Raw genomic sequence first — 72089 nt, 5'->3', positions numbered from 1 at the left:
TGTTATACTTGACACTTGGTTTCTTACCAGTATCCTCTTCTTTTTCTTTCTTCTTGAACGCTTCAAGACCTGCAACAGTAGGATAAACCCGATCAATCAGATAATCACAAGTAGTATAACTCAACAACAATCGATTGATCCTTTCACTCTCGATTCTCTCAAGTTCCAACTCTTTCTTCAAATTTGCACAATCTTCAATGTAATCATTTATGACACTTTGCTTTGTCATCAAAGTTGCACTCATTTTGTCATTTGCCTTTTCAATTTCTGCATTCGTTCTTTTTAGACTGTCAACTGTCCTGTTCAGTACATCGTATGACTCTTTCACGTACTTCACATCTGACAGTAAATCTTCCTTAATCTTCTCTAAGTCGACAATCTTTTTATCTTTTTCATTACACTCTTTGCACGATTCTGAACATTTCTCACAAGGCTTAGTAACTTCAACCACCTTTTCAACTATCTTTTCGACTTCGACAGTCTTTTCAACTTCTACAAGTTTCTCGACTTCAACAATCTTTTCGACAGTCTTTTCTACTTCGACTATTTTCTCGACTTCCACGAGTTTCTCGGCTTCCACTATTTTTTCAACTTCTTTCTCAGTCACTGGTTCATCAGATTCTTTTTCAGCTTTCTGTCCTTCAGCTTCCTTTGTTGAATTTTTTTCAACTTTTGCTTTTTTCTGGATATCCAACTCACGCTCTTCAATTTTCTGAATAAACTGTGCCAGATTCATATTTTGTGACTTCCTCATGTGTTTTACAATCAACAGATAAGTTCCCCACTTCTGTTGTGGTAATGCATTAGCAAGTTTATCCACCCACTCATCATCCTTTTTCTTAATTTTCAATCTTCCCATTTCTAATACCAAATTACAATATCTATCAATGGTCATCTTTGTTGTTTCATCTTCAAAAGCTACAAACATATCAAATGATTTCTTCAATAACGCAGATGAAACTGGAGCAACCGGTGTATCAAATGCATTGTAGAAATCCTCTTCCATGTTTCGATATTCAGGTGATACTTCGGGAAATACCTGACAACGCACAAACAAAACACAATCAGTTTCAAGATTTATCAAATAACAGAATAAGACTAACACTCAAACTGATGAGTATTCTTTGCGAACTGAAGGTTGACACACTGTGCGAACAGCTATGACTCGGATCAAATACGAATGGCTTGACCCTTTTTCGTGTAGACTGACTGACTTTCAAATGACCTGATGAATACTTCAAACGAACAAACAATCAGTTTAAACGTACTGAATACGTAACAGTGTGAGTTGATGAAATCAATCTAAGACTCGTTGTCGAAGATTTGCGAACTCGTTCCAATATGAAAAAAAAAAACTTGATCGAAATGAAATGGATTACAAAGTATGAACTCTGTACACCAACTCTCAATATGGGCCGATGACTTGACAAACTCAATTCACTTCTTTTGGACTTCACACCTTGTCAACAAATGGATGACACATGCATTCTACATATCGACAAATGACTGAAAATCAAATGCAACTTGAATCTTTCAATTAACCCATGCAAACCGATATCATGACATGGGCCGACAATAACTAATGGACAACTGATTATAATTGGGTCAATGATATTGAATAGTGGACTGTTTTTTTTTAAATGATTCAAACGGTGGTCTTGGGCCAATCACAAATAGCATTCACATGGGCTTCATACAACTGAATTCATAACACTTGATTTGACAAATTGTGACAACTATGATTCTTTTATAATCAAATTTCCGAAAACATTTTATGTTTCACCTAGTAATGATTGGACCACACACACAACATATGTTGATTGGGCCATACATTCATTTATTCAACAACTTTGATTGCACCTTTAAAATCACTTAAGTGACAAATGATTGGGCCGATTGTCTTTATAGAACTCTGATATGACAAATCGGTAATGGACTATCTCATATATAAATCTGATAGGACCAAAAATCTAGTGGACTAACACCCTTTTTATTACCTCATGCAAACTTTTACTAATATTGACTAAAAGACTGATCACATGCAAACCGACATATTTGATATTCATCAGCAACTGATTTGACCGACTTTATATGAGATAATCAATTCACTTTATGACACAATCTAATAGGTCGTCTGAATCAATTTTAAAACACACATGCAAAGTCTAATTCTTGTCGATAACAAACAAATCAGCTTTAGCAAATGACAATCATGATAACAACTATATTCACACCACTCGATGCACTTTCACAACATACGATACATGTTTTCAATCGGTTCACACTTTACCAAGCACTTTCAAGCGGACATGAATTTTCAAACGACACATCAAACGGAATGCATATTTTCAAACGATAAGGATCAAATTCAAACGGTCATGTCCAGTTTCAAACGGAACAGTCGGTTTTCAAACGATGATTCAAACGGAATGCATATTTTCAAACGATAAGACACATTTTTCAAACGATAGAACCAATTTTCAAACGGAACCCCAACCTTCGTTCAAACGGACATATGTTTTTAGCCTATTTTTATCACTTTTATGTCGAGTTTAAATCTGAAATTCTTAAGGCTTTGTTAAACTACTATTACGCATACATTGTGAAAATTATAGCCGATTTTAACCGTGAAAAGTATCAACTTTATGAAAGAAGGTGTAGAAAATCAGATTTTCAAGCTGAATATGGCAAGAACTCCTCGTCCTGAGCTCTGATACCACTTGTAGGATCGGTTTCGACCTGAATGAGTAGTTCGGAAGAGCTCTCGTACGTTTCAGAGGCGGAAACTAAGAAACGCACTAGAAAACAGCTTGAAATACACTATAATCCTCTTGTATATTCAATTAACAATGTTTACACTGAGAGGAAATACCGGCAGCACTTCGGTATCATTTTGACCAATCGTTACAAATGACATCGTTTGAACCCTATTTATAGTAGATACCTAACCGTTTGAACATACTCAAACGGATAACGATTTCAAACGAAAGGACTATTCACACGGACACCTCACTCAAACGGTCATCTACTTTCAAACGGTTTACATATACAAACGGCCATATTTACTCAAATGGTTGACATGATTGGGCCTTCAAATGGTTATCTCTAATTGGACCATTCCAATGGCAACTTCTCATTGGACCTTTATCAATTGAAGTCAACAAACTGCTACCATACAATTTCTTATTTCATGACATCTCATGTGATGTCACCTAGGTGATGTCACTTGTGATGTCACATATGTGATGTCACATGTGATGTCATGCTTGATCGGATTCGCACTGAGACTGAGACTCGACATAAGATGAAGACGACAGATGACTGCACCAACACTGTATGGCCAATAAGTCCACAATTTAGGCAATTGCGGCACTTCACACTGGTATAATGATGAAGGGTACATCGGTTGCACAAGGGTGCAGTTCCGTTGTAGGGCTTCTTAGCTAGTGGTGTCACCACTTGGCTAGGTCCCGTTTGACTAGGTGTAACTGCTGCGGGTTTCCTTTGAAGCCTTATGCTTCCTTGATTTTGGTGCAGGCTTGACTTCTGCTTCCTTTGGTGACTCTTGGGTGGCTCCATTGTTGAGACGAGACATGGCGACACCTAAATCAAAGACTTCAGGATTATTTCGCCTATTTGCTGGGCAAATTTGGCTGTTTGCTCGGACATTTGACCGTTATTGAGATGAAGAGACATTCTAGAAGAAAATGAAAGACAAAGGAAGAAACAAGTGAAAGGCTATCGGGTGATCAAAACAAAATGGCAACGCATAGAAATTTGTGATCATTTGTTTCTTACCTAAGGAAAACAAATGAGATGGTGGCTAATCAAAGTAAATGGGTCATATTAATGTATCACTGAAGACATGCTCGCCTATAAGTGAACACTCACCCCAAGAGTTCCCAGGTAAGAGTGACTGGTCCGATACTGCGGATTTGTACGAACACTCTAGCCTTAGACAGAAAACTCGAAGTACAGGCATTCACCCTTCCAGTTTGCACGTGTTCATATCAAAAGACCCAAACTTTGACGAGATTTTGAATACTTAGAGGGTTCAAAACCTAGTAATCAATCATCCTAGAACAGATGATTAGTTTTCAAAGCGGTTTTGAAATTTATATTCTTGTTGTGGTTGTCGCCTAAGGATAGGTGACGGTATTGTTTTTTTTTTTTTTGACTAAACACAAGTAAACTCGCGTTAGGGTCCTAGGAAGGTTATAGACTAGGTCAAAGCATTACTAATAACCTAATTCCCTATAACCATGAGCTCTGATACCAACTTTTCTGTCACACCCCGACCACGTAAAACAACAATACGTGGCGGAATCGTCGGGGAGTGTTGTAACAGAATCATTGTTTCATAACACATGGAAAATTGAAATGTTGTTTTATTGATTAAAAGAGTTACAATATCTTAACAAACAAAGAAGTAAAACAAAATTTAACTAGTCTTGCATCTTTTATTGTCACTAAGGCCTCGTCCAATCCTATGTGAGCATGCATCGATATCATCATCAATTATCATCAACTATTGTACCTGAAACACATGTGAAAATACATCAGCATAAAAATGCCGGCGAGTACATAGGTTTTGTGAAAATAGGATTCATGACTTAGGTTTAAGAAAGTGTTAATGAAAACTTGTCATGAATCCAGTTTAAGTGTTTGCTTTTATAAAACGTTTGAAAAGCGATAATAAATCAGTTGATATGTATATATAAAAGAATAATGTATGGTTAAATGAATAACCAGGTAAAAATAAGTTGTATAAACAATTTGTTTTGTAAAAACAAAGTCTTGTGAAAAATATGTTATTTGTGTAAAATGTTATATGTCTAAACTGAAATGATCTAAATAACGCTACGATATGTAATATTATACAAGCACTTATATATAGGAAGTACCAGCGGCGTATCCACCATGATTGTATCATATTACACGCGCCTCGTTATCCAAACCACTTAACCCAAACAAACCACCAATGTAAAATGTTCATGTTTAAACCAACCATCAAATGTTCTTGTATAAACCAATGTCAAGTGTTTAGAAGTCCAAAATGTAGTCATGTAATGTGTAACCAAAATGATATGTATGGCTAGTGAAATGCATCAACTAAACCATAGGTAAAATGCACAAAAACAAAGTATTGAAGTAAAACTTGGTTTAAATCAAAGTTATGTTTTGTGGTAATGCATGCTTTACTAATACCACATTTATATGGTGAGTTAACGCATACATCCAAGCCTTGAGACAGCAGGATAACCTTAGAGTAAAGGTTATCAAAAGAAATGTTTTCAGATTTGGTCATTCCATCCATCCAAACAAATCTAGGATTTTAGGAACGGGATTTGTCAAGTCCTATGGTACCACTACCTACTACCGAGCGGCATGATCGGTGTTAATGAATGTAATAAAGAACCGTTAAACAAACCAAATGATATACCAAATGTAAGCATGTGAAAACAATGCACTAAGTATGTAATCATATGTACACACATAGCGTGAAATTTCATGTAAAACAAATGCACTAAGTATGATGAACATACATAGCGTGAAAATGTCATGTAAAACACTGCACTAGGTATGCACACAATGGACATACGTAGCATGAAAATGTCATGTAAAACGATGTACTAAGTATGCACACAATGGACATACATAGCAAAAACATAAAGAAATCATGTACTAATAGTGTACTAATGAACATAGCAAGTATATGATATAAAAACATGAAAACAATGAAGTAACAAACAGGCACATGTGTTTCACCCCAAAACGTTTGAAAAACAGTAAAAGAGGGGTCTATGTACTCACTTCAGGGTGCTTAGAAGTCTTGAACAACAACCAAGCAAAGCTAGAGGGATCACGGAATCAAACGACACCCTATATATAGATAACTACATAAATAAACGGACCTATCGGAGGATCGGGTAGTACGAGGGTTCGTAAACCAAATAAGTGTGGGAACTTATGTAATATGGTTTAACAAAGCCTACATACTAAAACGAAACCTATCCTATGTGCTTTTGACCTATTACGATCCGTTTAGGTAGCTTATGCTACTTTAACGCGTCGTTCGCGTAAAGCGCATTCGGACCGCTTAACTAGTCCTATGACAAGTAAAATATGCCTTAACATGTCTAATATAGTTGCCTAATCAGTTTAGATGTCAAAATTTAGGTTACATATGCTTAAAACGAATTTATGCGTAAAAGGGTATTTTGGTAATTTACCTAAGGCATATAAACTACCTATCATACAACTACTTAAACGAAGTGACCATAAGGTATAACCTCGGAAGGTTATTCCCTATACAACTATGGTCACCTAAAATGTTTGGTCAGACCCTAATGATCGACCAAATGGGTCGGGTTCGAAAGTATAAGCGATTGATTAGATCGCTTACCTTTACGACCCTAAACAAGCACAAATCTAAAAGTGACGAGATAACGTGGTAATCAGTAGGTATAGTCACTAGGGACTATAACCATCGTGATTACGCTCACGTTATGAAGTTCAAACGAACTTCGCATTGACCATAAACTGGCCAATGCAGAAAGTCAAACACAGTTTGACTTTAACGCTAAAACGAAAGAAAAGCACGAAAGAATACTTACAGAAGGTCCCCGCAAGATTTGATCCGATTCTCTCTCAGGTAGGAAGCATATACTTGCACTTAGAGAGCTTGAATCAGATTCAAATGTGAGGAATGAATGAAAATATGGTGGGTATTTATAGTTTTTGCACAACCGTTAAGATCGTTCATCGTAAAACGAGCTTCGATCTCATCCGTACAAATGTGCCCATGGTTTTGTGAAACCATGGGAGCCCATAGTTTCATTAAAACCATGTGCAAATGAGGGGAACAGCTGTAACAAGCTGTAATTTAGATTTTTCATTTTGGTCCCTTCCTAAGATAACTATGGCGGATTGTCAATTTTGGTCCCTGAATGTGCAAAACATGGTTTTTGATGCATTTTTGACACGTTTAAGCCCCGTTAATCCCATTTCAAGGCTCTAAAATGAAGTTAAAGTGTAGGGAACATGAAACATGCTCAAAAATATCTCGGATGTCAGTTCGTTTGGTCGTACGGTTGCGTTGTTCGGTTAATTACAACGAAACACGAACGAATGCGAAAAACGATCCAAATTACGCGACGAATGGAATTTTATCATGCCAATCACTAAAATAAAATATTTTAATGATTACATAAAGTTTTGGATGTCCGGATGTATTCAGAACGTAAGATATGCGCGAAAATGCAAACTTATGCCCTTTTTGACGCTTTTAGTCCCTGAATGACCAAAAAGTTTATTTTAGCACACCGAACCCTTCAAAGCCTATTTCTAAGCTATGTAAAGGATATTTAGGGTATGTTTAACTTATGGTCATGTTCCGAAATGTTCGTTACAGTACAAATCGGCATACTTTCGCAGTTTGTCGAAATTAGTCCCTGTAAGCGAATAAACTTGATTTCGCCACACCAAACCCTCCAAAACTTATTTCTAAGTTATGTAAAGGTTATTTAAGGTATGTTAAGCCTATGTCACTATTCTGGAGTGTAACAACTGTCACTAAAATCAATAATTAGGACAATAATTAGTCAATAAGAATATCCTAATTGAGACACCCAAGTAATTCTGCATTGGCCCTAAAATTTTCAGAACAATCGGAAACAGGATCAGGACCCCTAAAACTCAAGGGGGGCAAACCCTAGTTGAATAATTATCTAAATTAAACGTTGCTATGTTCTGATTGGCCCAATTGTTGAATCACCAAAGCTAGTCCCGAGCCTAGGCAGCCTATGAATTAGACTGCTTAGCTTACGGACCGCAAGGGAAAGGGTTTACGGTCCGTAAGCGAGTCTCAAAAATTTCTATAAATAGCCGACCTTGGCACTTGAACTGAGAAATGAAAATGACGTAAAGTTGCTGTCTGTACGTCAAGTTAAGGCTGTAATACTACAATAAACACACACACGATCACGAGGTGCTGCCGCAATCAGGGTAATAACTCGATCGCTATTACGATTCAATGTCCGATCGATTATAACTATCCAACGATTGTCTGAGTGCTGCTCAAATTGAGCTGATACTTTGTTATTCATTGTGATTTCGACTTGAATGTTTGAGTGATGTTCGAATTCGGACTATGCTCTGTCATTCGTTGTGAATCCATTGAATTATTAAGTATTGCACTTTTTAATTGTTGTGAGGGTTTAATCTCGTGAATTGACGTAACTGCTGAATTAGTTACTAACCCGTTTGTGTGTGCATTGTTAATTAAATTAGGTCAATCACAGGCAAATCAATAAGGCTTAAACTCTGCTCGTAAAATCTGCAATGTGAGTCATTCTCTTTTTATCAACTGTTTTACAAAACTCCAAATTATTTTCAAAGTTATAATTACAGGGATTAAGTCTTTGTAATCACCAAGTTACAGCCGGTATGTGGGGTTTTGTACACATTACTTGATAATCTTCAACATTGGGGCAGCCAATGGGTGATATGACCATAATCACAGACACCACTGGACAGGTGGGCCAGTGGGTCGAGTGATAAAGTACCGTGGGTAGCTGGTTTGATAATCAGAAACATTGTAATCGCTCTTAATTCTGTGATTTATAACTAATGTGTCGTCTTAGTAAAATGAATGATTCACTCAGTATTTCCCCGCTGATAAAACCTTTTTCAAACATGTTTCAGGTGATATGTTATGAGCAAAGAAAGAGAAGTGCCGTGAAGCACTCCCAGCTTAGAAAAGTGGCTCAGTGTAAATAAATAAAAGAAACATGTTTTGAAAAAATAAAGATTTCCCTGGGAAATCACATTATTGTAAATTACGGGAATTTATCCCTAAAAGTTATAAAAACGGGCAATTTAAATTATTGAAAGATCCTGTTTTACAAGACTTCCGCTGTCGCCTAAAATTGAAATACCGCAGGATTTCTGTTCCGCGGCTCCTGAAACGGGTAAAACCGGGTCGGGGGCTGTGACAGAAATAAGGTGGTATCAGAGCCACTATTTTAAGCTTACTGATTAAGCTCACTGTTCTAAATTGATTTAAGCTTATTGGAAAAAAAAATAATTAGGAAAATTTTAATTGTCATTCTGTGAATATATGTGCATTAACTTATTAATTGTTAAAATTACAATATGGGCAAACAAAAGATTTCTGCTATCTACCGCAAATTAGATAGTACACCTAAAGAAAAGGGAACTTCTTCTTCCAAATATTCCTCAGATATAGAAGAAGGAATCTTTGTCCGTAAGGCAAATTATGAAAACCCACTTACCCCGGAGAAAAGGAATTTGATTATTAGGAAGGGTCAAGAGAAAAAGAAACCCCAAACTAAGAGAGTGAGGTTTAACCCGGAGATTCAGGAAATTAGAAATAATCCACCAGGGGAAAATAACCTAGATGAAAAATGGGCAAATCTGTATCTGCTCGCTACCGTAGCAGAAAATGCAAATCTTTAAACTCTAAATCTAGAAATAAGTGTTTCCAAGTAAATAAATAAATAAATCTGAGTGTGTTCTGTTTGCTGTTATGTTGTACAAATTGGTGTGCAATAAAAATGTTTATTTGTTAAACTTTGTCCCAAAGTTTTAACTTAACATTTTGTGCATTTTTGCATATATATGCTACACAGCATGAGTGAGCTATCCGAGGCGTTTCAGAACCTCAACCACTATCCTGTGCCAATTGAAGTCTCCCACAACTTCACTGGTTACATTGCTGACATAGAGGAACCTCTGGAATTCCAAGCTCCACCGCTGGAAAAAGCAAAACCTAAAAAGAGGAGAAGATATGTAGGGTGGAGAAAAGTGCGTAGAAGGAAACCCGCAACTAGAAGACTCCCTAAAATAGAAAATCCTGTAAGTGTGAGCAAGGGAAAGGAAATAGAAACCGGAGAAAGTTCCAAAACAGCAGGAACAGAAATAGGGATAGACCTAAAGCAAAAGGGAATAGAGATCGGAGAGAGCTCTAAACAGCCGGAGGAGATCACATTCCAGGATGAAATAGACCGTCTACTGGCCAATTGTGATGTTATAGAGCCTGTCAACAATAATCTCTTCTCTTATCCTGCTACAGCCCAACTCCCAATAAACCTAGAACCAGTGATTCCAGACCCACTAGTCCACACACGACCATTAGGCCAAATGGAATAATGGTGGACCAATGACTGGCAATTCCAAAATATAGTCAATAGTCCCTATAGTTTTCTCCCGCAGTTTGATCAAGAACCTATCCCTAATCCGCCAATGAGCTATGAAAATTTAGTTGAACTGCATCAGTTTAGTGAAGAACTGATAGGCACTGGGAATAGGATCAGGAAAATTGGGGAACAGATTTCCTGGAAGTATGACGAAAGGGAACGTTACTACTGAACTGCCAGTTGATCCAAGAATAGTGGGGAGGGTTTGGAAAAGTTTGTTTGTATTATAACTAATACAGTAAAACTAACTTTGTAAAATGGGCAATAAAACAATGTAAGATAACCAATGTGTATTGAAGCAGGTATAATATATAAAACAAAACAGAAGTCGAGGCATCGACAATTTTGGTTATATTTGTATGTTGTAATAATCTATGTGTTTATCTGTGCTGATTTTGTTACCAATAATTAGATACTAATAATTCCTATCAATATAAATTAGCAGATGGAAAATGCTAGTAATGAACCAGTTAATGAAGGAAATCAATCTGAGCAAAATCAGGAAAACCAATACATGACTAGACAAGATATTGAAAATATCATTACTCAAGGGATAGCCAATGCTATTCCAGAAATTACGGCTGCTGCTCAGAAACCTGCCAAACCACAACAATTAATTCCTAGTAAACGCATTTCGGAAGATAACGGCAGTAATAGCATAAATGGAGGTGGCAATCATGACACTCATGATCCACAACAGGCCCCACTCCCTAAGAAAAGGAAAGCTGCAACGCCTGGTTGCACTTACAAAGAATTTCTTGCCTGTAAACCAGCAGAATTTGCAGGTAATGAAGGGGCAACTGCAACACTTCGTTGGTTAGAAAAAACCCAAGCAGTAATTGCAATAAGTAAATGTGCTGAAGAAGATCAAGTGATGTATGCGTCAAACTTGTTCAAAGAAGGGGCGCTAGAATGGTGGAACACAGTGCTACAAGCACAAGGAAGAAGAGTGGCCTATGCGATGAATTGGGACGAATTTAAGAGTCTTGTCGAAAGAAAATTCTGTCCCGAATACGAAAAGGAACAAATGGCAAACAAGTTCCTGAGTCATCGTATGATAGGCGTCGACTGTCGAGGATATACTTCGACATTCTTCGAATATGCGAGAGTGGTACCTAACCTGGCTTCGCCAGAACCGGTACTCATTTCCCGTTATATTTGGGGATTAATCGGAGAAATCCGTAACATCGTTAAAGCTGCAAGACCACGCACTATTGACGATGCTGTAGAGTTAGCCAACACCTTAACCGATGAACTGGTGCGCACAAGAGAAGAAGATCGAAAGAAGGAATTGGCTCAGAAGATTACCCAGGGATTTCGTACGGGTAATAATAACCGCTTTAAAGGAAGAGGAACAGGGCAATCCTCAACCCCGCCATTCTGCAGAAATTGCAAGAGAAAGCATTTTGGAAGATGCAATATAACCTGCAATTTTTGCAAATCAGTAGGACATAGTGAAGATAACTGCAAAAAGAAAGCCATAGTCTGCTATAACTGTGGAGAAACCGGATATTACAAAACAGAATGCCCTAAATTGGTTAAAGCCGCAGATAATAAAGGCAAGCAAGCTGAAGGGGCAACTAAGAAGAATGCTCGTACATTCCAACTGACCACTCAAGAAGCCGAACTCATTCCAGATGTGATAGCGGGTACGTTCTTAGTACATAACGTCTATGCAAAAGTATTATTTGACTCTGGTGCAAACCAAAGTTTCATCAATACTTCATTCTGCCAAGCTCTTAACTGTTGGTGCATATTTGTGAAAACAGCTTAGATTTGGTCTTTGGATATCTTGTAATTAGTTAAACGATAAACGGTTAGCGGGTTTAGCTTTGTATTAGTGAGATTATAGAGTTTGGACTAAACTAAACCCATTTGGGTCAAGGGGAAACGAATTGGGCTTGCCCAAGTAGTAAACCCTAGTCCAACTTGTAAACCTTGTGTTATATAAACAAGGTTAGGCTTTAGGGTTTAGGTTAATCAGTTAATCAGCCAAAACAGAGTTTGAGAGACATTGAAATTCGTGAGAACTAGGTTTTGGACGAATTTGAGTGTGTGAGGATCTTGATTGATTGTAATCAGTCAGATAGTTAATCAATAAAGATCCGGTTTGAAAGTGATTGCTGATTTCTTGTTCCTACACGTTTTCTGCTAATTCTGATCAAGAGGATTCCGCACTCTTGATTGGAAAGACGATTCTGTGAAGATCCATATACATCAAGGGGACCTACAATTGGTATCAGAGCCTTAGGCTCTTGAAGGCTCGGTTCAGAATTGTGCTTGGCAGAAGGATTTTCGAAATTGTGAAACCTGAAAATTAGGGTTTTAAAATTTTCGAAATTTTTTGTGTGTTTGATTCTGATTTTCGATTTTTGTTGGCTGTTTTGATATTCTGGTTTGTTTGATTGCTGTTTTACAGGTTCTAGGGTTTGCAGGACTGTTTTTGGTTGATAGTTTTGAAGAATTTTGGCTGAATTTCTTGAAGATTCGAAGGCTGTTCTTCGTGTTCTTCATCAAGTTCATCAAGATTTTAGTAAAAACTTTGCTGATTTGCTGTTTCGATTTTGCAGGAAATTGTTACGAAATCTTGGAAAATCTCAGAAATTTGAAACAGATTATGTTTCCATTTTTCTGGACCAGCGAATTTGCAGCATCAGCAAATTTAACAAATTTGCTGACTGATCAGCGAATTTGAGACCCTATATCTCGGTGACCGGTGAACTTAAATCCAAAGGCGACTTTGGTAGCCGTATAATTTTCCATAGCGAAATTATAACGGTTTTCAGCGACTTTACAGTCGTCGTAATAGCGAATTTGACAGCAACCAGCGAAATTGACTGATCAGCGAAGTTGAACTTTTCAGCGAAATAGGCTAGCAAAATTAATCAGTTTGACCAGCGAAATTAATCTGCTCCCAGAGAATTTAGGGCAGCGAAATTAACAACATACCCAGTGAATTTATCAACATAATTAAGGGGTGGAATTTTCGTTAGCAAGCGTCGGAAAAATTTCAGTGTTTTGAAAATAGAAATTGATCTGTAGCTCATTTGACTAAACAGTTTGCGCCATTAGATTCCTTGGATTCCTTGGATTCCTGGAAAATCCCGAAATCGGTTTTTGACATTATATATCATTGGATTCGTCGTTTCGAGACGATTCTAAGGGTGTAATTTGGTAACCACTGTTTTCGGAGATATTTTGTACGGTTTTCTCAGTCTGCAACGTTTAAAATGTCGAACATGACCAACTTGAATGCTCCTAAGATGATGAAGGTGGAGAATTATCTTACATGGAAGGACAACTTCAAATCCTTCATTAAATCTCAGGATGCAAGGACGTGGACTTGTATAATAGATGGATATGTTGCTCCTACACGTCATGTTGAAGGAAGAGTGAGTGATCTCTTATGATAAGATGGATGAATCTGAGAAACTTATGGTTAATGCTGAAAAGAGAGCTTTAGCTGCAATAAAGACATCCTTACCTGATAGCATCAAACATACCTTTACAAAGTACACAAATTCAAAGGATATGTGGGATGCATTACAAAAGAGATATCAGGGAAATGAGAGTGTCACTCAGGCATTCATGGCAGAGATAGTGCCAGTTGATGAGGCTGAAACTAGTGTGAGTGATGCTGAATCTCAAGTGGAGAATGCTGAAGCAAAAGTGGATGCTGAAGTAGAGAAAGAGAGTGAAGCTGAACAGGTTGTTGCTGATCAAACCGCAGAAGTTCATGAGAAAGAGGTACAATCTAATTCTGTGTGTTTGAGGTGTTGTGAACTACAGGGTGAGGTTGACAGATGGTCAGCTCAAAATCAAAGTCTGGTGAGCGAGATGTCTAGTATAAAAGAGTCAAATTTTTTTGCTAAAAGAAATGAATCTCTATACTTGAAGAAGATAAAAGGTTACGAAAGTGAAATTGAAGCTTTAACATGCAAATTAAACGAAAAAATTCAAGTAATAGACTTAGCTCACGTCATGATGGCTGAGAAAACAAAAGAGATTTCTGAAAAATGCAAAGAGTTGTCAGATGCACAACTCAAAATTATTGAACTTGAACATAAATTAAGTCAATTCAGAGATTCGTCTTTTGTTATGAAACACATGATGGGTGGGTTAAAGAAGAGTAATGACAAGACTACTGTGGGCTTCCAGGGCTTTAATGAAGTACCACCTCCTCTTAGTCATGACTATTCTTTCCTGCCTGATGAAGATGAGCTAGCAGCCTGTATGTCAACTGCACCAAGTAGTTTCGCATCTACATCAAGTCAAGGTGAGGGGTCTGAGAGTGGTGATGCTAAGAAGAACAATAACAGGGAACATTTGAAAAAGCAAAATTCACCTCCTAAGAGCAAAAATCAAACTTTTGTTAAAAAGATTAATTTTGTTCAAGGTCGTGATATGAAAAATGAAACCGCTGTTATTGATAAAGAATCAAATGTAGAGTTTGCTAAAAATAAAAACAAAGAAATATCTAAATCAAAGCAAACTGAACAAAATTCTTCCAAGGCATCATCACCATCTGATAAGGGATCTACCTCAGAGACTCCAGCTAAGAAGTCTTTGAAAAGGAGATCGTGCTTCCGGTGTCACATCAAGGGACATGTAGCTAGCTGTTGTCCTAACAAAAATAGTGAAGCACGAATGAGTGACAAACAGAGAGGGAAATTACCAGTGAAGAGTGGTGATAGTGAGGAGAAAGGTTGAAATTCTCCAAAGAAATCTGCTTCTAAGCAACAAGAGAAAGTTGTTGTTGGTGTGGATAAGGCTGAAAAAGGAACTCCACAAGTTCCTCGTTTTCAAAGAAATCAACCTAGATTTCAGCCTAGATCTCCACCAGGCAGATATCAGAGACCTAGAAGCAGTTCACCTAGAATGAACAATTATAATTCAAATAATTTCCGAAGTCAAGGTCAATATCAAAATCGATACCAAAATAATGGTGGTCGAACTTTTTATAACAACGGCTTTAGAAATTACAACAATAATGCTTCGTGGAATCAAAATTCAAGGTTTCAAAATCAAAATTTCCAAAGGTCAAATAGTCCAAATGTATATAGGAACCCTCAGGACCAGAGACCTCATGGAAATCAAAATCAAATTCCAACAGGTCTAAGATCCAAGACTCCAGTTAGGAGTAGTGGATATTGGATGGATGTTCCGGTGGTTGGTGAATTTGGACGACCCAAGACCATTAAGGCTTGGGTCTGTAAGTCCCGTTTAACCGGATCTTTCAATGATATCAAACAACCAATTAATTGTGCGGAATCCAATCAATTGGTGATTCAAGAACAAATCGAAAAATATGAAAAACGAACTGAAAATATGGAAACGAAGAACAAACCGAATCACCTTTAAACTTGCACACGATTCTATTACTTTGACAAGCAAAATCGTCTGGTACAAGTTCACCACCAATTGACTCTCTCTCTCTAAGAAAAATTGTAACTATCAAGATCCAACCCTAAAACAAGTCTAAAACTTGTTTATATACATGGACAAGCCCAATTCCCTACATGGGCTTCCCTTGGGCTTGCTTGGCCCACATGGCCTAAAGCTTAGCCCAAGTGACCTGTAAAGGTCCAAAACCTAATACTAACTAACCCGGTAAAGCCCAGTTCGTAACCATAGTCCGTTGGGTTAATTTGATGCGTCAGTCTCACACTTTAGGGCCTAACAATCTCCCCCTAGACTGATGCCATCAAATTGTCTTCATGACTTGAATTCAGCAACGTCTTCAACGAAGTCTATGGTTGTCATGATGCTGCAGATGTTGTGGAAGTTTTTCACTTCTGAACTCTCAGCACTGGGTCTCTTTCTTCAGATTCTGTGGTTAGCTTCATATCAGGATCTCGATCAGCATTTGCTTGAAAATCTTGTCGAAAGAATGTGAGAGGAGGATTCTCAGCAACTCTTTTCTTCTTCAGTCTTTGTCTTTCAAGCAGGTTCACGATACTTATTCAAATGTACTTTCACTGTCAGACGGCGTCTCGTGTCCGGTTCTTCTGACTCAGGTACATCTTGTTGTTGTGATGCTTTTGGCTTCCTCAGCAGCTAACAGCATCTCAGTCTTCATCAATCCCTGTTCTTGAATGAAATCAAGTTCTGCACATGCTCACAAACTCATAAGCAAACATTTCTTATGCAACAGGGAGAGTACCACATGAACACTTGGTACATGAAATTTCACAATTTAAATTCTTTTAACTTTTGATGATCAGTCAAATCTTCAAGAACGGTTACATTTTTAATTTTTAAGAGAAACAAATAAACACACTATTTTTTGGATTTTTGAAATTTTTCTATTTTTTTAATTTTTAATTTTTTTTTAAGAACTAAAACAAATAAAAACTCAAAATATAAACAACTACCATAATATACAATTACAATTGCAAATGGGATCAAAATTCGTTTTCAGGCAGACTAAGGAACACTTTTCAGTACGAGCCTAATCAAACTGGTCTATGCGATTGCCAATATGTTTGTCCACTTAAACTTTAACGCTCAACTTTCAATTTTTCAACTTCGTGATATGATTAAGGTAATATTATACTATTATACCCGTGTGTCCCATTCCAAGGCATACCCCCGCGATCAAGGTAAGCACAACAATTCATCGTAACAAGTGAGTATACTGATGTCATCCTTTAAGATATCCTGACTGTGCAGTCTGCATATAATCTGATTTATCATGTTTTGATTTCTTAACAATGAACACCCAAATGAATACTAGTCAAATCCCGGAAATATAAACAGTACACTCTATCATGCAAGTATTTTCCCTACCACATATTTCACAAGTCCAATCCAGATTTCTGAAATCTTAACTGGGAATAGGTTGAGAAGAGAACAGAATAGATCTTTTGCAGAGATGATATAATATACAGATCAAATGAGTTTTTCTCAATTTGATATAGGTTTCTTGGGGTTTCTTTTGGGCACTAGAGGGCCTCTTTCGGGTGTTTAGATCTACAGCGCGACAACGTACAGCTAGGTCAGCATGTATCTGGATGCAGCAGAAGCTGTCGTTGCCTAGCACCTCCAGGTCAGCATGTATCTGGATGCAGCAGAGGAGGTACACGACTTTTTCAGAGAAGATTTCAGAATCAGATCAAAATTGTGTGTATCGGGAAAACATACAAACATTCAAATAGAAATGAGCTAATTCCAAGTGACTTTCTTTCCTGGGGTCATGTACAATTTTAGTTCTGAGCAGAATGACAACCAAGATATCCTCGGATGATTCAACAATATAAAGACCCGAAACCTCAGATATTGGCTATCTATCAACGCAAGATTTAAGACCATAAAATCATACGTCGTTGGTATGTTACCCACATGGTACATAGTTCGTTATGTTTATATCACTTAGTATCTTTTATCATGTTGAACGTCAAGCCTATCGACATATCGCAGTAGATCCTAGTCTTTTCAGCTATGGCACTTTACATGTGTTAGTCAAACCCTTTAACACGAACATTTATTTCACTTCCCATATCATGCAATGTTTCTTTTTGGCCTTTTCATTTTTCTAATGTTTTTGTGTTTTTCTCATTTTCTCCCCCTAAAGCAATACATATATATACATCAAACTCTTTTTGTATTTTTTCTTTTCTGAGTTTTCTCCCCCTAAACTCTATATTTATCTATATGTTCCTCTCCCCCCCTAAATTTGTGCATAAATCTTGGATTTTTGCGCAAATTTACCATTTACAAGAGAAAGGACACTTGATATACAAGGTTATAAACTAAGAAAAAGAAAGAAAAACATTTTTGTTTAACCGTTCTGTCATCAGATTGAAGACTAATCAAAATCAAATCAAAGTACTGAATTTAAACGGTACCTTTTGCTGATCATTTCTTACTTCTTTTATCTCCTCCAAAGGAAACATATCATCTGTAAAAAAATTTGAACTTTTTGCAACAGTGAAATGTTACCCGTTTTTATCTCTGGAACAACCTCTATCAACATTCCAGAGATTGTCAACAGCTCCTCCTTGGTTGTTCCTGAAAAGTAAGGAGGTTAGTAAGACATGGGTACCCAGGCCATCGTGGTCCTGGGATTTCCTGAAGCATCAAAGTAAGACACTTCTTTCAAACACAAGTCCCCTTTTGTTTCAAGGATTGGAGACGTTGCTGCTTTGAATTTGGGTCTCCAAATCTGTTTTGGTTTAACAAACGTGTTTGTTGCCTTCGATTGAGCAACTTTAGCTGATTCAGGCTTGTTGGTTTTAGAAAAACGTTTTTGTTCTTCAACAGCCTTGCGTTTGTTTTTAGCAGCGTTCCAATCCCCATCAGAAGGTTTAACTTTGGGGTTCACATTCTTCATTGCCTTAGGTGATCATACCTTCATCGGCTTGGAATGGTAGTTACCCTTCGGTGTAACCCTCTGATTTTGCATATAATAAGGTACGTAGGGACGATGCGTGCAGTTCCGAGCTATGTGACCCGCAATGCCACAATTGTAGCATGTTTGTCTTTTCATCGGAAAGACATTTTGAGCAGCTTGATTTGCTCTAGCAGGTCCTGAAGGACAAACCAGTCCTTTTCGCGTTGGATGCGCCTGCACTTTACTTTCAGACGAAGACGAATTTGAGTGCTTGTATTTGCTCGTTGCAGAATTCTTGTTGCTTTGAGCACCATTCTTCGTCTTTTCTCCTTGATTGGAGCTTTCAATCTCCCTGTCACGAGCCTTATGGGATCGTGATTGTCCTTGATGAGCAGACTTCTTATATCCTCGACTTTGATCCGCTCGTTTTGGCTCCTTTTGCGTGTTGTGAACCGGCTCACAAACACCAGCACAAGAGTGAGTATTAACGTTTTGTTGCACGTTTGGGCGATGAACACAATTTCGAGCAATGTGTCCCGGAATTCCACAGTTGAAACATGTTTGTCGCTTCAATGTATGGAGATTCAAAGAGCTAGCAGCAGTAGCCGATCTGATTGGTTTAGATGAACGAGCTTGCTTTGATTGCTTTACATGTGTTCCATGTGCCTTTTCTGAGTTCTTATGTACCTGTTGATCAGAACTAGCACAAGCATGAGATTCATATGGATGATGTTTTTCGTCTTTTATAATTTTATTAGTATCATTTTGAAAAGACGATTCAGTTTCTGTTTTAATTTCCTTTTCAGAAACATTTTCTTGTGACTGTTCATTGATTGTGACCACCTCTTCTTTTACAAAATCAGATCCAGTTTTAATTTCTGAAGATGCAGAAGTTTCATCAACACATGTTTCTTCAACATATGTATAATGTGAATCTTCTTGAGATTTGCTTTCAGCCACGGATTCCAATGGGGTCCCACTAGATTCAACATTAGGGACGTCCACTGAGACCGATTCAGAAGAAGAATCAGGACATTCTTGATTTTCTTTAGAAGAAGTTTCAGTGGTTTCACTGAATGTATCCTGAGGGACCTCACCTGTCACACTGTCATCAGCTGAAGATTTAGAAACATTAGAATCACAATTTTCAGCTACTGAAAAACATTCATCACCACATGCATTTTTTAAAGGTTCATCACAAGCATTCACAGTTTTGCCCAAAACATCAGGCCCAAAAGAAGACGAAACATAACTATGAAACGAGTTTAAAAACGCTTGTCCAAACACACAACCAGAATTAGTATTATCAAAAGAAGTTTTAGAAGAATCAGATTCTAAAACTTGTTCACTTCCAAACACATCTCCCCATATCACTTCAGGTACTTTATCTGCACATGACGAAGAACTGTTAGGATCAAAAGTACCCTTTGACACAAAACACGTTTCTGGTTTTACCTGTTCTTCAGCAGGTTTACCATTAACTGAGGACTTACTATTTCTGGAACCTTCAACATTCACTGAGGGCTTATTAGTTTTGGGTCCGTATGTCATTTTGCCTTCATTCAACATCTCCTCCTCGGTCATAGGCAAGTAAGTATAATTGTTATTGTACGGAGGAGGAGTCTGATGATAGCCCAATCCCAACCCTTTCTTTTTAGAATAAGCTAATTGTTGATCACACAGATTTTTGACTAATTTACTGGAGGAATCGAATTTTTTAATGTTCAACTGATTTATTTGATATTTATCCCTAACATTCTCCAGTTCTTTAGTCACTTCACATAGTTTTTCTTTGACCATAATGAGTTGGGCTGTAGCTACACTAACATCGTCCTTAAGTCGAACGATGTCCTTACGCTGAGTTTCGATTTTCTCTTTGAAAAGTTTTTCGTTTTTTTGTTAAAGTGAAATTTTTCCTTTTAATTTCATTGTAGTCTTCGATTAGCTCAGCGTTGTGAATCTTATAAGCCTCAACTCGTTCTCTACACTCAGGAGTACAGAAAACGGAAAGTGTATCTTCAACAGTCATTTCTTGAACCACGGGTTTGTGAAATATGAATGCCATAATTTCAGTGGGTGGTTGATACGTTTGTTCTTTTCCTCAAAACACAAACCAAACAAGAACCCGTGTACTCGCTCACTCAAAACCCTTTGCACGCGAATCGAGCCCGCTTTCTGAACCGCACCTCAAAACCTGTCAGACCGAATTCACCACCAAACAAACAAACCTTTTTATATATATATATATATATATATATTTTTTTTTAAATTTGAAAACATCCGACTTCGTCTACTTGGTTTCAAACTACTGTGGTGACCGGTGGATGAGCGGTGATGAATGACGATTATGATGTCGAGATGAACAGTGATGGTGGCGGAGGTAGTGATGAACGATGAAGAACGATGAACCAGTTGGTGATGTAAGTTGAGACCGAGATGTTGATGATGACGATCGGAGTTGTTCGATGATGGTGAACGGTGGTTCCAAGTTAACAGTAGATGATGGTGAACGTCGAATGATGATCGGAAAAGATGGAGAGTAATTAAAAATGAACGGTGAATGATGATCGGTGTTGCAGGTGAATGATCAACGGTGAATGATGATCGAACTGTGAAGGTGATGATGATGAAGGCAGAATCAGGATGCGATTCGATAACACGGTTGCGACTTGATGGAGGTTGCGAGTCGGAGATTACGAGTCGTAACAAAACCGTGAAGAGCCGAAACCTTGATTGCGACTCGGTAACTCGGTTGCGACTCGAGAACAGCGGTTGCGAGTCAAGACTATGGTGTTGCACGGTTGCGAGTGATGATGATCGGAGAGATGGTTGCGAGTCAGAATGGTTGCGAGTGATAATCACTGAAAGTGTGGCTGCAGAATGACGGTTGCGAGTCAAATGTAGGTTGCGAGTGAAACGTGATGAACCGAAATCTGATTGCGACTAGTGATGAAAGGATGATGGTTGCTACTTAAACTGATTGCGACTTCGGAATTCACGTATGGATAAGAATAGTAAACAAAAGTCACGTGAACTTTCCCAAAAGTCAATTATCAAGTTCGAAAATTGCAAACTGGATAAAGTTGTTGTAATTTTTTAAAAAATATGGAAATTTTCAATCAAATAACAACTTTCCACCTAAACTTTGGGAGTTTTTAAAAACAGAATATTTTCAAGAAAAATAAAAAGATTTCGTTTAATCTTTTAACAGCCCTTTTCAAAAATCAAAGTACCAAAATATGTAGATTTTTATAAAACTTGGATGAACACAGTGAAGAACGCGAAGAACGCGAAGAACACCAACCAAAAATAAGGAAAATCTTGAATATTTGATATCAAACCGAGCCTAGAAATAGGTTCTAAAGGCTCTGATACCACTTGTAAGTCCCGTTTAACCGGATCTTTCAATGATATCAAACAACCAATTAATTGTGCGGAATCCAATCAATTGGTGATTCAAGAACAAATCGAAAAATATGAAAAACGAACTGAAAATATGGAAACGAAGAACAAACCGAATCACCTTTAAACTTGCACACGATTCTATTACTTTGACAAGCAAAATCGTCTGGTACAAGTTCACCACCAATTGACTCTCTCTCTCTAAGAAAAATTGTAACTATCAAGATCCAACCCTAAAACAAGTCTAAAACTTGTTTATATACATGGACAAGCCCAATTCCCTACATGGGCTTCCCTTGGGCTTGCTTGGCCCACATGGCCTAAAGCTTAGCCCAAGTGACCTGTAAAGGTCCAAAACCTAATACTAACTAACCCGGTAAAGCCCAGTTCGTAACCATAGTCCGTTGGGTTAATTTGATGCGTCAGTCTCACACTTTAGGGCCTAACAGGGTCCCCCAATCTAACTAATTTCTTAAGTTAGTGTGTGCAGGAGCTGCTAAGGAGGAGTATCAACTTATGTTGATATTGGCTGCTTCAGGCACATGAAGGGGGGGTGTGAGATTGTTGATATATATTTTTATTAAATGATTTAAATTGAAGTTCAATGTGCTGATTCGACACAGAAGATAACCTGGCAGATCTTTATACTAAAGCATTTGACAGGGCTCGCTTTGAACACTTAGTCGAACTCAACGGGATGAGGAATCCTGAATAACTGTTTTTTCATAAGAATTTTGTAAATAGTTTACTGTTTTTCATAAAAAATCATAAACACAAAAAAAAAATTGAAAAATCAAAAACATAAAAAAATAGAAAATCCAAAATGAGTTATCACTGTGTGAAAAAGAAGAAATGATAGTACATCAACAAGTTAGACTGTCACACTGAACTTGAACCTAAATTGCTTAACTGTGATAGCAGCTTCATTATATGATGTACCAGTAGGCAAAAAGCATGAAATAATCAACTTACCAATGTGATATAAACCTAAATGAACTGAATATGAGTGGGGAACACATTAGTGGTGTATGGTTTAATGACCTTAATTCTTGCGTTGATAGATTGTCAAAATCTGAAGTTTTGGGTCTTTATACTGTTGTTTCAACTAGGGATATCTTGGATGTCTGTCTGTTAGAACTAAAATTGTACATGACCCCAGGAAAGAAAGTCACTTGGAATTAACTCATTTCTATTTGAATGTCTGTATGTGTCCCGATACACACAATTTTGATCTGATTCTGAAATCTTCTCTGAAAAAAAGTCGTGTACCTCCTCTGCTGCATCCAGATATATGCTGACCTGGAGGTGCTAGGCAACGACAGCTTGTGCTGCATCCAGATACATGCTGACCTAGCTGTACGTTGTCGCGCTATAGATCTAATACACCCGAAAGAGGCCCTCAAGTGCCCAAAAGAAACCCAAGAAACCTATTCTGTTCTCTTCTCAACCTATTCCCAGTTAAGATTTCGGAAATCTGGATTGGACTTGTAAAATATGTGGTAGGGAAGATACTTGCATGATAGAGTGTGTTGTTTATATTTCCAGGATTTGATTTGGATTTATTTGGGTATTCATAGTTAAGCAATTAAAACATGATAAAACAGATTATAAGCAGACCTAGATACAATCAGGATATCTTAAAGTATGACATCAGTATACTCACCTACTACGATGAATCTTTGTGCATACCTTGATCGCGGGGGTATATCCTGTTGTGGGACACGCTCGTATTTCAGTAAATAAAATTACCTTAACGTATCATATGGTAATGGTACTTGAAATGTTCATGCATTTTGTTTAATTGGACAAACATACTGGTAATCGTCTTGAACTGCTTTTCACTAAAAATTGAATAAAGAATTATCTAAATTGTGTGAAACAGTTTGATTGTGTTGATATGATCTTCTTACCAGTGATTCTCACAAAAATAGAGTGTTTATTGCTTTTGTTTTTATTTGCTTTCAGAAAATATAAAAATCCAAAAATAGTGTCTTTTTCTGTTTAAATTCTTAACGTACGGAAAACTGTTATTCTTGGAGGAATTGTTACCGATAGGGGGAGACGGTGTTATAAAGTGAGTTCAAAATTTTCAATCAGGCAGGTTCTTGTGTGTTGAACAAAGAGTTTTGCGTGTTGATGATGGAATTGAAAATGCTTAATCTGTTATACAGTTTAACTAATCTCTTGAAAAATAATAATTTATTTAACTTATGTTGAAAAATTCTTATGGTTTCTCGAGATGTTTGTTTTATAGTATACAGATTGAAGCAGTTTGTTGCTGAGAAATTGCTGTGAAGTGTGAAGATGAGAGTTTGCTTGGATGCATGGTAGAACCTCCTTTCTATATTGAAGACAAAGATTGAAGAGTTTGAAGATTGCTTTGCAAATGCTAAACTGGAGTTTACTCAAGTGCTAACGTTTTGAAGATTTGGTGATTGGATGCGTCAGCTTAGGGGGAGTCTGTTGCTGACAGTCTGTTGCTGACAGAAGCTATTGAAGCTGAAGCTATCCAAAGACCAAAGACAGTGCAAGATTACTTGAAGATTGCAAGAAGACCGAAGACAAAGTTTTTATGAAGCTATTGTCAAGGGGGAGTTTGTTGGTGCATATTTGTGACAACAGCTTAGACTTGGTCTTTGGATATCTTGTAATTAGTTAAACGATAAACGGTTAGCGGGTTTAGCTTTGTATTAGTGAGATTATAGAGTTTGGGCTAAACTAAACACATTTGGGTCAAGGGGAAACGAATTGGGCTTGCCCAAGTAGTAAACCCTAGTCCAACTTGTAAACCTTGTGTTATATAAACAAGGTTAGGCTTTAGGGTTTAGGTTAATCAGTTAATCAGCCAAAACAGAGTTTGAGAGACATTGAAATTCGTGAGAACTACGGTTTGGACGAATTTGAGTGTGTGAGGATCTTGATTGATTGTAATCAGTCAGATAGTTAATCAATAAAGATCTGGTTTGAAAGTGATTGCTGATTTCTTATTCCTACACGTTTTCTACTAATTCTGATCAAGAGGATTTCGCACTCTTGATTGTGAAGATCTATATACATCAAGGGGACCTACATTAACCTACCCTTAATTACCCTTAGGCAAATTTTTACAGTCGAAACGGCAGATGGAAATTCTGTCAACATAGACAAAGTATTGCAAGAAGGAAAGATAGAACTGTTAGGCCATAAGTTTTCTGCAAACCTATTACCTATGAATCTAGCCGGATTTGATGTATAATAGGAATGGATTGGTTAGTCGCCAACCATGCTCGAATCCTGTGTGATAAAAATTCCGTAGAGATCCGTACCCCCACAGGAGAATAATCTTAATTACAGGAGATAGACCTCGAAAGCCACTGAAGTTCATTTCAGTAATGAAATTGGCTAGTTATTCAAGGAAACAAGAAATGGTGTATATGATTTTTGTAATCATTAACACTAAAAGTAAGGAAATTCATGACATCCCTATAGCTTCAGAATACCCAGATGTCTTTCCAGAAGAATTACCTGGGTTACCACCGGATAGGGAAGTAGAATTTAGAATTCATCTAATTCCAGGTACTACACCAATAGCTAAGGCACCTTATCGATTAGCACCTACTGAAATGCTAGAATTGAAAAAGCAATTAGATGAATTACTAATGAAAGGATTTATACAACCTAGTTCATCCCCTTGGGGTGCACCAGTGTTGTTTGTGAAAAAGAAAGATGGGTCGATGAGAATGTGTATCGATTATAGGGAATTGAATAAGGTTTCAATTAAGAATAGATACCCACTACCTAGGATTGATGATCTTGTTGATCAATTACAAGGAGCTAGGTATTTCTCTAAGATAGACTTAAGATCCGAATACCACCAGTTGAAAGTACAAGAGGAGGACATACCTAAAACTGCTTTCAGAACTAGGTATGGTCATTATGAGTTTACAGTCATGCCATTTGGATTAACAAATGCTCCAGCAACATTTATGGACATGATGAATAGAATCTGTAAACCATACTTGGATAAATTTGTAATTGTGTTCATTGACGATATACTCATTTATTTCAAAAGTCAGGAAGAACATTGTGGGCACCTGCATGCACTCTTAACCTTGTTAAGAAAGGAAAAGCTTTATGCCAAACTCTCGAAGTGTGAATTCTGGCTGCAGGAAGTACAATTTTTAGGTCATATGGTGAATCACGAAGGAATTCATGTAGATCCTGCTAAAATAGAAGCAATCACCAATTGGAAGGTTCCACGAACGGCTATCGAAGTTAGAAGTTTTCTAGAATTAGCTGGATACCATAGACGATTTATTAAAGATTTCTCTAGGATAGCTGTACCTTTGACTAAGCTAACCTGTAAGGCAATTAAGTTTGAATGGGGACCTAGACAAGAGGAAGCTTTTAGGATTCTAAAGCACAAATTGACGAATGCTCCAATCTTAGTTTTACCTGAAGGAACAGAAGACTTTGAAGTATACTGTGATGCTTCAAAATTAGGATACGGGTGTGTATTGATGCAACGCAAGAAGGTAATTGCGTATGCCTCTAGGCAATTGACAAAGCACGAAGAAAATTATACAACTCATGACCTAGAGTTAGGAGCCATAATTTTTGCCCTTAAAATTTGGAGACTTTATCTGTATGGAAGTAAGTTTACTATCTATACAGATCATAAAAGTTTAAGGTATATATTTGGGCAAAAAGAGTTAAATATGAGGCAAAGAAGGTGGATGGAAATCCTAAGCGATTACGAATGTGATATTCAATATCACGAAGGAAAGGCAAACGTAGTCGCAGATGCCTTAAGTCGTAAGTATCATGAAAAGCAAAAGCGAGTCCGTGCTCTTAGGTTAAATCTACAATTAGACTTAATGGAACAATTGAAAAACATTCAGGAAACAGCAATCAAGGAGGATGCCGAAGGAATGAAAGGTTACCTAAAGGAACTAGAACAAGGAAAGGATGGAATATGGAGATTCCACAAGAAACGAATTTGGGTACCTAAGCAGGGAGAATTAAGAAATAAAATTTTAGAAGAAGCTCATAAATCTAGATATACTGTACATCCATGAAACAATAAGATGTACCAAGATTTAAGAAATAATTTCTGGTGGATAGGAATGAAAAAGGACATAGCTGAATATGTAACCAAGTGTCTTACTTGTTCACAAGTTAAGGCAGAACACCAGAAACCATCAGGACTACTACAACAATTAGAAATGCCTGTATGGAAATGGGAACTCATAACAATGGACTTTGTTACTAAGTTACCCAAAACCAGAAAAGGTAATGATGCTATTTGGGTGATTGTGGATCGATTAACCAAATCAGCTCATTTTCTACCAATTAAGGAAACCTTTAGCATGGAAAGGTTAGCCAAGTTGTATGTAGATGAAGTAGTATCCTTACATGGAGTCCCACTCTCCATCGTATCGGATAGAGATAGTCGTTTCACTTCCCGTTTCTGGACAAGTTTCCAGGAGGCAATGGGAACTCGACTCAATTTAAGTACCGCATATCATCCTCAAACGGACGGGCAAAGTGAAAGGACAATACAAACAATGGAAGACATGCTCCGAGCATGTGTAATTGACTTTGGTGGTAATTGGGATAGCCATTTGCCGTTAATTGAATTCTCCTATAACAATAGTTATCATTCGAGCATCGAAGCTGCTCCATTCGAAGCACTCCTGTTTGTTGGGCAGAAATAGGAGAAAGTCAATTATCAGGTCCAGAAATCGTACAAGAAACCACTGACAAAATAACACAAATTAAGGAAAGATTGAAGACAGCTAGAGATCGTCAGAAGAGCTATGCTGACAATCGCCGCAAGCCACTAGAATTTCAGGTAGGAGACAAAGTACTTTTGAAAGTTTCTCCTTGGAAAGGAGTAGTACGATTTGGTAAGAAAGGAAAACTGAGTCCAAGATATGTTGGACCATTCCTAGTGATCCAACGAATAGGACCAGTAGCTTATCGTTTACAACTACCAGAAGAATTAGCTGGAGTACATGATGTGTTTCATGTATCCAATCTCAAGAAATATCTATCAGACGAATCCCTGGTAGTACCTCTACAAGATATAGAGGTAAATGAAAAACTGAAATTCGTAGAGAAACGCCTACAAATAGAAGACCGGAAGATCAAGTTTCTCAAACACAAGCGACTCGTACTAGTGAAAGTCAAATGGGAATCTAGGAGAGGACCAAAATATACTTGGGAACTGGAATCAGAAATGAAGAGAAAATACCCTCATCTATTTCAGTAAATCTCGAGGACGATATTTTTCTCAAGGTGGGGAGGATGTAACAACTGTCACTAAAATCAATAATTAGGACAATAATTAGTCAATAAGAAAATCCTAATTGAGACACCCAAGTAATTCTGCATTGGCCCTAAAATTTTCAGAACAATCGGAAACAGGATCAGGACCCCTAAAACTCAAGGGGGGCAAACCCTAGTTGAATAATTATCTAAATTAAACGTTACTATGTTCTGATTGGCCCAATTGTTGAATCACCAAAGCTAGTCCCGAGCCTAGCCAGCCTATGAATTAGACTGCTTAGCTTATGGACCGCAAGGAAAAGGTTTACGGTCCGTAAGCGAGTCTCAAAAATTGCTATAAATAGCCGACCTTGGGACTTGAACTGAGAAATGAAAACGACGTAAAGTTGCTGTCTGTACGTCAAGTTAAGGCTGTAATACTACAATAAACACACACACGATCACGAGGTGCTGCCGCAATCAGGGTAATAACTCGATCGCTATTACGATTCAACGTCCAATCGATTCTAACTATCCAACGATTGTCTGAGTGCTGCTCAAATTGAGCTGATACTTTGTTATTCATTGTGATTTCGACTTGAATGTTTGAGTGCTGTTCGAATTCGGACTATGCTATGTCATTCGTTGTGAATCCATTGAATTATTAAGTATTGCACTTATTAATTGTTGTGAAGGTTTAATCTCGTGAATTGACGTAACTGCTGAATTAGTTACTAACCCGTTTGTGTGTGCATTGTTAATTAAATTAGGTCAATCATAGGCAAATCAGTAAGGCTTAAACTCTGCTCGTAAAATCTGCAATGTGAGTCATTCTCTTTTTATCAACTGTTTTACAAAACTCCAAATTATTTTCAAAGTTATAATTACAGGGATTAAGTCTTTGTAATCACCAAGTTACATCCGGTATGTGGGGTTTTGTATACATTACTTGATAATCTTCAACATTGGGGCAGCCAATGGGTGATATGACCATAATCACAGACACCACTGGACAGGTGGGCCAGTGGGTCGAGTGATAAAGTACCGTGGGTAGTTGGTTTGATAATCAGAGACATTGTAATCGCTCTTAATTCTGTGATTTATAACTAATGTGTCGTCTTAGTAAAATGAATGATTCACTCAGTATTTCCCCGCTGATGAAACCTTTTTCAAACATGTTTCAGGTGATATGTTATGTGCAAAGAAAGAGAAGTGCCGTGAAGCACTCCCAGCTTAGAAAAGTGGCTCAGTGTAAATAAATAAAAGAAACATGTTTTGAAAAAATAAAGATTTCCCTGGGAAATCGCATTATTGTAAATTACGGGAATTTATCCCTAAAAGTTATAAAACGGGCAGTTTAAATTATTGAAAGATCCTGTTTTACAAGACTTCCGCTGTCGCCTAAAATTTAAATACCGCAGGATTTCTGTCCCGCGGCTCCTGAAACGGGTAAAACCGGGTCGGGGGCCGTGACATGGAGCGTTTGTTGCATTAAACTGGTTATATTTACGCATCAGTGCGCGTATAACCTTCTAGAAAGCGATTTAGAGCCCGAAATCGAACAAGAATTGATATGTGCAAATGATACACATATTTTTACAAATCCAAAGTATGAAATACAATATTTCATTGGTTTGGTATTTGTTTGATGGTTGAAGTGACACAGGTGTCACATGTGATTCATATGATGATTAGGGGTGTGTTAAGGGTTAAACGTGATGCTCGAATTGATATGAATGTTGCTGTGATAAGAATGATAATTGGTGCAATTGCTGAATTTGAATTGAATGATGAACATATGTTAATCATTAATAATGATTCTGTTATGATTAGGATTCATATGGATTGATTTGGTAATTGATTGATTGACTGAATTGATTGTGCAACATGTAACTGACCCCATGATTTACAGCCCTGAAAAACAGACCGCACACTACCTGATCACACATTAGGATGTCGTATAAACTAAACTGCACAAAGAACAACTATGAACTGCTTGGTCGCACACTACTCAATGTCGCACACTCTCACTCTAGTCGCACACTTTCATTTGGATCGCATAGTCCCTTAAATTGGCATACATCTGGGCCATACATGTCAAACGGGCCGCATACCTAGGCTGGACCATACTTGTGTTGGGTTATACACTTGGAATGAACCACACACACGAAATCCAATCGCACACTTCACCATTGGGCCAGTAGCATTGGGCTGCACACTCCATGAATGAATTATATGTTAATGGGTCACACACTAGAATGTGCGACTGGAATACCGTCCATCTATGTGAAGTATGAAACATGTTTACCTGTGTAACTAGTTGCTGGAATAACTAACCTTACTATGTCATACACTATTATTGGGCCTCGAATTGAGCAGGCCGCACACTTTTATGATTGAGGAATTAACAGTTAAAGTTTTTATGTGAAATATGTAGTGGTGATGTGAACTTTTGTATAACTTGAATACCTGCTATGTGATGACCATGAACTATTATGTGCATGATTAACTGTTATGACTAGTATTTTGTTGAGTGTATTTCTGGTACGCTACTGGTGTAATATGTGTAAAGAGTATGTGATCTATGTGTTTATGTTGGTCCCTCGGATGGGATCTTCTTGTTCGAAAACGTAGTTGAATCGTAAGTGATTAATACGCGGAATTCATGTAATCACATAGCATATATACAAAGACAACATTCTACTCTGAATCACCGTCTGATATTCTATTGAATGATGTAAAAGTGTATAGGAACTAGAAAGAACTCAGACTTACAAAAGGTAGCTAGAAAGTGAAAGTGTCAAAGGTTCTAAATAAACTGACTCAACAACTATTTATAGGCAAGGACAAAATAAGAGAGTGCTGGCCGATCGGCTGGGCTAGCCGATCGGCTGACAATGCTAACCGATCGAACAGCCTACTCGATCGGTCGGGCTGTCGGATCGGCTGGGCTAGCCGATCGGCTGGCAGCAATAGCACTTAACAAAAACTTCACCGTATCCTGTCCTGCATTACATACAAACATACAAAACATATACACAACTATAAAAAATATGACTACATGTTGACAGAAGCTACAGACGTTATTGCACTAACAGACTCCCCATCGGATGTAACTGCAGTTCCTTCCAAGATAGTCTTTATTTCCTCCTGTTGCGTCTTCTTTCTTTAGCCTTTTGCCTTCTTTGTTCTGCTTTTTCTTCTAACATTCTTCTTCTTTTATGTCTGCCCTCAGTTATCCACCATTTTCTATACTCTGGGTCGCCATCACGCTTTCGATCCCATTTCGGTAACTTGTTCTCTTCAGATTCGATTGGCGTTTGATCAGTAGGCGGCACAAACCCCATTCTTCTTTTTCCCAGCTCAGCAGCTCTTTTAGCTATCGCTTCAGATCTTTGACTTCGCTTGTAAACTTTTAAGAACTCGTCAATTTCAAGAGCTCTCCATTTCGACTTCTAGTATCTTCCTGAATTGATTCCTTTGGCGAAGCAAACATCTACTACTCTTTGATATTGCATAGCTATCTCTTTGTCTTTCTTATCATAAACTATCTTGTTAACAAACAAGCAGTCTATGTCTTTCTTTGAACAGTTCACCAGCCACATAGGATCCAAGATACAAATATTTCGAGATTTTCCTGCGGACTTGTCATACAAAGAGATTACTGCCTTAGCTGTAGATGGATTGTATAGCCAGGCGTGAAATAGATCATGAAAGTCTTGTTCAATGGCTCTGAGTGGCATATTCTTCAAACACCTGGGAGGCTTTACATCCAAAGTAATATCTTTTTCTCCGTTCTCCAGGTAAGTAACAATTTGCTTTGGAAAATGTGGTTTCCAATCTGGATAATGATTCGCAGCTTGTTGTTTGATATAGTTCCACAATTTCTGATCATGCTCACACACTTCTGGACCGTAGTAATACTGTTTAATGTTCTTTGTTACCACCAATGTATCTACATCCCACCAAGGTAAAGTAGCAATATCAGCTAAGAACTCAAAATATTGAACTCCCTTGTCACACCCTGGCTTTGCGGAAGCGTGGTTAATTTTGGTGTGACTTCTTAATACCATAGCTTAACCATAACAAGCTATATGAAATAAAACCATGCAAGATCATCCATAGGATTATGTTTTAAAAACCAAATACAACAACATTGTCTTAGGACGTTGACTCAAGAAACTGAAACTACAACCTGATAACATAAACATTGTTCTGAAAACACAAACATCAACATGAAACAAACACAGTTTAAGGACTGTGACTTGTCCAGGAAAAAGTCACATCCCCTAAACCCGGATGACCTCGTAACACCTTGTAGCGGGAAAACATAACATACCGCGCCAGATCTTTAATTTCCTGAAATACATGTAAGTTGAAAAAATCAACAATAATGTTGAGCGAGTTCATGTGCAAGTGAGTAAGTAAAACCTTTGTATGTATAAATTCCTGGTATGTAGCAAATAAGGAAAAAAAGATCACCAATGGTTTGCAAGGCCATTGATATGTGTGAAGTGCAAGTAGGAAGACTCAAACCTAGCGGATTTATGCGTTGGGCACAAAGTCACCTCGAGGTCCGTACTGTTGGGCCTGGGGCTGGGCTCGCTACACCCAGATAGATCTACCGCTCCTGTCCCTCGGTCCTACCCTGAGGATTAATGGCCTCAAGTTTCCGCCTACCCACTCACATGATCTAAGTAGTAAACCTCCTTATGCTAACCATACCATGTATAAAGTACTCATAAATATAGTAACATGTATTTCACCCCCGCAGTTTAGAAAACTGAAAACAGTTAAGAGAAAAGGGGGACATGAACTCACAGTGGTGCGTCTCTACCAAGTATATCTCCTGATCAAGCAGCTGTGCGACGACCTACGCGTACTAACTCTATTAGACGGACGGCCGTGCCTTAGCTTCATGGTTTAAGTTTTTGGGAAATAGTTAGACAACTATTTCGTGTTTACATTTTGTAAATACTTGGTAATTATTTTCCTTCCCAAGGATGGGGGATTTAATACATGTGCGTTTGTAAAATTCGAAATATATTATTAAGTCTCACTTAAAAATATATTTTATTTCTAACTCCAAAATATAAATATTCTTCCCAAAAATATTATATTTTAATACATATGATTTTCCCAAAATAATACCTTGACAAAAATACGCGTTCATAAATATTTTCTTAAAATGCGTAAGTTACGTTTTAAAGGTCGGGTGGTATTAACTATATCGTTGTAACTTAAATATTTATCGTGAAGGCGTTCGTATTATTTTGGAGTTGTTGACCTTTGGTGATATTATTTTTACCCTAAAAATAATATTTGTATATTTCACAAAATAATCATAAACATTTTACAAGTGACGTTATGAAAAAAATATATATCACATATATATATACCCCGTTTTATTTTGTGAAAATCCCCCCTCCGATATTTTGTAAATAAAGTCGTGGCGAAATTTATATGTTGAAAACAAGTTAAAAATACATTTGTAACACTTGTGATGAAAATACTTTAAAGTGTTAGGTTTTTAGAAAAATTTCGCCAGAGTTTCCTCTGTAACTGGAGGTGGCCACGCTTTCAAGCGTATCATTTTCTTTTATAATTCAAATCAACAATTTTCTCATTCAACCAAAACAATATCCAAAGCATCAAACTAGACAAAATATATGTAAATCGCATAATTTACATGAACTTGTGGTTTATCCAAAATATGTAGTAATCCCATTACTTTTAGTGGATCTTTTATATAAATCAACTTCGTTTCTTGAAAGTCTCGTTTTTAAAGAAATTTTATCTTTACAACTTCTTGTAAAATTTGACAAAATTAGTTCTTTGTCGAAACTTAGTGTTACACATGTGTTTACACACTTGTGTGCTTACAAAAATCTCTTTTGTTCGTGAAAGATCCGGTTTTAAAGTATGTTTTCTCTTGACACTTGGTTCTTTGAAAATACCACTTGTAGATCCGTAGATCTACTAGTTTTGAACACTATTTCGTAAGTAAAATCGATTTTACACAAGTTCATGTTTAGTGTGTGGTAGAGTTTCATCACTTAACCCTTTTTATACTTAAACATACCCTATGTCATGTTTCATGAACATGACTAATCCGGGTTAGATGATGATCCGAGCTACCATAACATAGATCGGCACTAAATAATCATCACAAGACAAGTCTTACAAGATTTACACAACAACTTTGCTTTTAACCAACATCTTTAACATTTTAGTAGACTTTTACATATCATCTTGTAAGTTCATGAGTTTTAACCGTCACATTTAATTTTAACCACTTTAAAATAGATCGAGAGGGGGTTTGTAGCAACTTACTACTAGCTCGAGGCTAGGGAAGAATCTAGTCGAAGATTGGGTGGATAAAAGCAATGAGGAGGGGTCCTTCACGTTTCGAATGCACCAAGCTTCCTCGTATGTGATCCTTGACACTTGTATGCCCTTGGAATGAGAAGATCAAAATCGAAAAGTGGTTGTGTGTGGGTGTGTGTCTTCGGCCGAGAGCTCCAAGGAAGAGGGAGAGAGAGTTTTGTTGTGAGGTTAAGTGTTGAATGCATATGATGGTTTAATGATCCTACTTATAGACAATTTCAACATAATTAACCAATGGATCATGTGTAGCCTAGATATTAGGCAACCTTGATTAATTTAATCACAAAAAGGACAAGAGATGGTCACAATGTGACCGAACTCGGTTTGGGGGGGGGGGGGTAATCCGGTTGGTTTTCAACTAAGTGTTAAGTATTAGTTAAGTTAAGTGGAGTGTGACAACTCGAACTTCCAAGATTTCTATTTCTTGCACGTTCATGTATTGTTTAGCTGTTTATTTGCACAATTGATTGCTATGAAATTGTATACGTTTTGATGCGATGAATCGTATTGTGTGATTGTGCATGGTTGTTTGTTAATTGTGTAAGACTTGGTAAATATATGAACTTGGTGGTGAAACTAGGAAATGGTTATGAGATGGTGTACATGTGTAAAATATGATACTTAGGGAGGTAGAGGGTAATTAGTGAAATCATAGAGATACTTAACCCTAATCCCTTTTCACTAATCATTTGCACACAAAACAAAACACGTACTTGCAATTCTCTAATCCCCTAGCAATCATCATCACCACCATCATTGGCACAAGGCATTCATCACTTTCAATTCCTCCTTTTCTCTAGAATCATTCAAGGTAATTGTTTATCGATTATTGTAATACTTGTAAACCTAATTGATTGTTTGATCATTATCAATTCTTGATTGTGTGTTCATGAAAACCCTAGCTCTCATATGATACTTCTGTGATTTTGATTTGATTCTGAATTATTGATGATGATGAGTAGTTGAACGTTTGATGGATTGTTCTTATGATGATTGTTATTGTTAAGTATTGGTGAATTGATATGTTCTTGCACTGTGAAAAATCATGAACCAGGGTTTAGAATGATCTTTGAAACGTATCTGTTGATGTTGAAACGTGTTGATGTTGAAACGTAACTGTTATAATCGTATTGCTTGTAGACCGAATTTTAGTGAATGTGCATATTGTCTGAGGTTTAATCAAACACATGGTCCGACCTTTTGATGATTGTTTAGTGTCCGAATTTTATAACATACATGAAGATCCGAACTTTTGGATATGATAATTTAGGTCCGAATTATATATATGTGGTAAAGTCCGACTTTTGTTGATAGTAGTATGGTCCGAGTTTTATTTGGATCATGCCTTGTCCGACCTTGTTTGAGAGCCTTGTCCGAGTTTCACTAGCATGAGCCAAGGTCCGAGTTTTGATGATGATTACATGGTCCGAGTTTTTGATGATACATAGTCCGAGTTTGACATAGATACATAGTCCGAGTTTTGATGATGATTACACCTAGTCCGACTTTTAAAGCTTAGCATTGGTCCGACTTTTGTAGTCCACATATTGACCCGACCTTGTTAGAGATCACAGGGTCCGAGCTTTTGCCTTGTTACACAAGGTCCGAACTTTAATCCCATTACCCTTGTCTGAGTTTTGTGACATATCATGTGCTATCCGAGTATTGAACAGGGGAAACCCCCCCACACTTGTCTGAGTTTAGAAGGGCAAAGCCCTGTCCAATGTTGTGTGATGTTCAATTAGAAACAATGAATTGCATATTAGATAATGATTTGTCTGTTAAGCTGTATATGACACCTTGTTAAATCCTTGACTTCGTTATACCTGTGAAGTTTAATAACGCTACTAATGTACTGAGTGTCTTAACGGTGACAATCAGATTATCATCCATGTTAGACTGAAATGTGAAAGCAAAGGCGTGACGCATGAATTATGTGAATACGATGAACTGATTACATGATGTAGGATTCTATATGTGTATAATCGTATGATACTGAATGCAACTGTGTGATTCTACATGCGTGAACAGTCTATGTGATATCATCATGTACACAATAAACACACAAGACACAGCTGCTTGAATGTTAATGATTGCAAACCCTAATTTGATGCAAACACTTACGTCGTATCATGTGCAACATATCCTAGGTCGTGTGTAACGGACTTAGACGATTAACAAACCCTAGAAGCAATAACATACCGAGCAAACCAAGGTGAGTTCACACAGCCAAGGCATGGGGTTCCCGGGTGGGAATGGGATTTGATGAACTATTGTATATACTTCGCTGATAGAACTACGACTAGACTAGTACCCTTATTGAACTGATCTTCGCACACCTGCCAAGGGTTGGCCGCGATATTATGACTGACTTCGCATACCTGCCTTTGGAAGGCCGCGAACTGAAATCTGCTAATCTTCGCACACCTGCCTTTGGAAGGCCGCGAACTGAAATTTACTAATCTTCGCACACCTGCCTGGTAGGCCGCGATACAGATAAACCTAGTCTAGAATACTCGGGATGAACATCCCCTAATATCTTCGCATACCTGCCTGGGAGGCCGTGATGGAAACTAATACGATACGTGACATAACGAACGAACATACTACTACTCACACTATACTATTACTGAACTGTTAACTGTGAACTCGCTCAACTAGTTGTTGACTCTCTGCTGCATGCCTTGCAGGACATTAGGTACATATGGAGCTTGCACAGGGAGGAGCAGGTCGTTGTGGAGCTTGGATCGTGGATGTCATGTTACACTTACAACACTTGAACTATTTACATACATTGGATTCTCATTATTACGCTTCCGCCACTTAAACTATGTTTGGTATGAACATCAATTGTATTGAATTGGGTTTTACAAACTACTTTGATTATTATATACTATGTTCAATATGATTGGTGGCTTGATCCTGGTCATGTCACGCTCCCAAGCGGTGGTACTCCGCGTGTGGATTTTGGGGGTGTGACAGATTGGTATCAGAGCCATTGGTTGTAGAGAACTTGGTTTTAATATGGGAAAAACGTTTTTATTAAAACCAGAGTATAACCAGAACAGTGCTCTCAACGATCCACAACGACGCTTCGCTCCACGTGCAAGACTCAACATCCTAGGTAATAAGGTTTATGTTTATTGCCTACATGCTAGAATTTGCATAGAACTTTGCTCGTAGTATGCTTGCATTACTTTGCTCACTACTTGTTATTGCTTGAGAACACCTATGTGCTTACACTCTTCTGTCATCGCACTACTCGCGAACCATTCTCACTTACGCTACCTTTACTATGAAGATCATGTTTGGACGTGTTAACATGACTCAAGCCCAGTTGACGGCTCTCATTAACGAACAAGATTGCTGCAGCACTTGCAGCCGCACAAGCAGGAGGTATAACCTGCTATTCCAAACCTATCCTAGGATGTTAGATCCTACTCTCGTGACCCAACTCTCGCGCTTAACCTTGACCTATTCTTCTCGCGCAACGGGTCAGAACGCACAGCAACCTGCCTGCACATTCAAGAACTTCATGGACTGTCGTCCAAGCACATTCAGTGGCACAGAAGGAGCAGTGGGACTACTCCATTGGTTTGGGAAGCTCGAGTCAGTATTCGAGATGTGTGAATGCCCTAAGGCTCGCAGGGTCAAGTACGCCACTTGTACTTTGGAAGAAATCGCGCTAACCTGGTGGAACGCGCAAGTACGGATGCTAGGGTTGGCAGCTGCTAACGCCACCCCCTGGAACGAATTCAAAGAACGCATTAAAAGGGAATACTGCACGCGTGATGACATCCACAAGTTGGAAGTGGAGCCTTACCATTTGAAAATGACGGGGTCAGGAATTGATGCTTATACGAAACGGTCGAACGAACTGACCATCTTGTGTCCAACCATGGTGGACCCTCCAAGCAAGCGTATCGAATTGTACCTCAAGGGTCTAGCCTCAGAGACTCAGAGCCATGCTACATCGGCTAACCTCGACAATATCCAAGACATTCAGTGTCTTGCTCATCGCTTCACGGATCAGGCAGTGGAACAGAACAGGCTGCCTAGTTGTATCAGCACTATTACTACCGCTATCACTTCTGCTACTCCCGCTACTCCTAGTGACAACAAGCGGAAATGGGATGGGTATTCCAGCAAGGGTTCAGCTACCGTTCAGTCTCAAGCACAGCAGCAGCGCAAGAATAGAGACCACCAGAGCCGAGTCAGCCAACTTCTGGTGGTCAGGGGCAGGGTGGATATCGGGGAATTCACCCAATGTGTAACTAATGCAACAGACACCACGGTGGTTAGTGCAACGAGGGACGTTGCCAGAGGTGTCTCAAGATGGGCCATGAAGCTAAGGATTCAGGAGCCCACGACCTGCAAATCGGAATCGCCAGCAGCAACAGCAAGCAGAAACCCTATGCAAAGAAAAGATTGTTCGCATTCCTCATTCTGGTCAAGAACCTCTCGAAGTTCAAGGCGACAAGAGTGGTACTGTGGTTGGCATCACCTCTTTCTTGAAGGCTCAGAAATGTTTGCGGAAGGGCAACACCGCAATTTTGGCTCTCGTTACTGACGCATCAGCGAAGAAAAGAAGTTGGAAGACCATCCAGTTGTACGCGACTTTCCTCAGGTGTTTCCTAAAGATTTACCTGGTCTACCGCCTCATCGTCAGGTCGAATTTCAAATCGAGCTCGCTCTAGGAGCAGCACCCATAGCTCGAGCACCGTATCGCTTAGCTCCACCAGAATCGGAAGAACTATCGGCGCAACTACAAGAAATCTTGGATAAGGGATTTATCCGACCTATCTCTTCGCCTTGGGGAGCTCCAGTATTATCTGTGGAAAAGAAGGATGGCACCTTCAGGATGTGAAGTTGATTACCGTGAACTGAACAAGGTCACAGTGAAAAACCGTTATCCTCTTCTACGCATTGACGACTTATTCGACCAGTTGCAAGGGTCGAGTTACTACTCCAAGATTGATCTAAGGTCAGGTTACCATCAGCTGAGAGTCCGGGACGAGGACGTCTCCAAGACAGCATTCAGAACTCGCTACGGCCATTACGAGTTTCTAGTCATGCCATTTGGGCTTACGAACGCGCCTGCAGTTTTCATGGATCTTATGAGCAGGGTGTGCAAACCCTATCTTGACAAGTTCGTCATCGTTTTCATCGACGACATTCTGATTTACTCCAAGAGTCAGGAGGAGCACGAGCAGCACTTACGTCTTATCTTGGAACTTCTCCGAAAGGAGCAACTGTACGCAAAGTTTTCAAAATGCGACTTCTGGCTTCGTGAAGTCCACTTCTTAGGTCATGTGGTGAACAGGGATGGGATTAATGTTGATCCATCCAAGGTAGACTCGATCAGGAACTGGCCGGCGCCGCGTACACCAAAAGAAATACGCCAATTCTTGGGTTTGGCGGGGTACTACAGACGATTCATTAAAGACTTTTCAAAGATCGCACAGCCGCTTACGCTACTGACACAGAAAGGTGTCACTTACCATTGGGGAGATTCCCAGGAAACCGCTTTCCAGTACCTAAAGGATAGGCTTTGCAGCGTACCTATTCTCTCATTGCCAGAGGGCACGGATGACTTCGTGGTTTATTGTGACACGTCGATACAGGGGCTTGATTGTGTATTGATGCAACGGGATAAAGTTATTGCCTACGCCTCTCGTCAACTCAAAGTTCATGAACGGAACTACACGACGCACGATTTAGAGCTGGGAGCTGTTGTTTTTGCACTTAAGATATGGCGACACTACCTGTACGGTACCAAGTGCACAATTTACACCAATCACAGGAGTCTCGAGCATATCTTCAAGCAGAAGGAATTGAACATGCGTCAACGACGATGGGTCGAGTTGCTTAATGATTACAAATGCGCCATCAAGTACCATCCAGGCAAAGCCAATGTTGTGGCTGACGCCCTCAGTCGGAAAGACACTTTACCTCGGCGCGTGCGAGCGCTACAGCTTACAATTCAGTCTAGCCTTCCTACACAGATACGAGATGCACAGGCAGAGGCATTGAAATCAGAAAACGTAAGGGCAGAAGCCCTGCGCGGCTCACGACAGCGGTTAGAACAGAAGGCAGACGGCGCCTATTATGTAACGGGGCGTATTTGGGTCCCACTTTATGGCGGTTTGTAACACCCCAAAATTTATTTTTAAATCATGGGAGGTTTACAAATTAAAAATGGATAAATTAAATCATGGGAGGTTTACAAATTAAAAATGTAATAAGTCTTGAAGGGGTAATGTGTAAATTATAATTAAGGAGGGTTTAATTATGTTCAAACCACAAAACACACACCCTGTGCGTGTTTGGGATCGAGCAGGAAGCAGGGAACAAGGGTTTACCCCTTTGTTCTTGTAAAAAACTCACCAATTGACAAGGAGAAATCAATGTTAGTTAACTGCATGTCATAAAGTTTCGATCATCTAAGCATCCCTAGTAAACCGGTAAGTCGAATTTCTGATTTTGGTGAGTTGTAGAAAGAAGGGTTTTAACCCAATGAAAATTTCGTGGTATGATTTGTGTTAATTAGATGTTAGGGTTACTCCCTAGAACAGAAATCATGCTCGGTTATAGTTTAATTGAAAGAAATCTTACAAAACCCATCTTGTGAAATTATACTATGAGTAGTAGGATTATGGAGATTATAATTATATGTGGTTTTGATATGAAATTTGGTTTGCAATACATGAATGCTAGTTAAATTTATGTAGGCTAAAGGAATTGTTAGAACTAGAGTGATTATTGATGGCACATAGGATGAATTAGTGAATTATGCTTTAAATGTTGTACATTATGCTTTATTAATGTGATGCACACTAGGTGTTCGATGAAATGCTTGAATGAACAACTATGTGAAATATTGAATGTAATGGAATGAAATTCCGGGTACTAAACAAATGAACGGATGTGTTAATATAGGCATAAAGGAAAAGGGCTCAGGTTCTAAGAAGTCGGAAAGCTCACAAGACAAAGGTATGTTTCGTGACGTACAAAACTTTACTTAGATTTTTGTTAGTAATTGTGTCGAGCAAATTGTGTTATAACGATTATTTCTTGTTATAATGGATACGGCGATTAGTAAATAAATAGCAAATCCCTTGCGGATTTGGCTAAGCTAATGAAGGATAAGCCATGATAAGCAAATCGACTAGTTCAAGTAACTAGGTCGAGTAATGATATGATACCATTCGTCTTGAACGGTGGTTTTGAATGCTATAACGAATGCTAGAAGCTTAATCCGTTATACGGATGGAAAGAAGAACTTATGTTGAAAGCAAATAACCCAATCAAACGGGTTGAACGTGTATGCTTAACTCTCATTGAGAGTGTTTATGCTATACCCAAGTTTATGGGTATTCGAATGCGTAAAACGGTTCAAACTTCATGTACGGATGGAACTAAAATGAAAGATTTATGATTTAGCGAGTGTGATAAGTAACCTTTGAAAGTTCTTGTTAATGTAGGTAAATCCTCATCGTAGACTCTATGGCGAATTGAAGCGAGCACGTGATCACCACTTAACATATCAAGCGCTTCCGCTAGTTGCTTTAATGTTTTGGACCAATAATTGTGAAAGTTTGTCTAAACTAGTTGGTAGATGTATTGGTCAAAAGTTTATGTTTTTCTTGGATTTTCGTTGTGTCTAGTCGTAAGGGTCATGGAATACTTTATATGAAAGTTGTATGAAACAGGGGCATGCTCATTGTACGAATGGGTCATGCCCGATTTTTGTCGAAAATATGAATTTAACTTGTTATTTTCAAGTCCTAAAATTATCATCGAAAATGGTTTTATGAGAACTAAATAAGCGGGTCTAACAAGTTGGTATCAGAGCCAAGGTTTGAGGGATTCGAGCGTTAAACGCGGTGCTTGAACTCAAACCGATGGCTCGTTCGAAAGAGTGCTCGCTCCAAGATCGCCCAAGAGGTAACTTTAAAGTTATAAATAAGTTGCAAGTGTGTTCTTTTTATGAGTTTGATGGAAATAATTAAAAAGATTTATGAGAAGGTCAAATGATAAGTTCAGAAGCTGTAGAACCTGAACGGAATGGAAAGAATCGAATGAGAATGCTTAAAAATGGAACTGCAGCGTTTCTGCAAAACGGAAGCCTGTCGCCGACGGGTTAACCCCCGTCGCCGACGGCATCCTCTTGTCCGACGCCTAAACTAACTGCCGACGGGAGAAAACGTCCGACGGCCATCATACGAGCCCGTCGCCGACGGGCACATAGCCGTCGCCGACGGGCACATAGCCGTCGCCGACGGCTTACATAATGCCAAAACGCTGAAATTGTTTTCTTTTTCATGCTTTGTGTTACCGGTTTGTCCGAAAGCTTATTTCATAGCTACGTAGTGTCCATATAAGGTTTAACAAGTGTATGTAATCACAATTAGCGATTACAACAAGAATGGATTCGTAAGAATCAAAAGAAATGAAGCAAATCACATGAAATGGATTAAGTGAATGATGATTAATGAGTAATGATATGCGGAAAGTTTGTAATTTGTATTAAACGAGAAGCATAATATTGTGTAGATGGCTGATGCAAGAAATGTCAATGAGGATGATGACGCAACTCGGCAAGATGCGTTTAACAGTAGGGTTACGGAGGTGGCGGAAGGGGTTATGCAAGCCCATCTTCCGCGATTAGCTCAAGAGGTGGAAAGCCGGGTTTTGGGAGTCGTAGATGCTATGATGACTAGCAAGATTGAAGAACTGAAAGAACTATTAGAGGGATCTAGAAACAAAAGCAAGGAACGTAGGTGCACGTATAAAGACTTCATGGCATGCCAACCCGCAACGTATGATGGTAAAATTGACCCGATTGCATGCCAAAGATGGATTTCAAATATAGAAGCGGTGTTTATTCGAAGTCGTTGTGATAACGAAGATAAGGTGATGTTCGCTACCGGCCAACTCACTTTTCAGGCAAAAGATTGGTGGGATGCACACAGTAAGGAGATAGGCGAAGAAAGGCTCCAAACAATGACCTGGCAAGAGTTTAAGGATCCTTTTATGAAATATCACTGCCCTCAGTCAGCCGTTGATAAGATTCAAGAGGATTTCTTACGCCTCCGACAGAAAAACGAAACGATAAATGAGATATCGAACATTTTCTTGGATAAGATGAAGTTTTGTGGAGAGTTTGTACAAACTGAAAGGATGAAGATTAATCGCTTTTATGGGGTGTTAAAGGTAGAATTTAGGGAGTTCATCACTCCCTTGAAGTGTGAGACTCTTGGTGAGCTAATCAACCTAGCGCGGGATAGAGAAATCGAAATCAAGAGGCAAGAAGAACGTGGAGAAAAGAGACCAAATGAAAAAGGTGGAAGTTCGACCCCGGCCAAAAAGGGGAAGTATCAAGAGCAAGGAAGAAAAGATAAGTCGAAGAGTGGTATCACGCCGTGTAAGACTTGTGGAAAGCTTCATACGGGGGAATGCTTGTTAGGAATGAAAGGGTGTTATAAATGTGGTAAGGAAGGGCATTCGTCTTATCAGTGTCCAAACAACCCGAAGACTTGCTTTCATTGTTTTGAAAAAGGGCATGATAAATCGGAATGCCCAAAACTTCAGCAAGAGTCAAAGAAAGAAGATAAGAAGCAAGAGGGTTCTAGAGCGAAAGGGAGGGTGTTCCAAATTACATCCGAAGAGGCCAAGTCTCACCCGAATGTGATTTCAGGTATCTTTTTACTAAACTCCATACCGGTTTATGTTCTATTCGATACTGGAGCTACCATGTCATTTATTTCGAATGAAATTATACAACATCCGTCCTTTAAGATCGAACGAATGTCAACGCCTCTAGAAGTAGAAATAGCTGATAGTAAGATCTATATGCTACATGAGATATGTAGGAAATGTAAATTCATAATGGAAGATGAGGAATTCGAAATTGATCTCATACCTATGGTTTTAGGGGAATTTAAAATGATAGTGGGAATGGATTGGTTGGCACGACACCGGGTAGAAATAAATTGTGAAAATAAGATAATGTCTATTCAAGCCCCAAGTGGAAGGCAATTGAGTATTCAAAGGGAAAGAAACGTAGAAACCAAATTGTGTAACCTTATCCAAGCCTTTAAATACATACGCAATGGAAATAGAGCATACCTGGCTTATGTGGTAGACGCTCAGCAAATTCTCCCGAAGCTTGAAGACGTTGAGGTCGTGAATGAATTCCCGGATGTGTTCCCGGAAGAATTGCCGGGACTCCCTCCCGAAAGAGAAATAGAATTTCGCATCGAATTAAACCCGGGTGCAAAGCCAGTTGCGAAGGCTCCCTATAGACTTGCTCCCACCGAGATGCGGGAGTTAATGACACAATTACAAGATCTTCTAGATAAGGGCTTCATACGCCCAAGTGTGTCGCCTTGGGGAGCACCCGTTCTATTTGTTAAAAAGAAAGACGGGTCGATGCGTATGTGCATCGACTATAGGGAATTAAACAAGCTGACCATAAAGAACCGCTACCCTTTACCTAGAATTGACGACCTTTTTGATCAATTACAAGGGGCGAGTTGGTTCTCCAAGATAGACCTGCGTTCGGGGTACCATCAAGTTAGAGTACGGGAAGAAGATATTCCAAAGACTGCGTTTAGAACCCGTTACGGGCGCTATGAATTTTTAGTCAAGTCTTTTGGATTGACGAACGCGCCGGCTGCGTTTATGGATCTTATGAACCGGGTGTGCCGACCCATGTTAGACAAATCGGTAATCGTGTTCATAGATGATATTTTAGTCTATTCGCGAAGCAAAGCTGAACATGCAAGGCACTTGCGTGAAGTACTCAAAATTCTCCGCAAGGAGAAACTTTAAGCAAAATTTTCAAAATGTGCCTTTTGGCTCAGAGAGGTGCAATTCCTGGGTCACGTGATCAATGCGGAAGGTGTTTTAGTTGATCCTTCAAAGATTGATGCTGTAATGAAGTGGGTCTCTCCGAAGAACCCAACAGAGATAAGAAGTTTTCTGGGCCTTGCCGGGTACTATAGAAGGTTCATACAGGATTTTTCGAAGATAACCTTACCCTTAACAAAACTGACAAGAAAGAAAGAGAAGTTTGTGTGGGGTAAAGATCAGGAGGAGGCTTTCCAAATGTTAAAGGAGAAACTATCCCGTCCTCCGGTTCTAGCATTACCGGATGGAACTGAAGACTTGGTGGTCTATTCAGACGCATCACACCAGGGATTAGGCTGCGTCTTGATGCAAAGGGGAAGAGTCATCGCTTATGCTTCAAGACAATTGAAGCCGCATGAAGTAAACTACCCGACTCACGATCTAGAATTGGCAGCGGTAGTGTTCGCCTTAAAGATTTGGAGACATTATTTGTATGGCACGAGATGCACTATTTACTCAGATCATAAAAGCCTCAAGTACCTTTTCAAGCAGAAAGATTTAAATATGAGGCAACGGAGATGGCTGGAGCTTATCAAAGGTTATGATTGTGATATCCTTTATCACCCGGGAAAAGCAAACGTGGTAGCCGATGCGTTAAGCCGAAGAGAGTATCCGTCTCCTTTTCGTGTAAAGTCCATGAAGATGATTGTTACGCCACGATTACTCGAAATGATACGCGAGTCTCAAATAAAGTCGCTTGGAGCGGAAGACTTAAAGAAGGAAAGACTAAAAGGTGTAATCGATAAATTAGAAGAAAATTCGACCGGACTCAAGACGCGATTCAGCCGAATTTGGATACCCCGATTCTGTGAAGCCAAGGCTACTTTACACGACGAGGCACATAAGTCACGATATTCAGTCCACCCTGGGGCTACAAAGATGTATCGGGACTTGAAGGCCAATTATTGGTGGCCGGGCATGAAACGTGACATAGTCAAATATGTCGCGAAATGCTTAATTTGTTCCCAAGTGAAAACCGAGCATCAAAAGCCATACGGGGAATTACAACCCTTAGAGATACCGCAATGGAAGTGGGAGGAATTAACGATGGATTTGGTAACTAAGCTTCCTAGAACGAAGAAGGGGCATGATGCGATATGGGTAATCGTGGACCGACTTACGAAAAGCGCCCATTTTCTACCCATTAAAGAAGCCTACTCTTCCGAGAAAATGGCGGAAATTTACATGAACGAGATTATATCTCGACATGGAGTGCCCGTGTCAATTGTCTCGGATCGGGACACTAGATTTACTTCTCGTTACTGGCAAAAATTTCACGAGAGTGTGGGTACGAAATTACACATAAGTACCGCCTACCACCCTCAAACTGACGGCCAGTCAGAAAGAACCATTCAAACACTTGTTGATATGCTGAGGGCGTGCGCCCTAGATTTTGGGGGAAGTTGGGATGACCATTTACCACTAGTGGAATTTTCCTATAATAATAGTTACCATAGTGGTATCCAAATGGCTCCGTATGAATTACTGTACGAGAGCAAATGTAGAACTCCCGTATGCTGGGGAGAAGTAGGGCAAAGAGAGCTTGCGCCAAGTGATTTAATAGCAGTAACGAATGAAAAGATTAAGTTGGTTAGAGCTCGACTGAAAGCAGCCCAGGATCAACAAAAGGCTTATTCAGATAAAAGAAGACGTCCCATTGAATTCCAAGTCGGAGACTTGGTTCTGCTGAAAGTGTCCCCATGGAAGGGTATAATCCGTTTTCACAAACGTGGTAAGTTGGGTCCTCGTTATATTGGGCCGTTTAAAATCTTGGCTCGTGTTGGAAGGGTTGCATATCGATTAGAATTACCGCCTGCTCTAGACGGGATTCACAATACCTTCCACGTGTCGCAATTGAGAAAGTGTCTTGCGGATGAAACCGCGTTAGTACCACTCGATGACATGGAGTTGGACGAGGGGTTGAATTATGTCGAAAGACCAATGGCCATTAAAGATGTCAAGGTGAAGAAGCTCCGCAATAAAGCAGTTCGGCAAGTGTTGGTGCAATGGCAGCACCGAAAGGGGTCGGAACTTACATGGCAAGCGGAAGACGAGATGAAAAAGCACTACCCGTTTCTTTTTGGTACGTACACACTTAAAAATATGTTTGTGCCAGGTTTCGGGGACGAAACCTCCTTAAGGGGGGTAGACTTGTAACACACCAAAATTTATTTTTAATACTAGAATAAATGAAAAATGGATAAATTAAATCATGGGAGGTTTACAAATTAAAAATGTAATAAGTCTTGAAGGGGTAATGTGTAAATTATAATTAAGGAGGGTTTAATTATGTTCAAACCACAAAACACACACCCTGTGCGTGTTTGGGATCGAGCAGGAAGCAGGGAACAAGGGTTTACCCCTTTGTTCTTGTAAAAAACTCACCAATTGACAAGGAGAAATCAATGTTAGTTAACTGCATGTCATAAAGTTTCGATCATCTAAGCATCCCTAGTAAACCGGTAAGTCGAATTTCTGATTTTGGTGAGTTGTAGAAAGAAGGGTTTTAACCCAATGAAAATTTCGTGGTATGATTTGTGTTAATTAGATGTTAGGGTTACTCCCTAGAACAGAAATCATGCTCGGTTATAGTTTAATTGAAAGAAATCTTACAAAACCCATCTTGTGAAATTATACTATGAGTAGTAGGATTATGGAGATTATAATTATATGTGGTTTTGATATGAAATTTGGTTTGCAATACATGAATGCTAGTTAAATTTATGTAGGCTAAAGGAATTGTTAGAACTAGAGTGATTATTGATGGCACATAGGATGAATTAGTGAATTATGCTTTAAATGTTGTACATTATGCTTTATTAATGTGATGCACACTAGGTGTTCGATGAAATGCTTGAATGAACAACTATGTGAAATATTGAATGTAATGGAATGAAATTCCGGGTACTAAACAAATGAACGGATGTGTTAATATAGGCGTAAAGGAAGAGGGCTCAGGTTCTAAGAAGTCGGAAAGCTCACAAGACAAAGGTATGTTTCGTGACGTACAAAACTTTACTTAGATTTTTGTTAGTAATTGTGTCGAGCAAATTGTGTTATAACGATTATTTCTTGTTATAATGGATACGGCGATTAGTAAATAAATAGCAAATCCCTTGCGGATTTGGCTAAGCTAATGAAGGATAAGCCATGATAAGCAAATCGACTAGTTCAAGTAACTAGGTCGAGTAATGATATGATACCATTCGTCTTGAACGGTGGTTTTGAATGCTATAACGAATGCTAGAAGCTTAATCCGTTATACGGATGGAAAGAAGAACTTATGTTGAAAGCAAATAACCCAATCAAACGGGTTGAACGTGTATGCTTAACTCTCATTGAGAGTGTTTATGCTATACCCAAGTTTATGGGTATTCGAATGCGTAAAACGGTTCAAACTTCATGTACGGATGGAACTAAAATGAAAGATTTATGATTTAGCGAGTGTGATAAGTAACCTTTGAAAGTTCTTGTTAATGTAGGTAAATCCTCATCGTAGACTCTATGGCGAATTGAAGCGAGCACGTGATCACCACTTAACATATCAAGCGCTTCCGCTAGTTGCTTTAATGTTTTGGACCAATAATTGTGAAAGTTTGTCTAAACTAGTTGGTAGATGTATTGGTCAAAAGTTTATGTTTTTCTTGGATTTTCGTTGTGTCTAGTCGTAAGGGTCATGGAATACTTTATATGAAAGTTGTATGAAACAGGGGCATGCTCATTGTACGAATGGGTCATGCCCGATTTTTGTCGAAAATATGAATTTAACTTGTTATTTTCAAGTCCTAAAATTATCATCGAAAATGGTTTTATGAGAACTAAATAAGCGGGTCTAACAAGTTGGTATCAGAGCCAAGGTTTGAGGGATTCGAGCATTAAACGCGGTGCTTGAACTCAAACCGATGGCTCGTTCGAAAGAGTGCTCGCTCCAAGATCGCCCAAGAGGTAACTTTAAAGTTATAAATAAGTTGCAAGTGTGTTCTTTTTATGAGTTTGATGGAAATAATTAAAAAGATTTATGAGAAGGTCAAATGATAAGTTCAGAAGCTGTAGAACCTGAACGGAATGGAAAGAATCGAATGAGAATGCTTAAAAATGGAACTGCAGCGTTTCTGCAAAACGGAAGCCTGTCGCCGACGGGTTAACCCCCGTCGCCGACGGCATCCTCTTGTCCGACGCCTAAACTAACTGCCGACGGGAGAAAACGTCCGACGGCCATCATACGAGCCCGTCGCCGACGGGCACATAGCCGTCGCCGACGGGCACATAGCCGTCGCCGACGGCTTACATAATGCCAAAACGCTGAAATTGTTTTCTTTTTCATGCTTTGTGTTACCGGTTTGTCCGAAAGCTTATTTCATAGCTACGTAGTGTCCATATAAGGTTTAACAAGTGTATGTAATCACAATTAGCGATTACAACAAGAATGGATTCGTAAGAATCAAAAGAAATGAAGCAAATCACATGAAATGGATTAAGTGAATGATGATTAATGAGTAATGATATGCGGAAAGTTTGTAATTTGTATTAAACGAGAAGCATAATATTGTGTAGATGGCTGATGCAAGAAATGTCAATGAGGATGATGACGCAACTCGGCAAGAAGCGTTTAACAGTAGGGTTACGGAGGTGGCGGAAGGGGTTATGCAAGCCCATCTTCCGCGATTAGCTCAAGAGGTGGAAAGCCGGGTTTTGGGAGTCGTAGATGCTATGATGACTAGCAAGATTGAAGAACTGAAAGAACTATTAGAGGGATCTAGAAACAAAAGCAAGGAACGTAGGTGCACGTATAAAGACTTCATGGCATGCCAACCCGCAACGTATGATGGTAAAATTGACCCGATTGCATGCCAAAGATGGATTTCAAATATAGAAGCGGTGTTTATTCGAAGTCGTTGTGATAACGAAGATAAGGTGATGTTCGCTACCGGCCAACTCACTTTTCAGGCAAAAGATTGGTGGGATGCACACAGTAAGGAGATAGGCGAAGAAAGGCTCCAAACAATGACCTGGCAAGAGTTTAAGGATCCTTTTATGAAATATCACTGCCCTCAGTCAGCCGTTGATAAGATTCAAGAGGATTTCTTACGCCTCCGACAGAAAAACGAAACGATAAATGAGATATCGAACATTTTCTTGGATAAGATGAAGTTTTGTGGAGAGTTTGTACAAACTGAAAGGATGAAGATTAATCGCTTTTATGGGGTGTTAAAGGCAGAATTTAGGGAGTTCATCACTCCCTTGAAGTGTGAGACTCTTGGTGAGCTAATCAACCTAGCGCGGGATAGAGAAATCGAAATCAAGAGGCAAGAAGAACGTGGAGAAAAGAGACCAAATGAAAAAGGTGGAAGTTCGACCCCGGCCAAAAAGGGGAAGTATCAAGAGCAAGGAAGAAAAGATAAGTCGAAGAGTGGTATCACGCCGTGTAAGACTTGTGGAAAGCTTCATACGGGGGAATGCTTGTTAGGAAAGAAAGGGTGTTATAAATGTGGTAAGGAAGGGCATTCGTCTTATCAGTGTCCAAACAACCCGAAGACTTGCTTTCATTGTTTTGAAAAAGGGCATGATAAATCAGAATGCCCAAAACTTCAGCAAGAGTCAAAGAAAGAAGATAAGAAGCAAGAGGGTTCTAGAGCGAAAGGGAGGGTGTTCCAAATTACATCCGAAGAGGCCAAGTCTCACCCGAATGTGATTTCAGGTATCTTTTTACTAAACTCCATACCGGTTTATGTTCTATTCGATACTGGAGCTACCATGTCATTTATTTCGAATGAAATTATACAACATCCGTCCTTTAAGATCGAACGAATGTCAACGCCTCTAGAAGTAGAAATAGCTGATAGTAAGATCTATATGCTACATGAGATATGTAGGAAATGTAAATTCATAATGGAAGATGAGGAATTCGAAATTGATCTCATACCTATGGATCTAGGGGAATTTAAAATGATAGTGGGAATGGATTGGTTGGCACGACACCGGGTAGAAATAAATTGTGAAAATAAGATAATGTCTATTCAAGCCCCAAGTGGAAGGCAATTGAGTATTCAAAGGGAAAGAAACGTAGAAACCAAATTGTGTAACCTTATCCAAGCCTTTAAATACATACGCAATGGAAATAGAGCATACCTGGCTTATGTGGTAGACGCTCAGCAAATTCTCCCGAAGCTTGAAGACGTTGAGGTCGTGAATGAATTCCCGGATGTGTTCCCGGAAGAATTGCCGGGACTCCCTCCCGAAAGAGAAATAGAATTTCGCATCGAATTAAACCCGGGTGCAAAGCCAGTTGCGAAGGCTCCCTATAGACTTGCTCCCACCGAGATGCGGGAGTTAATGACACAATTACAAGATCTTCTAGATAAGGGCTTCATACGCCCAAGTGTGTCGCCTTGGGGAGCACCCGTTCTATTTGTTAAAAAGAAAGACGGGTCGATGCGTATGTGCATCGACTATAGGGAATTAAACAAGCTGACCATAAAGAACCGCTACCCTTTACCTAGAATTGACGACCTTTTTGATCAATTACAAGGGGCGAGTTGGTTCTCCAAGATAGACTTGCGTTCGGGGTACCATCAAGTTAGAGTACGGGAAGAAGATATTCCAAAGACTGCGTTTAGAACCCGTTACGGGCGCTATGAATTTTTAGTCAAGTCTTTTGGATTGACGAACGCGCCGGCTGCGTTTATGGATCTTATGAACCGGGTGTGCCGACCCATGTTAGACAAATCGGTAATCGTGTTCATAGATGATATTTTAGTCTATTCGCGAAGCAAAGCTGAACATGCAAGGCACTTGCGTGAAGTACTCAAAATTCTCCGCAAGGAGAAACTTTAAGCAAAATTTTCAAAATGTGCCTTTTGGCTCAGAGAGGTGCAATTCCTGGGTCACGTGATCAATGCGGAAGGTGTTTTAGTTGATCCTTCAAAGATTGATGCTGTAATGAAGTGGGTCTCTCCGAAGAACCCAACAGAGATAAGAAGTTTTCTGGGCCTTGCCGGGTACTATAGAAGGTTCATACAGGATTTTTCGAAGATAACCTTACCCTTAACAAAACTGACAAGAAAGAAAGAGAAGTTTGTGTGGGGTAAAGATCAGGAGGAGGCTTTCCAAATGTTAAAGGAGAAACTATCCCGTCCTCCGGTTCTAGCATTACCGGATGGAACTGAAGACTTGGTGGTCTATTCAGACGCATCACACCAGGGATTAGGCTGCGTCTTGATGCAAAGGGGAAGAGTCATCGCTTATGCTTCAAGACAATTGAAGCCGCATGAAGTAAACTACCCGACTCACGATCTAGAATTGGCAGCGGTAGTGTTCGCCTTAAAGATTTGGAGACATTATTTGTATGGCACGAGATGCACTATTTACTCAGATCATAAAAGCCTAAAGTACCTTTTCAAGCAGAAAGATTTAAATATGAGGCAACGGAGATGGCTGGAGCTTATCAAAGGTTATGATTGTGATATCCTTTATCACCCGGGAAAAGCAAACGTGGTAGCCGATGCGTTAAGCCGAAGAGAGTATCCGTCTCCTTTTCGTGTAAAGTCCATGAAGATGATTGTTACGCCACGATTACTCGAAATGATACGCGAGTCTCAAATAAAGTCGCTTGGAGCGGAAGACTTAAAGAAGGAAAGACTAAAAGGTGTAATCGATAAATTAGAAGAAAATTCGACCGGACTCAAGACGCGATTCAGCCGAATTTGGATACCCCGATTCTGTGAAGCCAATGCTACTTTACTCGACGAGGCACATAAGTCACGATATTCAGTCCACCCTGGGGCTACAAAGATGTATCGGGACTTGAAGGCCAATTATTGGTGGCCGGGCATGAAACGTGACATAGTCAAATATGTCGCGAAATGCTTAATTTGTTCCCAAGTGAAAACCGAGCATCAAAAGCCATACGGGGAATTACAACCCTTAGAGATACCGCAATGGAAGTGGGAGGAATTAACGATGGATTTGGTAACTAAGCTTCCTAGAACGAAGAAGGGGCATGATGCGATATGGGTAATCGTGGACCGACTTACGAAAAGCGCCCATTTTCTACCCATTAAAGAAGCCTACTCTTCCGAGAAAATGGCGGAAATTTACATGAACGAGATTATATCTCGACATGGAGTGCCCGTGTCAATTGTCTCGGATCGGGACACTAGATTTACTTCTCGTTACTGGCAAAAATTTCACGAGAGTGTGGGTACGAAATTACACACAAGTACCGCCTACCACCCTCAAACTGACGGCCAGTCAGAAAGAACCATTCAAACACTTGTTGATATGCTGAGGGCGTGCGCCCTAGATTTTGGGGGAAGTTGGGATGACCATTTACCACTAGTGGAATTTTCCTATAATAATAGTTACCATAGTGGTATCCAAATGGCTCCGTATGAATTACTGTACGGGAGGAAATGTAGAACTCCCGTATGCTGGGGAGAAGTAGGGCAAAGAGAGCTTGCGCCAAGTGATTTAATAGCAGTAACGAATGAAAAGATTAAGTTGGTTAGAGCTCGACTGAAAGCAGCCCAGGATCGACAAAAGGCTTATTCAGATAAAAGAAGACGTCCCATTGAATTCCAAGTCGGAGACTTGGTTCTGCTGAAAGTGTCCCCATGGAAGGGTATAATCCGTTTTCACAAACGTGGTAAGTTGGGTCCTCGTTATATTGGGCCGTTTAAAATCTTGGCTCGTGTTGGAAGGGTTGCATATCGATTAGAATTACCGCCTGCTCTAGACGGGATTCACAATACCTTCCACGTGTCGCAATTGAGAAAGTGTCTTGCGGATGAAACCGCGTTAGTACCACTCGATGACATGGAGTTGGACGAGGGGTTGAATTATGTCGAAAGACCAATGGCCATTAAAGATGTCAAGGTGAAGAAGCTCCGCAATAAAGCAGTTCGGCAAGTGTTGGTGCAATGGCAGCACCGAAAGGGGTCGGAACTTACATGGCAAGTGGAAGACGAGATGAAAAAGCACTACCCGTTTCTTTTTGGTACGTACACACTTAAAAATATGTTTGTGCCAGGTTTCGGGGACGAAACCTCCTTAAGGGGGGTAGACTTGTAACACACCAAAATTTATTTTTAATACTAGAATAAATGAAAAATGGATAAATTAAATCATGGGAGGTTTACAAATTAAAAATGTAATAAGTCTTGAAGGGGTAATGTGTAAATTATAATTAAGGAGGGTTTAATTATGTTCAAACCACAAAACACACACCCTGTGCGTGTTTGGGATCGAGCAGGAAGCAGGGAACAAGGGTTTACCCCTTTGTTCTTGTAAAAAACTCACCAATTGACAAGGAGAAATCAATGTTAGTTAACTGCATGTCATAAAGTTTCGATCATCTAAGCATCCCTAGTAAACCGGTAAGTCGAATTTCTGATTTTGGTGAGTTGTAGAAAGGAGGGTTTTAACCCAATGAAAATTTCGTGGTATGATTTGTGTTAATTAGATGTTAGGGTTACTCCCTAGAACAGAAATCATGCTCGGTTATAGTTTAAATGAAAGAAATCTTCCAAAACCCATCTTGTGAAATTATACTATGAGTAGTAGGATTATGGAGATTATAATTATATGTGGTTTTGATATGAAATTTGGTTTGCAATACATGAATGCTAGTTAAATTTATGTAGGCTAAAGGAATTGTTAGAACTAGAGTGATTATTGATGGCACATAGGATGAATTAGTGAATTATGATTTAAATGTTGTACATTATGCTTTATTAATGTGATGCACACTAGGTGTTCGATGAAATGCTTGAATGAACAACTATGTGAAATATTGAATGTAATGGAATGAAATTCCGGGTACTAAACAAATGAACGGATGTGTTAATATAGGCGTAAAGGAAGAGGGCTCAGGTTCTAAGAAGTCGGAAAGCTCACAAGACAAAGGTATTTTTCGTGACGTACAAAAGTTTACTTAGATTTTTGTTAGTAATTGTGTCGAGCAAATTGTGTTATAACGATTATTTCTTGTTATAATGGATACGGCGATTAGTAAATAAATAGCAAATCCCTTGCGGATTTGGCTAAGCTAATGAAGGATAAGCCATGATAAGCAAATCGACTAGTTCAAGTAACTAGGTCGAGTAATGATATGATACCATTCGTCTTGAACGGTGGTTTTTTAGAATGCTATAATGAATGCTAGAAGCTTAATACGTTATACGGATGGAAAGAAGAACTTATGTTGAAAGCAAATAACCCAATCAAACGGGTTGAACGTGTATGCTTAACTCTCATTGAGAGTGTTTATGCTATACCCAAGTTTATGGGTATTCGAATGCGTAAAACGGTTCAAACTTCATGTACGGATGGAACTAAAATGAAAGATTTATGATTTAGCAAGTGTGATAACTAACCTTTGAAAGTTCTTGTTAATGTAGGTAAATCCTCATCGTAGACTCTATGGCGAATTGAAGCGAGCACGTGATCACCACTTAACATATCAAGCGCTTCCGCTAGTTGCTTTAATGTTTTGGGCCAATAATTGTGAAAGTTTGTCTAAACTAGTTGGTAGATGTATTGGTCAAAAGTTTATGTTTTTCTTGGATTTTCGTTGTGTCTAGTCGTAAGGGTCATGGAATACTTTATATGAAAGTTGTATGAAACAGGGGCATGCTCATTGTACGAATGGGTCATGCCCGATTTTTGTCGAAAATATGAATTTAACTTGTTATTTTCAAGTCCTAAAATTATCATCGAAAATGGTTTTATGAGAACTAAATAAGCGGGTCTAACACGGTTTACGCGAGCTAGTAATGGATGAAGCTCACAAGTCTCGTTACTCGGTACATCCAGGGTCGGACAAAATGTACCATGACATAAGAACTACTTATTGGTGGCCTAGCATGAAAGCCCACATCGCTACTTACGTCGGCAAGTGTTTGACATGTGCCAAGGTCAAAGTGGAATATCAGAAACCAGCGGGCCTACTTCAACAACCCAGGATACCACAGTGGAAATGGGAAGAGATTTCCATGGATTTTGTTACAGGCCTACCTAGATCTCAGCGTGGGAATGATACTATATGGGTGATCGTGGACCGACTCACCAAGTCTGCACACTTCCTGGCTATTAAGGAAACGGATAAGTTCTCCACTCTCGCAGACATCTATCTTAAAGAAGTTGTTTCGAGGCACGGGGTGCCCACCTCCATCATTTCGGATCGGGATGCACGATTCACGTCAGAGTTATGGCAAGCGATGCACAAATCTTTCGGCTCGCGATTAGACATGAGCATAGCGTATCATCCTCAGACGGATGGGCAGTCTGAGCGAACGATCCAAACTCTTGAAGACATGCTTCGGGCATGTGTTATTGATTTCGGCAACGGCTGGGAAAAGCACCTCCCTTTGGTGGAGTTTTCATATAATAACAGTTATCACACCAGCATACAAGCCGCTCCATTCGAGGCATTGTACGGACGTAAATGCCGGTCACCTCTCTGTTGGGCAGAGGTGGGGGATAGCCAGATCACGGGTCCAGAAATTGTAGTGGACGCCACAGAAAAGATAGCACAGATACGACAACGCATGGTGGCAGCACGCGACCGTCAGAAAGCCTACGCGGACAAGCGTAGAAAGCCATTGGAATTTCAGGTCGGGGACCGGGTTTTACTCAAAGTCTCACCCTGGAAGGGTGTGGTTCGTTTTGGCAAACGAGGCAAACTAAATCCGCGGTATGTCGGACCGTTCGAGATCATTGAGAAAATAGGCAAAGTGACCTACAAGCTAAACCTACCAGCTGAACTCGATGCAGTTCACAATGTATTTCACGTGTTTTGAATCTGAAGAAGTGCCTGTCAGATGAGACCATCATAGTTCCTTTCAAGGAACTCACTATCGACGAGCGGTTGCAGTTCGTCGAGGAACCAGTTGAAATCACGGACCGGGATGTTAAGGTCCTCAAACACAAGAGAATCCCTCTTGTCTGAGTTCGTTGGAACTCCAAACGTGGCCCAGAGTACACCTGGGAACGCGAAGACCAGATGACAGAAAAGTGCCCCCAGTTATTCGCAAACCGTGCAACCACTACTGAGGCTGAAGCTACTACTGTAGAATTTCGGGACGAAATTCCAAATCAACGGGGGGATGATGTGACACCCCAGGAAAACCAGTAAACGATACAGCTTACCTAGCTTCCTCAGTGAGTGCGTACCAAATTTCGGGACGAAATTTCTTTTAAGTTGGGGATAATGTGACAACTCGAATTTCCAAGATTTCTATTTCGCATTTATTGCACGTTCATGTATTGTTTAGCTGTTTATTTGCACAACTGATTGCTATGAAATTGTATACGTTTTGATGCGATGAATCGTATTGTGTGATTGTGCATGGTTGTTTGTTAATTGTGTAAGACTTGGTAAATATATGAACTTGGTGGTGAAACTAGGAAATGGTTATGAGATGGTGTACATGTGTAAAATATGATACTTAGGGAGGTAGAGGGTAATTAGTGAAATCATAGAGATACTTAACCCTAATCCCTTTTCACTAATCATTTGCACACAAAACAAAACACGTACTTGCAATTCTCTAATCCCCTAGCAATCATCATCACCACCATTGTTGGCACAAGGCATTCATCACTTTCAATTCCTCCTTTTCTCTAGAATCATTCAAGGTAATTGTTTATCGATTATTGTAATACTTGTAAACCTAATTGATTGTTTGATCATTATCAATTCTTGATTGTGTGTTCATGAAAACCCTAGCTCTCATATGATACTTCTGTGATTTTGATTTGATTCTGAATTATTGATGATGATGAGTAGTTGAACGTTTGATGGATTGTTCTTATGATGATTGTTATTGTTAAGTATTGGTGAATTGATATGTTCTTGCACTGTGAAAAATCATGAACTAGGGTTTAGAATGATCTTTGAAACGTATCTGTTGATGTTGAAACGTGTTGATGTTGAAACGTAACTGTTATAATCGTATTGCTTGTAGACCGAATTTTAGTGAATGTGCATATTGTCTGAGGTTTAATCAAACACATGGTCCGACCTTTTGATGATTGTTTAGTGTCCGAATTTTATAACATACATGAAGATCCGAACTTTTGGATATGATAATTTAGGTCCGAATTATATATATGTGGTAAAGTCCGACTTTTGTTGATAGTAGTATGGTCTGAGTTTTATTTGGATCATGCCTTGTCCGACCTTGTTTGAGAGCCTTGTCCGAGTTTCACTAGCATGAGCCAAGGTCTGAGTTTTGATGATGATTACATGGTCCGAGTTTTTGATGATACATAGTCCGAGTTTGACATAGATACATAGTCCGAGTTTTGATGATGATTACACCTAGTCCGACTTTTAAAGCTTAGCATTGATCCGACTTTTGTAGTCCACATATTGACCCGACCTTGTTAGAGATCACAGGGTCCGAGCTTTTGCCTTGTTACACAAGGTCCGAACTTTAATCCCATTACCCTTGTCTGAGTTTTGTGACATATCATGTGCTATCCGAGTATTGAACAGGGGAAACCCCCCACACTTGTCTGAGTTTAGAAGGGCAAAGCCCTGTCCAATGTTATGTGATGTTCAATTAGAAACAATGAATTGCATATTAGATAATGATTTGTCTGTTAAGCTGTATATGACACCTTGTTAAATCCTTGACTTCGTTATACCTGTGAAGTTTAATAACGCTACTAATGTACTGAGTGTCTTAACGGTGACAATCAGATTATCATCCATGTTAGACTGAAATGTGAAAGCAAAGGCGTGACGCATGAATTATGTGAATACGATGAACTGATTACATGATGTAGGATTCTATATGTGTATAATCGTATGATACTGAATGCAACTGTGTGATTCTACATGCATGAACAGTCTATGTGATATCATCATGTACACAATAAACACACAAGACACAGCTACTTGAATGTCAATGATTGCAAACCCTAATTTGATGCAAACACTTACGTCGTATCATGTGCAACATATCCTAGGTCGTGTGTAACGGACTTAGACGATTAACAAACCCTAGAAGCAATAACATACCGAGCAAACCAAGGTGAGTTCACACAGCCAAGGCATGGGGTTCCCGGGTGGGAATGGGATTTGATGAACTATTGTATATACTTCGCTGATAGAACTACGACTAGACTAGTACCCTTATTGAACTGATCTTCGCACACCTGCCAAGGGTTGGCCGCGATATTATGACTGACTTCGCACACCTGCCTTTGGAAGGCCGCGAACTGAAATCTGCTAATCTTCGCACACCTGCCTTTGGAAGGCCGCGAACTAAAATTTACTAATCTTCACACACCTGCCTGGTAGGCTGCGATACAGATAAACCTAGTCTAGAATACTCGGGATGAACATCCCCTAATATCTTCGCATACCTGCCTGGGAGGCCGCGATGGAAACTAATACGATACGTGACATAACGAAGGAACATACTACTACTCACACTATACTATTACTGAACTGTTAACTGTGAACTCGCTCAACTAGTTGTTGACTCTCTGCTGCATGCCTTGCAGGACATTAGGTACATATGGAGCTTGCACAGGGAGGAGCAGGTCGTTGTGGAGCTTGGATCGTGGATGTCATGTTACACTTACAACACTTGAACTATTTACATACATTGGATTCTCATTATTACGCTTCCGCCACTTAAACTATGTTTGGTATGAACATCAATTGTATTGAATTGGGTTTTACAAACTACTTTGATTATTATATACTATGTTCAATATGATTGGTGGCTTGATCCTGGTCGTGTCACGCTCCCAAGCGGTGGTACTCCGCGTGTGGATTTTGGGGGTGTGACATGGAGGTTAACTCGGTTACTGATGTGTTATGCATTATAGCGGGTGTTAGGGTATTTGGGGACCCTAACTGGCTCAGAAAAAGGGAAACAATGTTAATGGCAATATTTTTATGTTCCGGGTATAGTCCGGTTGTTCGGTTGGATAGTGATCCGTTAAAGTGCTTAACAAAGCCTTAAAGTGTCGTTATTACTATTTTTAGTGACACAACTTATTCCCGACACTTTGGAAAGTGTCTAGTAATATTTTTCTCATGTTTTGGCACTTTATTAGTTAACCAAATGCTGAATTTTTAATTTAAGTGCTGAATTTTGTACTTAGAGTACGTTTTAGGCACATCCAGTCACTGTAACTTATTCCTAGTGACACAGTTCTACAACCCTTATATCCCTACACTCACTACTAGTGTAGCAAAATATCTCTGGCTCATACAGGCCTTAGAGGCAGTGTCTGCCTGATGCTGGCTATATCAGCATGTTTAATAGGTTATCCGTTTATAGTGCTACTGTGCTTTTGTGCATCAAGGTTGTCACTAGAGTTCAGTATGTAATAGTAGAGTGACAGCAAAGAAAGTATGATGCAAGTAAGTGTACGTATCAGAATTCAAGTAGCAGTTTATTCACAATTTCAATCAAGCACAGTAATTAAGCAGTAATTAATTATTAATTAAGTCGTACGGATACCTGATTTAGTGAGAGTTGTCACATTCTCCCTTCGTTAGAAAAATTTCGTCCCGAAATTTTAAGTTCTGCTTCTAGAAGCAGGGTTCTTGGGAAATAGGTGGGGGTATTTCTCTTTCATCCGGTCCTCACGCTCCCAGGTGTGTTCAGGACCATGTCTGGCATTCCAACGAACTTTGATGAGCTTGACACTGCTCCGGCGGGTTTTGTTCTCTTTCCAATCCGTAACCTCAACAGGTTCTTCGACAAAATGGAGTGTGTCGTCGATTTGGATCTCGTCGGTGGGAATGACAACGGTATCTTGCGTTGGACTTTTCTTCAAGTTTGATACATGAAATGTATCGTGAACACCGTTTAATTCAGCAGGTAAGTCCAACTTGTATGCTACTAGCCCAATTTTTTCCAAAATTCTGAACGGACCAATACACTGCGGGTTCAACTTTCCATGCTTTCCGAAGCGTGCCACACCCTTCCAGGGTGATACCTTCAACAAAACCATATCACCTACCTCAAACTCTAGAGGTTTCCTTCTTCGATCCGCATAACACTTTTGACTATCACGAGCCGCCTTGATGTGATTTCGGATCTGTGCGATCTTACCTGTGGTTTCTTGGACCATATCAGGACCAACCAATTGCCTATCACCTGCATCAGACCAACAAAGCGGTGATCTGCACTTGCGGCCATATAGAGCTTCAAATGGCGCGGCACCAATACTGGTGTGGTAGCTATTGTTGTACGAAAATTCGACCAATGGCAAATGTTTATCCCAGCTACCGCCCAAATCCATAACACATGCTCTCAGCATATCTTCCAACGTCTGAATAGTTCGCTCGCTTTGTCCATCGGTCTATGGGTGAAAAGCAGTGCTCAAATTCAATTGTGAGCCAAAAGCTTCTTGGAAGGATTGCCAAATCCTTGATACGAACCTTCCGTCTCTATCAGAGATGATCGAGAGAGGTACTCCATGGCGTGTAACGATTTCTCTCATGTAAATTTCAGCCAACTTACTTGTGTTATCTTTCTCCCTGATAGGTAAGAAGTGCGCTGACTTCGTTAATCGATCCACTATTACCCAAATAGTGTCATGGCCTCTTGGCGTTCTTGGCAACTTTGTAATAAAATCCATGGAGATTTGTTCCCGTTTCCACTTCCTGAAGGCTTCTGGTATTCCGCTTTAACCTTAGCACACGTTAAACACTTGCTCGCATAAACAGCAACATCGCCTTTCATCCTAGGCCACCAATAATAATCCTTAAGATCTTGGTACATCTTATCCGCTCCTGGATGGATAGAGTACCGCGATTTGTGAGCTTCATCGAAAATAACCTTCCATAAACCACCAAACAGAGGAACCCAAATCCTTTTCTCAAAACATAACGTTCCTTCCTCGTTTGGCACCAATTGCTTCTCCATCCCACGGAGATACTCTTCTTCAAGGTTTCTTTCCTTAAGAGCTTCTTTCTGCGCGGCACGAATGCGCAAGGAAAGATCGGTTTGAATAATCATCTCCAAAGCCCTAACCCTTATGGGCTTGATCCTTTCTTTTCGACTTAGGGCATCGGCGACCACATTCGCCTTCCCTAGATGGTACTTTATCTCGTAGTCGTAATCATTCAACAACTCAACCCATCGTCTTTGTCTAATATTCAACTCCTTCTGATTGAATATGTGTTGTAGGCTCTTATGATCTATGAAGATCGTACATTTCGTACCATAAAGGTAGTGTCTTCAGATCTTTAAAGCAAATATCACTGCGCCTAGTTCCAAATCATGTGTGGTATAGTTCCTTTCGTGCACTTTCAATTGACGCGATGCGTAAGCAATAACTTTCTAGCGTTGCATCAACACGCAACCCAAACCTTGACGTGAGGCGTCACAGTATACCACGAAATCATCAGTACCTTCCGGTAGTGCTAAGATTGGCGCATTGCAGAGCTTATCCTTCAATATCTGGAACGCTTCTTCCAGTTTGATTCCCCAATCAAACTTCTTATCTTTCTGCGTGAGGAGCGTCAATGGTTGAGCGATCTTTGAAAAATCCTCAGTGAACCTTCGATAGTAGCCCGCCGAACCCAAGAATTGCTGAATCTCGGTTGGCGTCTTTGGCGTTTCCCAATTCTTGATCACTTCGATCTTGGTTGGGTCCACGTGAATCCCACCTTCATTTACCACATGTCCAAGAAACTGGACTTCACGTAGCCAAAACTCGCACTTCGAGAATTTGGCGTACAACTGCTCCTTTTTCAGCAACTCCAAAATAACTCTTAGGTGCTGTTCGTGCTCAGCCTTTGTCTTTGAATAAATCAAAATGTCGTCGATAAATACAATCACGAACTTATCCAAGTACGGCTTGCAAACTCTGTTCATCAACTCCATAAAGACTGCAGGTGCGTTTGTCAAACCAAACGGCATAACTAGGAACTCGTAGTGTCCATAGCGAGTTCTAAAGGCTGTCTTCGGGATACTTTCCTCTTGTATCCTTAACTGATGGTAGCCTGATCGTAAATCGATCTTAGAGTAAAAGCTTGAACCTTGCAGTTGGTCGAATAAATCATCTATCCTTGACAGAGGGTATCTATTTTTGATCGTCAGCTTGTTCAACTCCCGGTAGTCGATACACATATGAAAACTACCGTCCTTCTTCTTGACAAACAGGACTGGAGCTCCCCAAGGCGAGAAGCTTGGTCGGATAAATCCCTTGTCTAACAACTCTTGAAGTTGTGTTGACAGTTCTTGCATCTCAGATGGGGCAAGTCGATATGGTGCCTTAGCCACAGGTGCGGCGCCTGGAACTAAGTCAATACGGAACTCCACTTGCCTCTGGGGTGGCAATCCTGGCAAGTCTTCTGGAAAGACTTCAGGATATTCCCTCACGACGGGGATGTCTTCGATTCTTGGTTCTGCAGTTTTCTTATCTACAATGTGTGCTAGAAAGGCAGCACATCCCTTCTGCAAACACTTTCGCGCTTTTAGGCAGCTGATAATCCTTAACGGCGTATCACGCTTCTCTCCATGAACCACAATTGTTTCACCATCTTCGGTTGGGATACGAACGACCTTTTCATGACAAACAATTTCTGCCTTGTTGCCTGATAACCAATCCATTCCTACCACCACGTCGAAGCTTCCCAACTGGACTGGTAGTAGATCTAAAGCAAACTCACGCTCTCCCAATTCGATTACACAACCTCTGACAACTTCATTGGCTTCTACCAACTTTCCATTAGCCAATTCGATCGAGTAAGGAATATCTAACTTACTAGCGGCTAACCCAAGCACATTCTTATACTCTAGTGATACGAAGCTATAATCGGCAACAATATCAAATAAAACGGATGCATAGCGTTGGTTTACAGGGAACGTACCAGTAACGACATTGGGATCCTGGCGCGCTTCCCTTGCTTCAATATTGAACACTCTTCCACGGGCTTGGTTCCATTCCGGGCAGTTCCTCTTGTAGTGCCCAACATCACCACAGTTAAAGCATCCAGGTCTTTGCCCGTTTCCACCACCATTTCCAGCTTGATTGTTGTTGTTTCGGTTCGCATTACCAACTTGATTCATATTGTTGCCTTGATTCCCATTTCCTCCATTGTTCCCCTGTGGGCGATTCCCAATACCACCACGATTATTGTTTCTGTTCCCAAATCCCTCCATGGCCTCCCCGGCCAACAGTAGCCCAACAAGAATCCTTCGAGTGGCAAGGTTTCCCACACGCTTCACATACTTTTAACCCACACTGGCCAGAATCGTGACGCTGGCAGGTGTTGCACTTGGGCTGGGTGCCCATATATCCCTTTCCTTTCTTTCCACTACCAGCTGTAACCTGAGCTGGCGTGCTTGACTCTCCTTTCTTAACAACCCCACTGGTGCCTTGCTTGAAGTTTGAGAACTTCCGTTTGTTACCTCCAGACGACTCGACGTGAGTTTCCTTCTTCTTAGTCTCGACATCATCAAACTTGTTCAGGCGGATAGCCTCCTCAGTGAGAGCCATGCTCAAATCAATTGCCTTAGTGATTGTTGCAGGCTTGGATGAGGTCACCATACTGATGATTTGAGGAGCCAATCCCCAAATGAAGCGCTCAATCCGCTTGAATTATGGAGTGACCATATAAGGTACCACATGCGACAGGTCGTGAAACCTCTGAACATACTCTGCGATCTTCGGACCTTCCATCTTCAAATGCCAGAATTCAGTTTCCAATCTTTGGATTTCAGCGCGAGAGCAATACTTTCGGCGCATAAGCTCTTTCAGTTCGGTCCAGGTCATTGCGTAGGCTGCGGCTTCTCCAAGATTCTGCACTTGCAAATTCCACCAGGACAGGGCTCCATCCAAGAATATCCCAGAAATGTAGGTGACTTGCTGGTCTGGTGCACACTTGCTCATGCAGAGAACAAATTCTGTTTTCTCGGCCCAACGAACAAAAGCGACAGCACCTCCAGTGCCATCAAATTTGACAGGCTTGCAGTCTAGAAATTGCTTGTAGGTGCACCCATGAGGTGGATTGTTGTTGCCAGTATTGCCAGAATTACTGCCACTAGTCCCTCCTTGAGAGGCGGCGTACTGTGCGATGACAGCGGCGATGACTTGCTGTAGCTCTGCCTCATTGGTAGGCATTCGCGTTTGACGTCTCGGCGGCATCTTCTAAAAGATGAGTTCACGCGGGTCAGGTCATAGTAAAGCGTACGTATATAATGATAGTAATAGTACATAACATCTCATGTTATAAACACACCAATCACATAACATCCCATGTTACAATCATATCAATCACACAACATCCCATGTTATAAATATCAATCACACAACATCCCATGTCATAAAACATAAATAATCAATCAAACAATCTCATATGATGAGAATACTGCGATTGCATTGCTATAAATCGAGACCACATGGTAAAGTGTACCAGTACATAATAGTGTCATACATCATCATCGACTAAGGGCTACAACACCCCAGTCCAAAAGAATATCAATCAGTGTCAATACATCCCATATACATGATCAACAAAAGTCAGAATCAGAATGTAGTCTTCAAAAGTAGCTGTGTAGTCAGAGCAATCGCCGTCTTCTCACCAATGTCTACCCATGCTGTACTAAAGATGCCCTATACTGGTGGCGGTGGAGGAGGGGAAAAATGGAAATAAAACAAACGACGTAAATGGAGCCAGTCCTCCTCCGTGGCTCTCTGGGAACGCAACCAAGAAGCAACCTACTGCTCTAGAGCCAAAAGGCGTGCATCATAGTCAGGTAACAACGGTCGAGGGTGCTGCGAAGAAGCAGGGTGGGTCTGACCCTGACACTGGCACGGCGGTGCCTGAGCTCTCTCAAGCTCCTGAATGCGCCGTGTGAGTGCCTCCTGCTGTACAATAAACGACATCAGAACGTCCTCAATGGAATACCCCATGTGGAAAGGATGGTAGGGGTCGGTCAGTGGCATAACAGGTGGTGACGGCCAGAGAAATGGCTCACTGGCTGGATCGAAAGGTGGCATAGAGAATGGAGGAACAGGGGGAATAGCAGTAGAAAACTGTGGTGTGACTGAGATAGATACCGGTACATGTCCAAAGGGATGAGCCGAAGAACCCTCTCCAGGTCGAGCTGGAGGTGTGAACTGAGGGAACGAAAAAGAGGTATCAATGTGACGTGCGTCGGTGGTATGTGGGGGAGCAGGTAGGAGCTCATCATCAGCGTCAATCCACCTATTCTGGGTGTGCGCATACATGGGATCAATGTGGGTCGCGAATAGTGCATGCTCGGGCTCCAGGGGAACAGGATCAGGTAGGGGAGCAACAATAGGGTCAACGGGTGCATCAACGATGAAAGGGGCATCAAGATGGTCAGCAACAACAACATGGTCACCCTCTAATAGTGGAGCATCAACCGGGTGATCATCAATGGGTGGGTCAGCAATCACAGGATCAACAACGGGTATACCAGCATGAACAGGGTCATGCTCAAACGCAGGGTCTAGAGCGGCTACCGGCTCGGGGGCCATGGCAGGCTCGGGGTCATCAAATGCCATCTCAAAATCAAACGCAGGGTCAATGGGATCAACCGGGTCAACTGGGTCAACCGGGTCCTCCATAGGCTGATCCAGTGGTATAAACTCTATGTCCTGATCTGGGTCGAACCCAGGGGGAAAGACAGGATCGGAATCCTCCTCAACATCGTGATCGAAAGCAAAGCTCGGGGCAGGGGCAACAGAGGATGCCCTATCAGGATCTGAACCATGGGAAAAGTGCTGCGCATCCTAAGTATGCGATGGTGCGGAGGCCACAGACTCGAAAGAGTCTGGGATCGGTGAGTGTGCAGGTGACTACTCAGCTGGAGCGTCTGCGAGTAACAAAAGATCACCAGCAGCTAGAAGGGCCTCGCCCTGAACATCATCCTCTAGGGGCTCATCATCAAAAAGATCGACGTCGTCGTCAGCGTCGGCGTCGAGGAGCATATCGTAAGCAGGATAAACGACCAAAGGTATGGGAGCAGGGATCTCTACGAGCGGTAGGTCCCCAGCAACAGGGCCATCAGCGGGCTCGTCGACAGCGTCGGGTAACGCAAAGGGCTGGAAGTCATCCTCGTCTGTGCTAGTAACATCTGATGTGTGAACCTCGTGCTACGAAGACTCTAAGTCGTCTGATACAATGGGTCTAGGGCCCGTGGTGTCCGAATCACCAGTGCCGGACGAGTCCATGGTGTCTGTAACAAAAACACTGATATGCACAAATAATCTATCATACAATCAGATAAACACATTAGTCACCAATTAAATAATCAAATAGTTCTCCTAGTCCCACTAGCCTCCCAGCTTCCCAGACTGATCTTCCTAGTCCCACTAGCCTCCCAGCCTCCCAGACTGATCTTCCTAGTCCCACTAGCCTCCCAGCCTCCCAGACTGCTCTTCCTAGTCCCACTAGCCAATTCTCCCAGCCTCTCAGACTACTCTTCCTAGTCCCACTAGACAACTACCTCGGCCTCCAAGACCGAGCCTCGACCTCCCAGACCGAGTCTCAGCCTCCCAGACTGAGCCTATAAATTAATAAATAAAATGTGCTCAACATTTGTTTATAAAAACGTTTTGGATCTGGACTTAAGTGGTATGCAGTGTAAAAATGTTTTCGTGAGAGCCCTAGTGATCATAGTCTAGACTCGAGAAGGAATCCTAGTTCGCTATGATCAGAGCTCTGATACCAAGCTGTCACACCCTGGCTTTGCGGAAGCGTAGTTAATTTTGGTGTGACTTCTTATTACCATAGCTTAACCATAACAAGCTATATGAAATAAAACCATGCAAGATCATCCATAGGATTATGTTTTAAAAACCAAATACAACAACATTGTCTTAGGACGTTGACTCAAGCAACTGAAACTACAACCTGATAACATAAACATTGTTCTGAAAACACAAACATCAACATGAAACAAACACAGTTTAAGGACTGTGACTCGTCCAGGAAAAAGTCACATCCCCTAAACCCGGATGACCTCGTAACACCTTGCAGCGGGAAAACATAACATACCGCGCCAGATCTTTAATTTCCTGAAATACATGTAAGTTGAAAAAATCAACAATAATGTTGAGCGAGTTCATGTGCAAGTGAGTAAGTAAAACCTTTGTATGTATAAAATCCTGGTATGTAGCAAATAAGGAAAAAGAGATCACCAATGGTTTGCAAGGCCCTTGATATGCGTGAAGTGCAAGTAGGAAGACTCAAACCTAGCGGATTTATGCGTTGGGCACAAAGTCACCCTGAGGTCCGTACTGTTGGGCCTGGGGCTGGGCTCGCTACACCCAGATAGATCTACCGCTCCTGTCCCTCGGTCCTACCCTGAGGATTAATGGCCTCAAGTTTCCGCCTACCCACTCACATGATCTAAGTAGTAAACCTCCTTATGCTAACCATACCATGTATAAAGTACTCATAAATATAGTAACATGTATTTCACCCCCGCAGTTTAGAAAACTGAAAACAGTTAAGAGAAAAGGGGGACATGAACTCACAGTGGTGCGTCTCTACCAAGTATATCTCCTGATCAAACAGCTGTGCGACGACCTACACGTACTAACTCTATTAGACGGACGGCCGTGCCTTAGCTTCGTGGTTTAAGTTTTTGGGAAATAGTTAGACAACTATTTCGTGTTTACATTTTGTAAATACTTGGTAATTATTTTCCTTCCCAAGGATGGGGGATTTAATACATGTGCGTTTGTAAAATTCGAAATATATTATTAAGTCTCACTTAAAAATATATTTTATTTCTAACTCCAAAATATAAATATTCTTCCCAAAAATATTATATTTTAATACATATGATTTTCCCAAAATAATACCTTGACAAAAATACGCGTTCATAAATATTTTCTTAAAATGCGTAAGTTACGTTTTAAAGGTCGGGTGGTATTAACTATACCGTTGTAACTTAAATATGTAGGATCGTTTGCTGACCCGATGAGTCGTTCAGAAGAGCACTTAGACTAATCCAGAGGCGGAATTCATTGAATTAGTCTTTGTAAAGCTTGATTTCACTATTAACTGTCTCCTTTATTGATTCACTGACTGATTACAAGCTCGTGGAGACAAACGGACAGGGCTTCGCCTTTACACCTTGAAAAACACCTACTTGGATCGCTCATATGGACCCCTATTTATAGACATTGGGGATCGCTTATAAGACATGGTCCAATAAGCGACCCACACACTTGCCACACGAGCGGTCCGACCCAATGACACATTAGCGGTCCATATGAAATGTCATATGAGCGATCCTACTATCTAATGGGGCCACAAAAGGAATCTAAAGCCCAATAAGCAATCCTATCCTAATACATGATTTCTCGTTTACTGTTCACTATACAATTAGCCCTATCCTAAGACTCGAACGAAGATGTAGTCGACAGACAACTGCACCAACAGACTCCCCCTTGAATGTTGACGGAATCTTCAGTGAGAGTCTTCAATCATTCACAGCTCTTCACTCTTGTTCGGTCTTCTTCAGGAACTCATCCTGGAATCAAATCTTCTTCAGGAATTTCTTCCTGGAATCACATGCCTGGATCATTCTCTGGCTCTAACTTTCATCAGACTCCCCCTATCATCATGCTGGGATCTCTGTCTGGAAATCGTTATCACCATTGAAATCAACTCCTGGCTTTCTCCATTTAAGTTCTTCTCTGGTTCTGATATATCTCCCGGCTATCCGTAGCAACAGGATCAGATACCTGCAAAACTCAAACACACTATCACAAACTAATATAATTTGCAATTCAACTTAATGAATCAGCAAATCATATAAGAAAAATTATGAAGATCAAACTGTAGGTTACCATTCAACTTATTCATCAAGTTAATGAACCAAATTTGCATTTCAAATCTTCACAATTTAACATACTCTCCCAAACCACAATAATTGTGATTCAATTTAATGAATCAACTAAGCATTGATGATTTTTACACTTAAACACTGATTCATTCATTTGAAACATCTCAATTTCTGATTCAACCTAATGAATCATTTTAAACATTTCAAATGATTTAACCAACCTGTCTGTTCATCAAGTTTAGCCTTTAAGATTTTGAAACTCAGCTCATCAACATCAGTTGTCAAAAATCTTTTTGGATTTTTCAAAATATGAAACGTAAATGCAAAAACAAAAATTTAAATGCAAAACAAACATATTTTTGTGAGTTTGTGCAAGAGGATCATATCAGTTTTTGAGACATAGCACAAGCACCGTTAAGCTTTTAATCGTTTTAAGTTCTAAACGATTCACGTAGATTGACGATATATTTGTCCTCTTAAATTTTCATACAATTTTCAATCAATTCAGGATACTATTTAGGTGTTTTATGAACTTAGTTCAATTCATGTGTCCCACCTCTTGAATATACTCCCGTATCCAGAATCCCAATATTCAGTCTTACAGGTATGAACACTACAATGATGTCTGTATATAAATTAGGGGAAAGATGCGAGAACTGAGGGATCTCAGGTCAGAACTTCCGTTCAGCAGAGAGATATCAGCTTCGACTTAGCAGTGGGTCCCCTTTAGAGGATCTTTTCAACTACAACAACTGATCATCAATTTTATTGTCTAATCAGCTGAGGGCTTTATGCTATGTTTCAAGCATATGAAGAAAGTATTAGCCAGGGACTAGGTCAGAACTACCGTTCAGCAGAAGTCCCGGAATAATACCCCAGACATCATAGAGTACAAACACCTAGTATATCAGAATACGAGACCTTTCAAACGAGATTTCAGGGGTTACCTATATATCCAAGTAGTGTTCCCCACGAATTTCACAAGTTTAAAATTTAGGTTTATATCCCGAATAAATCTACTAAATGTACAAAAATCTATCGTCACATCATCAGTGAGACCGTTTATTACATTTTGCATTACATTTCTTTAGCGTGCTGTGATAGTCCAACTGATTTACTATCATTTCCTCTTGTTTTGCAACAAAACTCATTTTTACAATTTTTCAATGTTTTTGACATTTTCAAATTTTCTAATTTTTTAAAATTTTACTCCCCCTAAAATCAAAATATGTCTCAATTTTGATTTTCTGGGAAAATTTGAAAAAAACTGTACAAACTTGTCAACATGATATCGAATCGCTTCAATTCGCCATCCTCTTGGCGTAAACAATCAGAACTCCCCCTCACAACAAACTATTTTCCCATTGTGATTTCAAAACACTCAAGTTTGTTTTAATCAAAATGGTTTTTCCGGAAAAATTAGTTTGTGTAATAATCATTTGTAGATTCGGGGTTATCTCATCATCTTGTTTTCTTTTACCCATATGTAGTAAATCAAGTAAAACTTAATGTCCCTGATTTACCATTTGCAATCAAGTAAAATAACCACTTGTAGGAATGTTACGTCTACATCACCATTTTACCAATCAGGATGCCGATTCCTGCTTCGCACTTACCAACCTGGAAGCTCCGGTGTTGACCTTCAACCTGAAAATTTTTACAATTTTAATCACTTTCAAATCATCCTAATTAAACATAAAAGATGCCGATTCCTGATCCACGATATAAACTTGGGATCTCCGGCAAGTCAGGTTTTTCTATTTAAACAATTTCACC

At 39.8% G+C, this 72089-nt stretch overlaps 1 long non-coding RNA gene across 1 annotated transcript; it reads left to right on the top strand.

The window, feature by feature from the left end:
• Positions 1–47903: 47903 nt before the first annotated feature.
• Positions 47904–49074, top strand: LOC110866288. Its single transcript, XR_002551299.1, has 3 exons — positions 47904–47966; positions 48442–48495; positions 48987–49074. It is a non-coding gene; the product is annotated as an uncharacterized LOC110866288 (long non-coding RNA).
• Positions 49075–72089: the final 23015 nt, after the last annotated feature.

This window comes from Helianthus annuus, chromosome 7 (genome assembly GCF_002127325.2).
Source record: "Helianthus annuus cultivar XRQ/B chromosome 7, HanXRQr2.0-SUNRISE, whole genome shotgun sequence".
Taxonomy (NCBI): domain Eukaryota; kingdom Viridiplantae; phylum Streptophyta; class Magnoliopsida; order Asterales; family Asteraceae; genus Helianthus; species Helianthus annuus.
The sequence above is the reverse complement of the archived record's forward strand: the minus strand, read 5'-3'. Positions and strand labels throughout refer to the sequence as shown.